A 72,089-nucleotide genomic window follows, 5' to 3' on the forward strand; every position below is an offset into this window, starting at 1 on the left:
ATGTCTGGTATCCCATCAAAGATTACCAGGCATCCAAAGAAGCAGCAAAACAGGAGCCACCATAAGGAGAAAAATCAATCACGGAAAACTGACCCAGAACTGACACAGATACGAGAATTATCAAACAAGGACATAAAAAAAGTGATTATAACTTTATCCCATATGTTCAAAATTGAAGCAGAGCCATTGATGATACATTAAAAAAAATTAAAATGAAATTTTAGAGATGAAAACTACAATGTCTGAGATTAAAGTACACTGGAAGTGATGCCAGATTATGAAGACTTAAATTAGATTCTCTGCTCTAATATTCATAAACTATAATAACTTTTTTAACCTTAGTTTACTACTCTGTAAAACAAGAATAATAAAACTTGGTTAAAGGTATTATTGCAAAGATTAAATGAGATGATGATAAAACGAGATAATTAGGTGAAACACTTAGCATGGTGTCTGGCACTGTAAGCATGCGATAATTTTGTATTTATTACGCTACTCCTCTGTTCAAATTCATTTCTGGTTCCCTAATGCTGGAGGAACAAAGCCCAAACTTTCTTGCTTGAAATTCAAGCTCCATACAATCTGGTTTGAGTCTTTTGTCCAGTCTGAATCCTATGTTAGTTTATGTAACTGTATTTTAGTCAAACTATAATTCACCATCCTTTTTATATGCCCCACAATTCTTTTCCTCAGTCCTTGTTATGGTCTTAATTATGTCTCCCTAAAAATCCATATGTTGAAATCCTAATCCCCATTACCTCAAAATGTGATAGTGTTTGGAGATAGGGTCTTTATGGAGATAATCAAGTTAAGATGAGGTCCTTAGGGTGGACCCTAACCCCATATAAATCTTATAAGTAGAGGAAATTTGAATACAGACATGTACAAGGGAAAGACAATGTAAAAACAGAGGGAGAAGACAACCATTCACAGGCCATGGACAGAGCCCTGAAACAGATCCCTCCCTCGTGGACCTCGGAAAGAACCAACCCTATCAATTCCTTGATCTCAGAATTCTATCCTCCAGAACTGTGAAAAAATAAATGTCTCTTGTTCAACCCCTCTCCCCCTCAACAGTCTGCAGTACTTTGTTATAGCAGCCTTAGCAAACAAATACACTGCTTTCTTCACATTTCTCCTTTTATCTGAATACCCTTGTGCACATATCCAAACTACGAACTTTTATTCAAGATTTAGAGAGTTTGCCAATTTCTCTATCAGAATGTACTTATTTCTCTTACTAAAATGTAATCTCTTTCTCCTCAGGAATCCTATAGTATAATCTATATTCTTATGACACTTACCCTTTCTACATTTTGAACTATCATTAGTTTTATGCCCTATTGCTTCGATTAGACTGACATTTCCGGCAGAGTTGAATCTGTTTCCGATTCATTCTTCTATTCCCCACAGAATCTAGTAGTTCTAGCAAGTGGCAGATTCTCCATTAAGATCTTCTTGATGAGTTAAAGCTTCAGTCATATGTCAAAAGACAACCCATATAGATATATATTTGTGTATGTATTTGTATAACTTTAAATTGTGCCCCTTACTAGATAGTAAACTGCATGAACACAGGGGACTTTATTTATCTAATAAAAATGCTAATTTGGCTTTCACAAAAAGCCCATACTATTCTCAAGGAGTAATATGTTGGTTTCCTATATGCATTATAGCTAAATAATACATTTTTTAACAACTTCAAATGGTAAAATAATTAGCAATTTTGTGATTCTTGGTCTTAATCATATTTCTTTCATCAGGAATAATAACTGCATCATAACTCATCTGCTTTCAGGCAGTAATCCTGCCACCTCACAGAAGGCGAGCATTTAGATGTTGTCTCTAATATTTACAGTAAAACCTTGGATTGCAAGTAACTTGTTCTGCGAGTGTTCCACAAGACAAGCAAACAGTCCTAATAAATTTTTACTTGATAAACCAAGGGGGTCTTGCAATGCAAGTAGTACGCGACATCGAATGTCACATGATCACACTGAGCCAATGGTTCTTGAAATTCACTTTGATATACAAGTACTTTGGATTATAAGCATGTTTCTGGAATGAATTATTCTCACAAACCAAGGTTTTACTGTATCTCTTTGTTCAAAGCCTCTGTGTTTTGGTTCATCATTTCAAACATCACCACCACCTCCATACTACTCAGTGTTACACCTTGCTTTTTGTTTTCTTTGCCTCTAGAGCTAACTTATTTACATTTCTTCTTCCACAACAAAGAAAGGTAGCAGTAACCATCCTTAACTGCTTTACAAAATGAAAAGCTGGGAGGACAGGGAGAAAGAAGTTTTTCAAGATTCACCTTGAGTTGCCTACTCTTTGAAACCTTTCTTCACTTCTGCACACATAGAATTCTTGTCTTCATGCTTCTTGTCTTGTCCCTCTGTTGGGGGCAACATAACAAATGTAACATTTTATAATGGCTAAGTCTTCACATGGTTCACTTACCTTTGCTAAACTTTAAGCCCATTAATTATAAGAAAAATGTCTCATGAATTCTTTGCACATGCATCTCCCCATGTAGAAGCACACTAGCAACTCATAGCCTTAAAAATTCCAATAGAGAAGTCAAGGTTGTGAGATTTATGGTTTATTATTATTTTCTTCTTCTTCTTCTTCTTCTTCTTCTTCTTCTTCTTCTACTACTACTTTTCATTGTTATTGTTGCCTGCATTTTTTGTTTTTTTTATTTGTTTGGAAAATTATTCCAAGACAAGATTCACATCTGGTAGTGGTGGCAGCAGTGGTTTCTTCTTCTTCTATTATTATTATTCGATTAATATTATTAATGAGTTTTTTTGATGTTGTTGTCAATACTATTGTTTATCGGGAAATCCAAAAGCAGGTTTACATATGTAAACCATTAAAAAACTATTTTAAATGTAAGTAACACCCATGTGCTCAGTGTAGGATGTTAGAAAGTAAAAGATTCCTTTTTATGAAATCTAAGGTCCCCTGGCTCTCAATGATTTAGAATAATGTGCTCCAGAGTTCCTTGCCCTTTTACCATGGTTATTTGGCCTCCAGGTAAAGGCATTTCCCTGTGGTTCACCTAAACCTCAGCTGTCTTGAAAAGTGGTTTCTCACTTTCTAATTTGCAGATTGTGGTTTTATTGACATTTATGGGGGTTGCAATGGGCAGGTAAAGAGTCTTCAAGGGATTTAAAATTCTAGCATTAACCTTCTCTGTGTAATTAAATGCTCTGCATTTCAAAATATTTTATAAATATTTGCTGTCTCCACAAGGAAGCCACTGTGACTGGGTTTCTGGGGGAAAAAGGATGCTGTCATCCCTGGGGGTCACCGGATACAGGATGTGGAGAGCTTGGCTTAGAAACAGGCAGAGCCAAAGGATTGAATAATGCCTCTGAAACTAAACATGTCATGTAATTGTACACGGGGAAAGGGGAATTCCTAACAGAGGAAATAGTCCACAGAGGATGTAAGCATAAGTAGGTAAGTTCTAGGCAGAATCCCAAAGGCAGGGTAAACATTCATTGAAGATCCAACAGCAGACACAAATGGACTTCCATAGAGCAAAACATAGATTGGAGTCACAACAGGTACAGAATACAGTATAATTCTAGGTGTCAGTTATCTGAAAATACTAGTGGAAAAGTATAAGCCCAGTAACTGGTGACTGTGGCATCAAGTTAAAGTAGAACCAACCATAAAATATTCCTATTGATGATAAAGTGGCTAATGGTACAATGCTCCCTTAATTTCCCCTTGTTTCCTTTATTAGATTCACCATTGCTCAAAATGAAAAGCAGATACATAGGTTGACCTTAGGCTGATACAGTCTCAGAAATGTGGGTGTGAGCTACTGGAGTAAAATGGATGCATGGGAGACAGCAGAACAATTAAGACTTCCCCTTGAGAGAGGCTGCTGGTGCTTTGCCCAGATTCCCTTTACTGGACCAATGCATTTATCACCTATTGCTGTTAGTGCTGGCTACTATTAAGTACAATTGCACATTTCTCCAGAGAATTCTCCTTGACTGGCAGGAACCGTCTCACTAGAAGATATCTGAGAGCTTAAGCACCCTCTAAAGAGGAGGACAAAAATCAGCCACTGGCTAGCTGATACGGGGATGCAAAATTGTGGCCCCAAACCCACTTATTTCAAGGCATGAAAACCCTGTGGTGCCTTTCACACTCCAGAGCTCCCCATGAGGTCAGGCTCAGTCAAGACTTCAGTAAAAACCGTATTTTGGCTTAGCTTTTTGATCTATCTTATCCTGCCTCAGTTTATTTCCTTACAGGTTTCTTCTGATGGCTCTCCAAGAATGTAGCACCAAAATACTCGTCTCAGGTTCTGTCTCTCAAGAGGCTCATCCAAGACATCCTTTTACTGATATTACTTACAAATTTTAAAACTTACATGTGGGGTAGCCTCTGAAACTTAGAGGGGATGGAATGAACCCTTATTCCACCAACTAGTGCTGTGGGACCTCTCTGAGCATCAGTTTCCTTATGACTAACATGGGAATAACAACGTTAACCTCCTTACAAGGTTTTGGAAGGATTGTTAATAATCCTTATGTGAATTATAATAGTCTGCACTCATGTATTAAAAATCACATTAATCATATCTCATTTTTTCATTCATGCATAACCCCTTTATTAAGTTCTGTCTACACACTAGGCACAATCCATACCACACTGAAACACAGACAAAAATATCTATTCTTATAAAATATTAAATGAGGACAGCAAGTACTCAGAAGAAGAAAAATATACAGAGATTTAGATAAATATTATGGAAAAACAATGCAGGATATGGGTGTAGTAATTTAGTTTTAATCTTCATAACAGTTCTATGTGTTGCAGATGAGAAAACTGAGATTTAGAAAAGTTAGCTACGTGACTCAGTTATCACATGATCAGGACTAAAGGAGAATACAAATCCAGACCATCTGACTTAGTGGCAAAGCAGTAATATCTCCCAACATATAATAAGTACCATCTATAGTAATAACAATATTTAATAATTGAACAACAAACCACCCCACTCACTGAGTACACAGGCCATCCAATATTGAAATTAAAGAGTGCAGGGGCACCTGGGTGCCTCAGTCGGTTAAGCCTCTGACTTCGGCTCAGATCTCGCTGCTCATGGGTTCCAGCCACGCGTCTCTGAGCTGTCAGCACAGAGACTGGAGCCTGCTTCAGATTGTGTCTCCCTCTCTCTTTCCCCCTCCCTTGCTCATGCTCTCTCTTTCTCTTTCTCTCAAAAATAAGTAAACATTTAAAAATTTTTAAATTAAAAAGTGCAGTTTATCCCTAGAATTTCTCATTCAGGATCGCATGAAAGACCCAGCTATGGTGTGAACCTGCCAGCTTCCAAAGAAAGAGGAAATAGAAGAGACATTAAGATTCAAGAATTAGTAAACATACCTTTAGCCTGGTTAATTAAAGGGATGAAAGGAGGGTTTGAGAAGGAGGTAGAAATAAAGGAGAGAAGAAAATATGAGCAGCATTCATAGGAGGAAATGGCAATATTGACAGCTCAAGTTACCTAAGCAATCATTTCAGTTTTATTTCATTAAGAAAATGGGAAAAAAAAAAAAAGGGAAGTGAACCTGACTTTGCATGAATGTTGACACCTTGGGTGGGACACCTGTGCACCACAGGGGGTGGAATTAGAGGAAAGGAGGCACAATTATATCATCAGGCTGTTTATCTATTTCTAAATCTCGAGCTCAGCTAATCCAAATGGAGCATATACTTCACCATAGGTGAACTGTGTTACATAAGAGCAATTATAAAATAATGAATGTAGAGAACTCTGCATTATTTTCTTCTGAAAGGTTAGAAAATTCCAGCACATTTTAGTCATAATACTAAAGTTTGACATGGATGGAAACCTGGAATCCCACTATCTGCCAGCCCCCACTGGGTTTTTTGTTTGTTTGTTTGCTTTGGTATCCTCATACAATATTTAAGACAGAAATTATTTACCTTGGTTTGCAGATGGACAAACTAATCTCAAAAAGATGAAATGTCTTACATCATAATTTAAGGTGGAAGAATCAGTTTTGAAATATGTTTTTTAATGCTTTGTTATTATTAATTTGCATTACTTGCCTCTTGTTATGAAAATTTAATTTTTTAAAAAGATGATATGTGTACAATTATATAGCAAAATGCCTGGCACATTTTGTATGTGTGCAACATGTTTTTATCCCTCACTTAAAAAGTACTTTATTGTGGCGAGAACACTTAAGATTTACCCTCTTAAATTTCAAGTATATGATACATTGTCATTGCCTATAGGTTCAACGTTATACCACATGTCTCAAGAGCTTAATGTACATCCAATTATACTTTATATGTTATCTTATTATATACATAACATATTTAATAATATATGTTTAATATATTTATATATATTTATTTATAATTTATATTTACTTATATTTATATTTATATATTATTTTTATATATATTATTATTATATAACATATAAATATAAATATATATATTTATATATGTAAATATATAACATATTTAATAATAAAATTAAATTTATTATGTAGCTAATCTTATTTATCTTGCTTAATTGAAACCTTATGCCCACTGATTAGTAACTACAATTTTCTTCCTCCCCTAGCAACCACCATTCCACTCGTTAATTCCATGACTATTTTAGTTACCTTATGTAAGTGAAATCATGTGGTATTCATATTTCTGTGACTGACTTATTTTACTTTACATAAAGTCTCCATGATTCCTCCATGTTGCAGAATTTGACTTTTTTTAAGGCCAAATTGTATTCCATTATATGTAGATGACATTTTCTTTCTCTGTTCATCTACTGATGTATATTTATATTGTTTTCACATTTTCACTATTGTGAATAGTGCTGCAATGAACATGAGATTGCTAACATCTCCTAGAGATCCTGATTTCAATTCTTTAGGATAACCTAGAAATGAGATTGTTGGATCATATGGTAGTTTTGAAAAATTTGTGAGAAAACTTCATACTGTTTTCCATAGCAGTTGCACCATTTTGCATTCCCACTAACAGTGTATAAGGGTTCTAGGCTCTCTATATCCTCACCAACAATTGTTTTTTTCATAATAGCCACCTTAACAAGCGTGAGGTAACATCTAATCGTGGTTTAATTTGGCATTTCTCTGATGAATTAGTGATGTGAAGAATTTTTTCATATGTGTGTTGGTCATTTGTGCATCTTCTTTGGAGGAATGTCTATTTAAGCTGTTAGCCCCATTTTTTAATCAAGCTATTTGTTATTTTACTATTCCACTGCATGAGTTCCTTATATATTTTGGAAATTAACCCTTTGGTTTGAAAATATTTCCCCCCATTTCATAGGTTGCCTTTTCATTTTGTTGAAAAGAAGCTTTTTAGTTTCATGCATTTGCACTTGCTTATTTTTGTTTTGTTGTCATGCTTATGGCATTATATCCATGAAATTATTACCAAGACTGATGCCATCAAGGTTTTCCCTTATATTTATTTCTAGGAGGTTTATAGTTCCACATCTTATGTTTAAGTTTTCAATTGATTTTGAGTTGACTTTGTGTGTGGTGTAAGATAAGGGTCCTATTTCATTATTTGCATGTGTATATCCAGGTTTCCCAGTACCGTTTATTGAAAAGCTTCTCCATTGTTGCACTTGGACTCTTGCTGAAGATCAGTTGCCTACATATGCGTGTATTTACTTCAGGGCTGTCTATTGTATTCCATTTGTCTGTATCTGTCTTTACATGAGTACCACATTGTTTTGATTACTATACCTTTGTACTATATTCCGAAATAAGGAAATGTAATGACTCCAGCTTTCTTCTTCTATTTCATGAATAATTTGGCTATTTGTGGTCTTTTGAGTTTCCTTGTGAATTGTAAAAGTTATTGATGGGAATAACATTGAGTCTGTTGATTGCTCTGGGTAGTATGGACATTTGAACAATATTAAGTCTGCCAATTCATGAACATGGCATGCCTTTCCATTTATTTGTCTTTTCTTCTATTCTTTCATTAATGTTTTGTAATGTTTAGTATGCACATCTTTCACCTCCTTAGTTAAGTCTATTCTTAATATTTTATTCTTTTTAATGTTATTGTAAATGGGATTGTTTTCTAATTTCCTTTTCAGATAATTTGCTGTTATTGTATAGAAACACAACTGAACTTTATATGTTGATGTTATATCCTGCAATTTTACTGAACTTGTTAATTAACTTTAATTTTTTTTTAAATGTCTTTTTATTTATTTTTGAGACAGAGAGAGACAGAGCATGAGCAGGGGAGGAGCGGAGAGAGAGGGAGACACAGAATCCGAAGCAGGCTCCAGGCTCTGAGCTGTCAGCACAGAGACCAACGCGGGGCTCGAACTCACAGAGTGTGAGATCATGACCTGAGCTGAAGTCGGAAGCTCAACCGACTGAGCCACCCAGGCACCCCAATTAACTTTAATTTTTTATAGAATCATTAGAGTTTTGTATATATGAAATCATGTCATATGCAAAGAAGTATAATTTTAATTCTTTCTTTCTGATTTGGAAGACTTTTGTTTGTTTTTCTTGCCTAATTGCTCTAAGCTATTTTCAATACCGTGTGGAATACAAGTGGTGAGAATGGGCATCCTTACCTTATTCTTTATGTTAGAGGAAAAGCTTTCACTTTTTCACTATTGAGAATGATGTGTTCTGTGGGCTTGTCATTTACAGGCTTTATTATGTGGAAGTACTTTCCTTCTATTCCTCACTGTTCAGAGATTTTATCCATGAGGGAGTTGAGGAATTTTATCAAACACTTTTTCTGCATCTATTGGGATGACCATGTGATTGTTATCTTTTATTCTGTTAATGTGGTGTTTAACATGAATTAATTTTCATATGTTGAACCATCCTTGCACTAAGGGACAAATCCCAGTTATATTGGTTTATGATCCTTTTAATATGCTGTTGAATTAGGTTTGATATTATTTTGTTGAGAAATTTTACATATATACTCATCAAGGATCATTTCCCTTTTTTTCCATCAGGGTAATGCTGGCATCATAAATGAGTTTGAATGTGTTCTCTCCTCTTCAATTTTTTTTGGAAGAGTTTGAGAAAGATTGCTGTTAATTCTTATTTAAATGTTTGGTAGAATTCACAAGTGAAGCCATCTGGTCTAAGACTCTTCTTTGTTAAGAAGTTTTTGATTGCTAATTTAGTCATCTTACTTGTAATTCTCCTGTTCAAATTTTCTATTTTTTCATGATTCAGTACTTGTAGCTTGTATCTTTCTAGGAATTTTTCCATTTCTTCTAGATTATTGAGTTTGTTGGTACATAATTGTTTATAGTAGTCTCTTATGATCCTTGTATTTCTGTGGCATTGGCTGTAATGTCTCTTCTTTTATTTCTGACTTTATTTAATTGGATGTCTTTCTTTTTTTTTTATCTTCATTGGTCTAGCTAAAGAGGGTCAATTTAAAATAATAAGGAGGAGATATCCAGCTATTCTATAGTGGAATGCCAAATTCTGATGTAGTATGTCTCTTTCCTCCCCTCCATACTGCTCTGTACTCAAAGAATTAGGCCACAATCTACTTTGTCTGCTAATATATTACTTTCTCTTCTAAGAAAATTATTTTGCCACCATAATGATTGCCACCATAATTACTCTTCTCAATTGTAAAGATTTTACAACTACATAGTTGGGAAGAAATTAGAAAATTATCCTTATTTCTTATCACTCTAAAAAAGATTTTTAGTCACCAGAATATTCAGCTTAAGTATCTAAGAAATGTCTCTTTTTAACATGTTAAACTAATACAAATAAAGAATAAATAATGGTATAGATAAGGAAAAAATAAAGAAGAAAGAACTATTTTTATTGAGGGTATTTCTATTTAAAGATATTCTAATATCTTTATTTGAGATCATTCTATCCCATTTCATATCATGTTTTCTAACTTTAATGGAAAAATATTTTCATAATAAATTCCCAGGTCTAATCAAAGAAAAGAGATGGATAGATTTTAATTCCTTTTAAAAACAAATATATGTTTTGATAGTTGAACTCAGTGATGTCTCTATGCTGGATTAGATGGAAGCAGAGTGAAGAAAATGGAAGGCAGAATTCAGAAACAAATTCTTATTTTCATAGAAATCTTAAACAGATATTTTTTACAAAAACTAATAGTCAAGAAATGACTAAGCTTCTCCTTAGGGCAGGCAATAATTCAGTATCATTATTTTATTATAAAATTATTATTTTAAGTAATTGTGGATTAATGGAGGTATATCCCACATTTTATCAAATAAACATAGGATAGAAAACTAACGAGACAATCTAAAAAGATACTTTTTGAAATTGAAAGCTTCGAACACCATTTATTATCTCTGTGAGTCAAGATCTTACTGTGATTTAGTTGGGTGTTTATGGTCTAGTCTCTCAGAAGTCTGGAGTCAAGGTATTATCTGGGGTTACAGTCATTTCAGTACTCAGCTGGAGGGGAGTCAGCTTTGAAGTTTACACAGGTGGCTGTTCATATGTCTCTGGGTCCTTACTGGCTGAAAGCTGGAAGTATCAGCTCCTGGCTGGTGGCCTTCTCCATGGGGCTTCTCACATGACTACTAGTTACCCCAGGGTGATGACCCTGAAAGAAAGATTTCAAGACATAAGTGACGATCTTTTTTAAGACTTGTTAATTGAACTGATATGTTATTGCTTCTGCTGTGTTCAATTCATTAGAAGTGAGTCACCAAATCTAGCCATTCTCAAGGTAAAGAATTACATAAAAGTATGAATATGAGGACTCAGGGATCATGAGTTATTATCTTAGAGTCTGCCTACCACAAATAATATCTACTTATGACTCAGTGGTAATAGACACATTCCCTTCCCTCTTAAACATCTGAAAGCAGTTCATTGTCTTCTCAAATGTTTGGATTTTGTCAGTGAATGAAAACCAGTGGAACCCAATGGTAAGGGATAGGTAACTCTGATATTATGATTGGATTTCACACCTCAGGGCAGACTGAAGGGAATAGCCAACGTGATCTTAGGATTTGTGTTTTTATCTAATTTTTCTAGGCATTTACAATGTTTTGTGTTCTCTTACTTTCTTTTCTTTTTTCCCCTTCAATTATATCTTAATCTTAATTCTTTACTCTTTGACCTTCATTGGAGGTTATTTACCATATATCCTCACTATCCAGGCAAACTGGCAGATGAAAAGCCTTACAAAAAGGTCTTGGTCTCTGCTAGATATCATTTCTAATGAGAGAAATGAAGAGGGAAAGATTATTCCTTTATCTGATTTTTTTAACCTAGCAAAATATAACAATTTTTTTATCTGAAGTCACTAAATTCTTCTGTAGATTGAATTTCTCTAGGTACACTCTGGATACACATACTTCAGAAATAAATTTAGTCACAATAGAACATAATGTTGTTAGGAGACGAAAATATGTATTTTGTATTTTATTCAAGAGGCTTGGCTGTTCTCGTGAGCTAACAGTAAATTAATACTGGGTCCTGGCCCCTGTCTTTTCTGTTACATTTACATCCCAATCCTAGTGACTAAAAGGTATAAACATATAAACAAGTTTTTAATGGTTCCAATAAAGTTGAAGACAAAAAGTCCTGTAGTTAAGTTCTGCAGTTAAGTACAATGATTTTACCAGGCTCAGTCTACTTAATGTACCTTGTTTGTCACCTGAAATTCAGAATTATGCTGAGGAAAAAAGGATTAAAAGTATAGAATTTTAATAGCATATTTTCTTTCTCATTTTTCCTATTTTTAACTCTAAAACATCAAGTCCTATTTTGCTGCCATATTTTCTTCCTTTAATGACCTTCGCTAAATTATAAAATTCTCACCCCCATGTGTGAAAATGTAATGATAAAATAAACCAATAGCAAAGTTGAATGGAATCCAGTTCTAAAATCCCTTGCCTCACTCAGCTGCTTCTCAGACACCTGAAATGTGCTGCTTAATTTAGAAAGAAAAATTACAGTGAGGCTGCAATCCTGCCTTTCAGAGACAAGGGAGCAGGAAATGATTTGCAGATGATTGAAAGGTGGTGTTTGCACTTAGGATTTCCTGAGCTTTCCAAATTTAACCTTGGAGCTTACCTATCTTTGATTTTAAGAATTAGATCCAACCCATATTCTGGCTATCTCCCCACTGTAGAGTTGCATCTTGGCTGGGGATGAGAAAAGTGAAGGCTACATGCTCAGTCCTAAAAGAGGAAAGAGCAAAACAGAATGTGAAGGAAATAAATGAAGGCTACAGTTCAGCTTTCCTCTGAGCCAAGGACAAGGAGCTGACTTCTCCTTTAATTTAACCCTTGGATTGTCACAGAGAACTGAGCGGCTCTGGAGAAAATCCAATTGCATTTGCCATTTCCAAGCAGCAAAATAAAATTATAGAATAGATACATAAGAAGACATTTAAATTTTTTTTCATTGCAAGATGATGTGCTGTAAGTAAATATGATAGAACTGAATGTAAAATATTTTTGTATATATAGATATTATTTGTATGAGTAAATGCATATAAAGTGTTAAGCAAGGTAAAAATCCCATTCTTTTCCTAAGGTGTATAATAATGGATTTGTTTCCCAGATTAACTTATGCCATGTTTTCTAAAAATAAATTTTTATCATTCCTAGTTTAAAGGAACTGTCTAAAAAAAATTGACTCTCATCCACAAGACTACCACTAAAAATGTTTATTCAAAGCCTCCTGTATCTGAGTTCTTAATTAACTATCACAGTGCATCCAGCAAGTTCTCAATACATATTGGCTAAATAACTGAGTAAAGGAATGAAAGAAAAAAGTAAGGGAAAAGAGAGAGAGAAAGAGAAATGGAGGAGGGGGAAGGTCTTGAAAAACTTTCTTCACTTGGCTTCCTGGAGTACTTCTTTTATTTTTTTCCTTCTGCTTTGCTATATGTGCCTTTTTAGCTTCCTATGATGGTTTCTTTTCTCTCTCCAATTTTCTTTCTTTTCTCTCTCTCTCTCTAAACATTGGAGTCATTAAGGCTTAGTCCTCAGTCATGGATTTTTTTTCTATGCAGAGCCAATTCCTAAGTAATCATTTCAAATTGCATGACTTTATTATACCAATAATCCTATCCACCCATCCAGTAGATTTCTAAACTGAAGTGCTTTCCTAAACTCTGAATTCATATACTTAACTTTCTACTCGATCTCCTAAGATACCAAATAGCTAAGTCAACGTTAACTTTTACCAAACAGAACTCTTGATTCATATACCCTGCCTCCTGATCTCCTCTTTTCTCAATCTTCCCTATATCTCCCAATAATACCACCTTTACAGTTTTTCAAACTAAACTTTGAAGACATTATATTTCTTTTCTTTTATTGCACTAGTTATACAATCCATGTTAGTTTTACATTCAAGAGAGATCCCAAATTTCATCATTTTTTACCTTGTCCATGGTGTCACTGTAACTTGTTCAACTTGCTCTTCTCTTGCCTAGATTACTGAAATAGTCTCATGACAGTATTCCTGCCTCAACTTTGCCCCTTGTTTCAGTCAGAGTCCAACTAGACAAACAAGTCACTCTAGAGATTCCCCCACCCATAGGCTGGGATTCAAAAAGAAGAGGCATGGCTTGCTCTCTCTCTCTTCTGCCATCTTGGTTCCATGTTCCCTGTACAAAATGCCTGGTGAAGCCACAGAAACCATCCCTGATGGAGAGCAGGAGTTGCCATGGCCTTAGGCTGAGACAGGATCTGGAACAGAATCTGACAGTGATGAATCAGTATCAGAGCTTGAGGAACAGAATTCCACACAGCCAACCACACAATAAGCCCAGCTGGCAGCAACAGCTGAAATCAATGAAGAACCAGTCAGTAAAGCAAAACAGAGCTGGAGTGAAAAGAAGGCACAGAAGGCTATGTCCAAACTGGGTCTTTGACAGGTTGCAGGGGTTACAAGAGCCACTATCTGGAAATCTAAGAAAACCCTCTTTGTCATCACAAAACCAGACGTCCATAAAAGCCCAGTTTCAGTTACCTACATTGTTTTGGGGGAAGCCAAGATCAAGGATTTATTTCAGCAGGCACAACTAGAAACTGCTGAGAAATTCAGAATTCAAGGCAAAACTGTCTCAAAAATTCAAGAAAACACACAGACTCCACCTGAACAAGAGGAGAGTGAAGAGGAAGAAGTTGATGAAAGAGATGTAGAGGTCAAGGACATAGAATTGGTCATGTCACAAGCAAATGTGTCAAGAGCAAAGGCAGTCCAGTCCCTGAAAAAAAAAACAGTAATGTTATTGTAAACGTTTTTATGGAATTGACAATGTAACCATCTGAAAACGAGGACCTTTTTTTGGTGTTTGAAAAGAATAACTGCAGCTTGTTTTGAAATTTGTACTGTTTCTATCATTAACAAAACTGTCTTCTTGTTAGATGCAAAAAAAGGAGGCATAACCAGAGCACAAAAGTATACTCACTACTGATGCCAGTGAAAGCAGAACCACCATAATTCTCTCAACTCATAGTAAGTGATGAGCAGAGAGAACGAAGATTGAAAAAATAGCCTGGCTTCTCTCTTCCCTCCACCGTCAGTGTCTCACCCAGCTGTATCATTAAAAAACCCTAGAAAATACAGCACCAGGGCTGTATTCCTCCCATTCTTCCATTGATACAGAACAGGACTTGAGAAAGGAGAGAATGGATATGAAAGCAGTTGAGTCAAGGGACAATGACCTCTGCCCCTTACTGCACCCCACTGTAGCTTTATGTCCCCCCAAAGCAAGAGTGAGCCATTTGAAATGGAACACATATCCTGCCAAATGCCTAGTCCCAACCTCCCAATGGCTTTACATCATACTCTAAATAAAATACCAAGTTCTTATCATGACCTATAATGCTTCATGTGACTAGCCAGTACTGCTCCAATTTCTTCCTGCTTCTTTCCTTTGCTTCACCTCATTTCAGCATGGAGCCTTTCTTGAATTTCATTGAATATGGCTAGCACAACTTCTTCTTCATATTTTCCATCTGTTTGGTAAATTATCCCCTTGTTTACTAGGTTTGTTCTAGCTTCAGTTAGGCCTGTGCTCAAATGTTACCTCCCCACAGAGGACTTCTCTGATCCCTTTTCTAAAAGATTGACTTACCCATTAATTTATGTCTCCTTACCCTGCTTTATTTTTCTTCTTAACACTATCACACCTCAAAATGTTGGGGAACATCATCAAAAAGATGTGACTGCCAAATATAACTGGGTGGGTCCTGGCACTTAGTCTCCTGACTCCCTTGCCTGTCCTTGGAAAGTGGGTTTCACTAGCGTTTTCTGCTCCCAGATACTGTTCCAAGGACATATGCTTGAGATATGGATGTGGTGTTGAGAACACCTGCCCAATGTATGTAACTGAACCCATTAGGGCCTCTATTTAAACTTTCAAGATTTGGCAGGTGGTTGTGGGGGCCCATTCATCTTGCTGCTGCCCAACATAAGCCATGCACATAAGTTACTTTTGCTTATTAAAGCTTCCACTTCCCAATCTAGAGTGCCTGTCTCTTTCTTTCTTTGGTTTCTCTCTACCCTCTGAGTATGGGGGCCAGTTTTGAGTATACCTGCAAAGATCCTGATAGGGCTGTGAACCAACACACAATAAATGGAATTCATATTTATTTATTGTTTTCCTTCCTTTCTAGAAGATAAGCTTCCTAAAGGTAATGCCTTCACTTGTTTATAAGCACTTCCACAGGGCTTAAATAAGTGTCCAGCAAATAACAGGAAATCAATAGATATTTGTTGAATAAAGGAACAGAAATAAACTTCTTATATTACTTCTATATGAATTTTTTGTCTTCACTTTCACTATTGGTCGTAACCCAACAGTTTCTTTTGAAGTGAATTTTTGGAACCCAGAACACATTTTAACAGCTCTATTGATGGTAAGATGGTGGATAGATTTTCAGATGATTCCACTCAGAGTGTGGCTACGATATAATCAATTCAAATCAAAATGAATGGAAAATCAAACAGTTATATTATTGGTATTTAAACAATAGAAATTTTGAATACCGATAATTATGAAAAGTATATTTAATAACAGGAAACATATAAATTATCACAACACATATAATTTTGGACTTCAAGTAATGTTATATGTTATCTAGTCAAAACTTCAAGCCAAAGAGGAAATTTGCCTTTTGGAACAAACATGTGAAAAGGTCATTCATTCTGTATGTACACTTCTAATGACAAAACTGCGTTGTAAGGCACCATCCCCACCAAATAAATCTGAGCAAATTCTATAATTTATATATCTCTATTACAATGTCTTTCATCATCTTAATATCTTCCAATGTTTACCACTTGCCTTCTAAATTTATTCTAGGTAAATATAATCCCCGTTTACATAACAGTTTGCCGATTATTTAAGGGAAGCCACTATGTCCCTCCCCAAATACTTGCTTTCTATGCTAAATAAACTAGTCCTTTCAATCCATTCTCCTACAGCTTGATTTTCAGACCTCTTCATAGGCTAATCACCCTCCTCTGTATATATTCCATCTTAATGACATCCAGGGCTGGATTTCTCTATCATTTAGCCATTGGAATATAACAGACCACCTTAGTACCCAATGGTTTAAAGGAAAAACCAGCTTCTATCCCTCATGAGTCTATATCTCAGTTGGACTTATTCTCATATGTTTGGACATTTGTGAGTCAGGTAAAAACTCTGGCAAGGTTGGCTGAGCTCCCTCACATTTAGTAGTAGACAAGCTTAGGAAGCCTCAGCTGGGGCAACTGGCCTCATTCCATATGGTCTTCATCTCCTAGTAGGCTAGATCAGACTTGCACAGGTCACTGAGAGAAGCAGCACAAGGACAATTGAGACCCAAGGTCAGAACTGGCACCCATGCCATTCTACTGCATTATATTGACCAAAATTTGTTAAGAGTCAGCCCAGATTCAAGGGATGGGAAAGACTCCACCTCCTCATGGAAAGATCTGCAAGGTCACCTTGCAAAGGTGGTAGATGGAGAGATAGAAAAATTAGAACTATTTTTGCAGTCTACTACAATTTCCTATAGTTAGACTAAGAATATGCTTTAGCATACTAGAAAAAAAACAGGAACATTAAAAAGCAGGGGCAGGGGATAGAGATAATTTGAAAGCGTTTATTATTTAATATGTACTTTTTCATTTATTAAGATAATTACCTTGGAAATAATTAGCATTTAGTTGGGCATATTGTGTTTATTTTACAGATTATTATTTATATTTATTTTGAGTAACACATGAGAAAGAAGGCCGCCATACGCTTTTTAGTTCTTCTGGCTATAAAATGTCTTCATTCAAGCTTTTAAGTGTCTTTCTTGAAATATGACACTCAAAATTTTCCTCAATTTATTATAAAGAATTGACTTGTGTGGTTACGGAGGATGAGAAGTCCCAAGATGTGCAAGTTAGCAAGCTGAAGGCACAGGACCAATTTGAGATTACAAGCCAGAGAATCAGGAGAGAAGCTGGTATAAGTTCCAGTCCTAGCATGAGTCCAAAGGCAGGAGAAGACTGGTATTCCACCTCAAAGACAATCCAGCAAAAAGAGAAAAATCTCCCTTCTTCAGCCTTTTTGTTCTATTCAGGCCTTCAATGATTTGGATGATGTCCTCCTACATTGTGGAAGACAATCTGCCTTATTCAGTCTACCAATTCAATTGTTAATCTCATCCAGAAATGCCCTTATCGGCACACCCAGAATAACATTTAATTAAATATCTGGACACCCTTGGTCCAGTTAAGTTGACAAATAACCATCAGAGGTTTATTTAGGGGAAAAGGACTACTAGGAATTATGTAAATTCACAAAATTAGAAGAGGGATGAAACCAAATGAAATTATGGATACTGGTAAAATGTCTGTGAAAGGCAGCTGCCTCTGACTCTGGTGGTGGATGAAGCTCTCGATAAGCACAGCCAACCCTCAGAAAAACAGCCAGATGTGAAGTGAGAGAGCTGAAAACAATTAGAACACATGAGGAAAAACTGAGAAATTGCAATCATGTCTCTCTCCCCACTTCCACCCTCAGTGACCTATATAATCTGCAGAAGTTGATGCCCTTTGCTGCCAAATTGCACAATTACCTGACCCCAAAACAAGCTTGAGGAGATCTTTGGTAGCTCAAAAGACTGCAGACCTACTCCAAAAAGACTTCACTAACTACATTCAAAAGCTGCAGGGCTGCCTGGTGCCAAACTCCCACCTTTAAATGGAATGACTAGTTGTTACTTCCTTCCGAATCTCACAGAAATTTCTCCTGTGGCCATCCTATTGTGACTTTGTTAAAATTGGTTAAATAGAGCCCAGGGTGTTGGTGAACCAGGGTTTAACTGAAGACCACAAGGGAGTCAAAATTGAGAGATTTACCACTCACAGATCCCTGGAGGAAGTACACAGTGTGCCTCAAGGGGGCCACAAAGGGACCTAAAGGCAGAGTGCCAACAGAGAGAGTCCAGTAGAACTTGGAGCACACGCTTGTACTAGGGTCCACTGGTGGAGTTCTTTTGGGGTTCCACGCCAAGGCCAGATGGATAAATTCAAACCAAAGTAAGTAAGGTTTTGGAAATCTTCCTGGGGACCTTATCTGAGGGGGATTATAAGGAGAAGGACTTGGGAGGCAGGAGAAACTGCTTATGTCAGAGCCATCTTAGAATATCAGAATATCAGGAACTACATCACATTTACTTGTGCCTCTTCGGGGTGTTATCTATGGCATGTGCTCACAGGAGGAGCTAGTGTTTCCGCTCAGGGCCCCTGCAGGCTCCTTGATCACACAAAACGGATGCTGAGGCAGCAATATTATGAAATAGTTTAGATGAACTCTCAACACAGCCCTAACCTGAAACTATATAAAGAACTCTAGAAAATGTTGTTTAGTTTAGCTAAGTTGAAAACGTAGGGAAACAACCCAGTTCACCTTTTGTCAACCTGAGATACATGTACACATCTTTTAACTATACCTAACCTCCAAAGAAAGATAAAAGCAAAGTCACACTCTACTTAACGATGCAACTGAACTTCATACAACCAAAAACACACTAACCCTTTATCCAAAAAAAGGATAAAAGTACCAATGTCACTTTATCCCTTTTTTGGGTGATGTTCTTTTCTCTTCTAGCTGAGGCACTTTTAAAATGTTAAATAAGGCTAAGTATTATTAGAATACTTTTGTTAAATTATACAAATTATGGATTTAAAAAAAGAATTGAATGAGTTCATGCACATGTATTCAAATAAATATAAGGAAGAAAGCCCTAATATGATAGTGTAGCTGATATTTATAATTTGACATTTCTGTATTTCCTTTGCACTCAATGAGATCCTCAAAAGTTCATGGTTCCTTGCCTCACAGGACGACACAAACCCTCATTTCTGAAAGGTCTGGGCTTTATCAGTCCTGTTTGTATTGAGTACTTACAGTTTTCCATTAACTTTTTCACAGAACATGGGGTACTAAGAGGTATCCAGGGTATCTACTTCATTCCAGGCCTATGTCCTCTTACCCCATAGTAGCAAATTGATTTCCTCTGAAGAATCAGGATCAATTATCCCAAAGAGCATAGAAATCCCTTTCTTTGCCAGCAGATTCAGTGTCTTGAGAATTCGGAAGTGGCCAGGTGGCAATCTCAACATCTAGTTTAATAAAACAATTTTGGCCCCTTCTGAGAATATTAATTCCATGGGGACTAAGACATATCAAGCAGCAGAACTCAAAGATATGAGGTCAGGAAGCAAAATTTTCACTAATGGTTCATTTGCTAGGGGTAAAAGTAAGAGAATTACCCCCCCCCCAATTTTATCTTTGGTTTCCTGAGTTATGAATGTGTGCTATGGGAGAAATAGCACTAAATGTTGGTTACTGATTTATAACATATATCACATCCTAGGGGACATTATTTCAACTCCAGAAGCTGATGTGCCCATCTGGCACAGTAACTGAATCTCCTAAAGGCTTTTTCACTATTTGATCATGCTAGCTTCTGCAGTGTGATGATGATCATGGGAATCAATAAATTCCATAAACATGAGCCAATTTGCAGACACATCAACGTTTCCTTCATCCTGAAAATCATATCTTGACATGTTCCAGATGCTTTGACTCTAGATATTTCATTGAAATGGCATCCTACTGAATTTCTGTGGCAGTTACCTCCTTCTGTCTAATACACATGTACATTATCAGTGTGTCTAGAAAAGCTGCTTCTTTCTTGTCAGCATGTCCAATGAGAATCATATGATTAATTGAATGGCTTAGAGTTATTCTGGAATTGGGAGGCCATCAAAGTATCTATGGACAAGATTATGATATTGGGATAGGAAGCTGATATTACCCTAGTGTAGAACAGTGAATGTGTATTTCTGGTCCTGTCAGGTGAAATCAAACAGTCCCCAATAAAAAGATAGAATATAGATATCAAAGTAGCATTTATTACATCAATTGATAATGCCACATGCTGGGAAGCATGTCTATTTACCCCAGTATCAAAATCACATCTGAAATGGTGGTTCCACCTGAAGTCACCACTTGATTAAATTTATGATAATCCACTGTCATTCTGAAAAATCCAACTGTCTTCAGTGCAGGCCAAATAGGGGATTTGAATGAGACTATGGTAAGATTCACCATGCCATGCATCTTTCAAGTCTTTGATAATGGCACCAATTTCTGCAAAACTTCAAGGATGCAACATCTATTTGATAGAAGCAGTTCTAGTAGCTTCTGTGTGGCTTTTCCTAACATAATGGCCTCCAAACTCCTCTAAGAAGAAATAAAATGACTCCTTAGGAAGACCTGTGTTGAAAAAAGAAATGCTAATTGTTGGGATTCTGTCAGTTGATAAGCATGTCTATTCAAATATGATTTCCAGACTGAAGAAATAAAACACAGAGTTAGTTCAGGAACCCACTGAGCCCACTGTGAGATGGACCTTAACCAGAACTTACTAACCCCCTGGACTCTCCACCTTACTCAGATTGATAAACCACACTGGTGGTTTGGGTCTCAAAAATGTAGTGGCAGTTCAGAGCCATTGTCCCATAATATCCCTAAATCCTTCTTATATACACTTTTCCAGTGCACAGTTATCATGTAAAAGTCTGCATATCTCTTTTGGAAAGGCCATAAGGATGATTTACAATATACATTTTTAAATGTGTAGAAAGTTTCTTTCTCAAGGGATCCAGTCTGCCCTTCATGAAAGGTACTCTGAATTTATGAAAGGGCTCAGGTGTGAGAATTTGTTTAGAGGTTGCAACTGTATTGTGACTCAAGTCAGAATTCTGTTCACCAGACTAAAACTTTTCTGTTTATCATATTAAGTAAGACTTTAGTAGACTGTTTTTCACTGTAAGAACATCATGAACAATTAGCAAAGATCACCAATATCTGAACTTCAAGCCATTCTGACAAATGCTTTGGCTTTGTTTAGTAACCATTTCTAGTACCTTTATAACAACCATGCTCTGGAAATTAACTACCACAGGCTGGTCCCTATCACCCTAGTAAGTATCACCCTTTCATCAAGGATTACAATTCACTTATGGTAGTTCCCACTGTCATTCCCAACCTACAGACAATAGCCAATACTGAGATCATCAAGGATACTAGAATCCCTTCCTGGATATATTTCTCACAGCTTTGGTGAAGCAAATAATCTTTGGTCATTCCAAAGAATATAAGGAATTAAGTGATTGTCTTTCATGATAAATCCACACTAGAATTCTTACCTTCTTTAGCCTTTGCATACTTACTTCTATAGTGTACCAAGGAAGATGTGGATCTTAGTCCCTTGATCTCTGAGAAAGAATGAAATATGGCCTTTTGTAGCAACATGGATGGAACTGGAGACTGTTATGCTAAGTGAAATAAGTCATACAGAGAAGGACAGATTCCATGTTTTCACTCCTATGTGGATCCTGAGAAACTTAACAGAAAACCATGGGGGAGGGAAAGAAAAAAAATGGTTAAAGAGGGAGGGAGCCAAAACATAAGAGACTCCTAAAAACTGAGAACAAACTGAAGGTTTATGGGGGGTGGGAAGGAGGGGTGAGTAGATGATGGGTATTGAGGGCACCTGTTGGGATGAGCACTGGGTGTTGTATGGAAACCAATTTGACAATAAATTTCATAATAAAAAAAAGGAAGATGTGGAATTTTCCCTTTGTTTTATAGACCTTTTTTTAAGTCCAAAGCTCTGCTTTCTCTCCAAGAATTGTTAGAATTTCTTCTGGTTATTGGGGCTAGCCTATTGAATCCAGAATCTATCCTGAAGCAAACATATCAACAAATTCAGTCAGATCCAACATATTTCTTCCATTTTACCCTAGTCGATCAAGGATCTATACCCATATCTGGAATAGTCAGTATTATGCTAATTTTCATCTATGTATTATCTCCTGAGTCCTGACAGGACTTGAATCTGGTTATAGGTTTAAAAACAATGAGACTGGTGAGGGTACATCATCAGAAGGATCAATGTTTCCTTGTACTTTTAGGATGGTCATTATAGGTTCTTAAGACAACCTTCCTCAGTCAGGGGAGGAAGAGGTACTTCTACTGGCATAGGAGGTTCAGGAAAATATAGTTTTAAGGTACTCAAGTTTACTGAAATATTCCCACATGTGCTCTCCCCATTTTCAAAGTAAAATCCTCCTCTGATGAATTCCCTACATTTAACATATGCAATTCTATGACTTTATTAATACATTATTTTTCTGTAATGCAGCCACTCTCATGATTACACTTGAGGTTTGGTTTTCAGAAATCTTTGCCCTGTGTCTAGAAGAATTAAAGGTCTTTATTTAGTGCAAAGTCTTGAAACGTTGCTTTCAAATCCATAATTTAAGGTAGAAAATTAAACCCCTGAATTATTCATTTTCTTTCTTTAAGTTCTCTGGTACATTTCAAAGTAACCAACAAACTCCATTTTGGTCTTTATTTTCACAAAAAAATGTTCTAAACTAGCACTGTTTAGCCTATAGTTTTGCCTTCTATAGTCGTTTGATTTTAGGTGTCTTCTTTTTTTTTACATTTTATTTTTTTATTTTTTGTGACACTTTATTTTTTTTAATTTTTTTAATATGAAATTTATTGTCAAATTGGTTTCCATACAACACCCAGTGCTCATCCCAACAGGTGTCCTCATCAATACCCATTACCCACTTTCCCCTCCCTCCCACCTCCCATCAACCCTCAGTTTATTCTCGGTTTTTAAGAGTCTCTTATGGTTTGCCTCCCTCCCTCTCTAACTTTTTTTTTCCCCTTCCCCTCCCCCATGGTCTTCTGTTAAGTTTCTCAGGAATCACATAAGAGTGAAAACATATGGTATCTGTCTTTCTCTGTATGACTTATTTCACTTAGCATAACACTCTCCAGTTCCATCCATGTTGCTACAAAAGGCCCTATTTCATTCTTTCTCATTGCCAAGTAGTATTCCGTTGTATATATAAACCATAACTTCTTTTTTATTAAAAATTGTTTTAATGTTTTTATTTATTTTTGAGACAGAGACAGACAGAGCATGAGTAGGGGAGGGGCAGAGAAAGGGGGAGACACAAAATCCGAAGTGGGCTCCAGTCTCTGAGCTGTCAGCACAGAGACCAACGCGGGGCTTGAAACCACAGAGTGTGAGATCATGACCTGAGCTGAAGTTGGATGCTCAACAGACTGAGCCACCCAGGTGCCCCAAACCACAACTTCTTTATCCATTCAACAGTTGAGGGACATAATTTAGGTTCTTTCCATAATTTGGCTATTGTTGACAGTGCTGCTATAAACAGTGGGGTACAAGTGCCCCTGTGCATCATCACTCCTGTATCCCTTGGGTAAATTCCTAGCAGTGCTATTGCTGGGTCATAGGGTAGGTCTATTTTTAATTTTTTGAGGAACCTCCACACTGTTTTCCAGAGAGACTGCACCAGTTTGCATTGCCACCAACAGTGCAAGACGGTTCCCGTTTCTCCACATCCAGCACCTATAGTCTCCTGATTTGTTCATTGTAGCCACTCTGACTGGCGTGAGGTGACTTTCTATAAAGCTGTAATCATCAAGACAGCATGGTATTGGCACAAAAACAGACACATAGACCAATGGAATAGAATAGAGACTCCAGAATTGGACCCACAAAAGTATGGTCAACTAATCTTTGGCAAAGCAGGAAAGAATATCCAATGGAAAAAAGACAGTCTCTTTAACAAATGATGCTGGGAGGACTGGACAGCAACATGCAGAAGAATGAAACTAGACCACTTTCTTACACCATTCACAAAAATAAACTCAAAATGGATAAAGGACCTGAATGTGAGACAGGAAACCCTCAAAACCCTAGAGGAGAAAGCAGGAAAAAAACCTCTCTGACCTCAGCCACAGCAATTTCTAACTTGATACATCTCCAAAGGCAAGGGAATTAAAAGCAAAAATGAACTATTGGGACCTCATGAAGATAAAAATCTTCTGCACTGCAAAGGAAACCATCAACAAAACTAAAAGGCAACTGATGGAATGGGAAAAGATATTTGCAAATGACATATCAGACAAAGGGCTAGTATCCAAAATCTATAAAGAACTCACCAAACTCCACACCCGAAAAACAAATAATCCAGTGAAGAAATGGGAAGAAGATATGAATAGACACTTCTCTAAAGAAGACATTCAGATGGCCAACAGGTACATTTAAAGATGTTCAACGTCATTCCCCATTGGGTGTCTTCTTAATCATTTAAGCAATTGCTTTGCCATTATATGGCATGGACTAATAATGTCCCCCTTATCACTTGCAACAGGGTTATTAATATAGTTAATTTCAATATTAGCAAATCAATTCCAGATATCTCAGAAAATATGTACATAATCCATCCTTAAGGTTTTATTTCCCTAGAACTACTTTAGTATCAATTCCAGTATCAGTTATGGTTTTAGCAGGGAGCAAACCACGAAGAGATTTTTTTTTTAAGTTTTGATCTTCTGTATTTGTAGTTCTTGGAGAAGAAGTTTATAGAAAGCTGTTGCCTCTGTGTCTGATGGCAGATTACAAGTTACTGTATGTTAGCAGGACAGCAGTAGGGAAGGAAAGCTGCACAGGAAGCAGGGAGAGGTTGGGCCAACTAGAATCAATGAGGACAAACTAGAATCTGTCCCTCACCACCTGCAATCTTGACCATGAGGAAGCTTTGAAGAAGCTGACATCTTCTCCACCAATCTGCATATACCTGTGCCAAAGGTAAAATACACTGAAAGAGCAGGTCCTGTGGAATCTGGGTGAGCTATAGTGTTTACTGGCACAAAGGCCAGCATGTTAAGCCATTAGTTCAATCCCACATGCATGAGCTTTAGGAGTATTTGGTGCTCTGCACCAACCATCCAAACACAGAAAATGCTGCTTTCCTTCCACCTTTCAAATTTCCTACAACATTTTCTTGTTGCCAACAAACATATAGCAAAAACAATTCTAGAAATTCTAGTTCTAGAATAGCTGACCAGCATTCTAAGCATAGCCATAAAATGTGAGAAATTTTTTTCCTTTTTTTTTTTTTTTTTTTAATGAACTTAACTTCAAAGCTAAAGTTGAATATTCTGGAACTTATAGTCAATACTCTCAATCATGCCTGGAAATCACTATCTATATTTTGAGGAAGAATGCCAGCAATCATCAGACAATGCTGGTTTTAATGTGTTTTCACACGTATTAACTTCTTCCATGTATTGAACAAAAGAGTCTTAGAAAAGTACAGAAACCCTGATGGTAAGTCTCCACCTTCTAAATTCTTCTGAAGTCATTCCAGTATGACATGTCTAATATTTATGTATGTGGGTTGGTACGTTTCACATACCTTTGTCTCTATATACTTCATTTTGGATATTTTCTTCTGTACTTTTTTAGTTTACCAATTCTTTCTTCCCTTATACTTACCTTCTATAAACCTTTCCACTAAATTTTGCATTTTAATTTCTAAGGTTGCATTTGTATATATAATTTTAACTTTTCCATTGGTTAATTTTTGTGGTTCTGGTTCTCTTCAAAAGTTCTGAATATTGTCTAATATTTCATTTAGTGTGCATAGATTTTAAGTCTAGTGTTTGTCTTTATCTGTATTTACTTTCTGAATACCCTATGGATCTGTTCCTACTGTCTATTTTATTTGTTTTAAATTGTGATTATTACCTTGAGGTTTTTTTAAAATTTTTTAATGTTTTTATCTATTTTTGAGACAGAGAGAGACAGAGCATGAGCAGGGGAGGGTCAGAGAGAGAAGGAGACACAGAATCCGAAGCAGGCTCCAGGCTCTAAGCTGTCAGCACAGAGCCCAACATGGGGCTCGAACTCACAGACTGTGAGATCATGACCTTAGCTGAAGTCGGACGCTTAACCAACTGAGCCACCCAGGCGCCCTGATTACCTTGAGTTTTTTTATGCCTGATTATTCTTAATTGGTTATATTCATTTAATATTTTTATTTTTTTAATTTTTTAAATTTTTTTAATTTTTGAAAGACAGAGAGACAGAGTGAGGGTGGAAGAGGGGCAGAGAAAGAGGGAGACACAGAATTTGAAGCAGACTCCAGGCTCTGAGCTGTCAGTGCAGAGCCCAACATGGGGCTTGAACCCACAAACTGTGAGACCATGACCTGAGCCGAAATTGGACACTTAACCAAGTCACCCAGGCTCCCCTTCGTTTAATAAAAATAGTTTGAGTGTTTGTTATTACATTCTTCTGCATGGTATTTGAGTTTCTTTCTGGTAAGTGGCGATGGGCAGTAGCAATTACATATCAGTTAATTCAATTATCAGAATTAACTTGAATTTCTGTAGGCCCTCAGTTCCTATAAGGACTCTTCCAAATTTATTCATTCTTACTCCAAAGAATGTGGACTTTCACAATCTCACTCTGGAGGTGAGGTATACCAGAGGGAGGTATACCAGAGTTTCTTTTGAGCCCTTGTGTAGTAAAGAATTCAGACTTTTTTAAAAAAGAGGTCATGTCATCAGCTTCTAGGAGATAACATATCTTTCTTTATAGGAGTGTCTTTATTAGAGTGGTTGCTGGCCACATTGGATATCATAGTGGAACCAACTGTACCCTATAGTCTTAGGATAGAGCTAGCCAGACCTAAAAGACGAATCATGGGATTTACGGTAGGGGCTTTGGGTCATACTTTTGGAGAATAGGCTCAACCATGTTGGCAATTAACCCATCAACCATACCTATGTAATAGAGCCCCAATAAAATCTCTGAACACTGAGACTCAGGTGAGCTTCCTTGGTTGGCAATACTCTATATGTGTTGCCTTACATTGATGCCAAGAGAGTAACATGTCTTAATTCCACAAGAGAGGACAATGGATGCTTCACATTTAGAACCCTCCCAGACTCTGCCCTATGCATCTCTTCTTTGGCTGATTTTAAACTGTATTCTTTTCTTGTAATAAAACATAACCATGAGTAAAATAGCTTTCTTAGAGTTCTCAGAGTCCTTCTAGAGAATTATCAAAACTGAGGTGGTGATTTCAGGACTCTCTGAACCTGCAGTTGGTGTCTGACATGAGGGTGGTCTTATGGAGTATTGTGCCCTCAGCCTTCACAGTTTGGCTAACTCCAGGCAGGCCCTGAATTCCAATGCTTTTGTTTTCCCTCTGACATGGAAAGTGGATCTTTCTGCCCATTAGCCATGCTTTAGGAATTGGCAGAGGCATCTTGCAAAACAATTGCTCCTGTTACCAGGTTCATCCCTCCTGGCTGACTTTTTTTTTTTTTTCTTGAATCCTGACTTCCAAATTATTCACAATCTGTGAATCCTTTAGAGCAGATGTTTCATATACATTTTAAAAATTACCACCTGTTTTCAGGTAGATATTTCAGTTCATATTACAGTCCACTATTATCAAAATGAAAAAAAAAACAAATAAAAAAAAAACTTACGCATTGTAAAAAAAATCAAAAAAGACAAATCACAAGTCACTTATTTCCTAACATATTAGGAGCTTTTGAAATTGGGTAGCATCAAGAATCTGCTAGAAAAATGGGCAAATGATATAAATATATCATTGATTTTTAAAATATGCAAATAATCCTGTGATACATGAGGGGGAGAAAACTTCAGCCTTTATTAAAATAGGAGAGATCTGAATGAAACACACTGAGATACCATTTCCCACCTACTAGATTGAAAAAAAAGTAAAAATATCATATATTTTCTCCTGAAAAATGTGTATTTCCAACTTTGTTTATTCTAAAACCCAAGTCATGATGGGCAACTCTAGTGTTGATAATTTAATTTGAAATTATTTCTCAATAAAATAATCAGGGAGCTTGGAGAAATTCTTGGTTCCAGGTCTAAGGTACTAAATGTGCAAGATGAACCTGAAGTAGTTTATTCTTCCAGAAATAAGGAAATTCTCAAAGATTAATGTGATCATGTCAAAAGTGTCAACTAGAATCAGCTTCCACTGGCATCAGATGGAACAATTGAAGGATCATAACGAAAACAACTACAAAAATTGAATCATGTCAACTGTGTAAAAGTCTAAGAGCTCTTAATAATAACAGAAATACTCTCACTGGTCAGCATTGAAGGTTCCTAGGGCATCAGAACATCAGTCTAAAACTGATTAATAAGGAAAAGAATGTATATTTACCATTATTTTCATTTTGGTTGGTATTAAAAACCAACCAAACTCTTGATGACATGCTTTTAAAAGGAGAATCATAGCTAAAAAGTAGAGGAAAGACATCGGCATTTAAAATTACCATTTATAAACTTGAATGAAACAATTTTTCTTCATTTATAATTCTAAAGTTAGTAGGGTGAAGTGCTGTCGGGGAAATTCGCCATGGACGAAAAGATAAAGCTGAATTTCTAAGTTTGATAACCGGGGAGGGGTATGTGCCTCATGAGCTCACCTACTAGAAAGTCCACATAACCACCTCTAGAGATGTATTGCTCCCCTAAACTGATCTTAAATCTAATAACATCTCTAGACATAAACTACCAGTTTAGAGAAACTACAGACTAAATGAGTTATCAGTTAAGCAAAAAATAAGGAGTATTATATAGGGAAGATATCATGGAATAAAATTATTATATATGGGGAAGATATCCCTATTATTATTATATACAGGGATAATTTATAGAGAGAAGATATCGTGGAATAAAAAGTATGCAAGACATAATAGCAGAAAAAGTGTGGTAATTTTATTTTAGTAAAGTAGTCTGTACATATCTGATAAGTGTTTTCTATCCATGAGTCATAGGAGTGAGTTATTTATTTGTATAATTCATTTGGTGACATATTTCTATAAGAGGTGAAATAACTAATTATGGCAGCAAATAACTTTTGTGAATTAAATCCCAATATCCAACATTGACTTGTTTTCTGCACAGTTTTGTAAATATATCTAATTGTTTTTTGAGTTTCAGCTGACCCTAAAATTTTAGTTTGAAATTTCTTTGTCTCTTCTTTACTGATCCTAATACCTTTATTAAAATATAAATGATTTGTAAACAATACTTATGTGCAGCAAGTGCTGATGTTAAAAGATTAATGACTTTTATTTTTTAAGTCAATAGCTCTCTGTAAGTTAATATAAATAAGTATTATATTTCTTCTTGTGAGTTTATATTAGAGAGTAAACCCCAAAGAAAGGCACACTGAAATTTTTAAAGTTCTTTTTATCCTCAATGGAAATACACTGATGTTACACACTTCAAAAGCAGAAAAGTTCAATGGAGAGAATTTTATATTGATATATAGAGAATAAAGGGACCCCCAAAAAAATCTCCTACAGCATCTCTAAAATCACCTGAGATTTCCTTGAAATTTTATTTCACTGAGATAAGATTCAGGGAAATTTTTAGGTGGTACTATGTGAAGTTTCTGCCAGTAACCCTTTAAACACCCTTAGTTATTCCTGTAGATAAGCATCCATTATAAGTAACAGGTATTTTTACATGCCCATCCAAAGGCAAGAGAACACACTATTCATGACAGAAAATACTAGATTTTGTGGCCTGAGGCTTAAAAGAAATTACTGTATCCTAAATTTAGAAAATCAGGAGATGAAGCCAAAATAAATATTACACATCACTTGTCTATTAGTGTATTCATTTTAAAACTGAAAGTTTTCTCTGTAAAGTTTTTGTGAAGTAACTATTTTACTGGGTAGAGGATTTATATTTGTGTATTAATTTAATTGTTTGCCTAGAAATAACAGAAATGGGAGAAATAGGAGTGAATGAAAATGAGGAGGGAAGAGTTGGCTTCTTCAAAATTGCACTACTTTTTTAGTAACATCTCACCATTTCTTTAAATTTTTTTTTTTACTTTTATTTATCTTTGAGAGAGAGAGAAAGAGAGAGAGATAGACCATGAGTGGGGAAGGGGCAGAGAGAGAGAGGCAGACACAGAATCCGAAGCAGGCTCCAGGCTCCAAGCTGTCAGCACAGAGCCGGACAGAGGGCTGGAACCCACAAGCTGTGAGATCATGACCTGAGCCGAAGTCAGACACTTAACCAACTGAGCCACCCAGGTGCCCCTACCTCTCATCATCTCTCATTTTAAAGCAATAAAAGGAGAAGAAAGCAATATTTCTTATTCTCTAGGGGAAAAAAAAGTGAAAGCATCATAATTTATTGAAAACAGAATTGGAGAGGTGGAGTCAATTTTGCCGAAAAATAATTTTCAATAGCCTAAACATGAGAAAAATTTTTGCACAGCTTGTTCATGGCGACCTCTGGTATCGATGTGAACTCTGAACATGTACGAGGTACTGAATGATGCGTGAATTCCCAACATCATTGGTCAGAGAGCACGGGGTTAAATAGGGCCTTCACACCTTCACGTGACTGACAGCAACCAAGACAGGGACGCAGCTGCTGTCCTCAGATCCTCTGCACTGAGAGCCACAACGCAAAAGCATCTCTGAATATTTGCTGTTGCTTAGAACCTGCTGATTTGCATCTCAATTTAGATTGTGCTTTTTGCCACTGGCACTGCCCCATGATTACAGAGGTTACATAAGAAAAATGACTTTTAACGTGCCAAGGTTTGGCACGTAAGCAGAGGGTGCTGGGGAAAAAATAGAAAAATCCTGTTATTTTCATTCAGAAGTCTTTATTTTGAGGCTCCAGGGAAACAATGCATGGTCTTTCTGGAAAATGAATACAACACTCTGTGTTCCTTTCTTTCAAAATAGGCTTAAGATAATCAGTCAACCAGTATTTATGAAACTGATATTCATAATACATGATCATTGTATATCGCTTCAAAGCTTATAAAGTGTGTTCTCGTTTCTTTGTTCTCTTTCTCTGTTCTTCAGTATAGATATGGGAAAAATGATTATTCTCTCCCCCCCCTTTTTTTTTATGAGTGAGCTATTTCATTCTGAGGGAAGTTATTGATTTAACCAGGCAAACCGCTGGCCTAGCCTTAGTTGTAGCCTTCATCAAAAAATAGTTTACAATCTAGAGCAATCCGGTGGGGAATAATAAGACAAAATGACTCACTGCCTATTAACAGATTTTTGTTTACACCAATTTTAGACCACTTATCAGATGCTACCTTGAAAGGAATATAATAAGAATAATAACAGCAAAATTAGTAACTAATTTTGTTGAGTGTTTATTATGTACTACGCACTAGGCTAATCACTTTGCACATCTCATTTCACTCAGTATTTGCAGCAACCCCATGGGAGAAGAGTTATTATCACTATTTTTGAGATGAGAAAAGTTAGTGATTGAGAGCAAGGGCTCTGTAGTCAGACAGACGAGGTTTAGAGTCTTGATGCCCCCTAACTAGCTGGGTAGACCTTGAGTGATGATGCCCTTTCTATACCCCAATTTAATCCCTATAAAGAGAGAGAAGAACTTTTGAGAAATTCAATTAAATAGCACATATGAAACACTTAGCATAATATCCAACATGTGGTAAGTATTCTGTATGTCCTAGATTATTGGTATTGATGTTCTTTTTATCATAAGTCAAGGTCCCAACAGAAAACAAATTTAAATCAAATGGTTCAAATGAAGAGACACTCACGAAAGACAATTTATGGAGGTTTGGGCAGGATTTAGGAAGCCAACAGGAGCTACTAGAGAGATTAGCAGCCACGGAGAAACGCTACCTCTAGTCCTGAAGGGGCCAGAGGAGAAAGTGTGCTCCTGGAATGCAGTGAGAGCTTGAGCCTGGGAGAAGGGGCTGAGTGGCAAGATCTGTAGTCAGGAAATAATGTAGGTCCTGTCAAAATTGAGGCTCCAAAGTCAGAAAGGAACAAGTGAGAAATCCCAAAGCCTCCTTCTGTCTGCCCTCCAGTCTCTTGCCAGTGCTTCCCATTACATGAAACCAATCGGATGATATAATTCAGAGTGGCCCTCTAAAAAATAAAATGGGGGGGGGGAGGGATCAACTTGAAAGGGGAGGGGTAATTATACCTTCCACACCTTTATTAGGATAGAATAAGAAATTCTTTAATCTGTAAACTTTTCTCCCCCAACAGCCCATGAGTCATTCACACTTAATGAATTAATCAAGTTATGAAGAACTGAATAGATCATGCTTACTAAAATAAAAAAGAAGAGAGTGAGAAAGAAAAAAAAGTAAATTTTTCCATGTAAATTTGCTTGGTTTCTATGAAAATGAATTAATAATTTTTCTCACTACTACAAAGAGGAAGCAGTTTGATCGAGTCTGAAATACTTGAATACATGATGAGAATGTGTTTTGAAAATGGAATTGGGAAATAAATCTATTGACAACGAGACTTCGATATAGCCTCCCTTATGTTCTAACAGCAAAGGTCTTGATGGTCTTCTAAAGAAAAATTAAATGAAAAATTCATTGAAGCCAGGCTCCAGAGTAAAGACAGCTCAGTTTATGCTCAGAAATCATATACCACTTCAAACCATGGCAGACCAACCCATGCTGAGCCGATAATGAAAGGTATTTAAGATATTCTGACCTTGGTTAATACCAGATATAAGAGAAAAGACAAGAAGAGGTTTTGGGGAAGTCTGAAGATGATTTCTTCTTTATCTGTACTCTTTGTAGTTTTCTGGGTTGTTTCTTTTTCTCTCCTTCCTTCCTCACTGTGACCACCCTCTCCCACTCTCTCCTGTAAGAAGAGTTAGTAAAATACTGTCTTCCAGATAGGGGAGAATCCCTGATTTGGGGACATTATGTAAAGATTAGTACTTACACACATTTTCCAGAGAAATCAGGTTTATCAGTGCATAAGTTTCATCTGAAGTCCCAAATGCGGTAGCTTGAAAAGGCTTCTTGTACATATTTCAGAATTATTGGGCTTCCTCCAAAAATTTGTCCTTTTTTTTGCAGAGAGAAATGAACCATCAGCCAAATAGGTGGCCAGTGTCGGGATATGGAGAAAATGACTCAAAGATCATGATCACCTTTCCTCTGGAATCATTGTGTTATGAAGCAATCAGAGGTGCTGCACGAAGCATGATTAGCAGTTTTAGTTAGTGAGAAACTGCCATTTAGAAATCAGGCTAAGTTATCTCCTTCAGCGCCTGAGACTAGACAGGCACCTAGATACCTCATTAGGATAGTAAAATTCTCAGAGTTCTAAAGAAAAGGGAAATGTAATTAGAATGCATAGATACTTTAAAGTAGAAATTATTATTATTATTATTATTATTATTACATATGGCCCCCCCAAATAAATATAGTTTTGACTTTTGCCAGAAAGAGGTAGATAGAATAAAGCTGTCCTATTTTTTCTCTCTACCCATGTATTATTCTTGTACCCCAAATGCATTTTCTCGAAGAGTTATCAATCTGAATTCCTTCTGGGTCATGATATACCTCTTGCTTCGAATCCCATTAATGAAAACAAAACAGACAGTAAAATATGTTGACGGCATTCTACCAAACAATACAAAGATCAATTATCTGGACATACCCATATCATGCTTAATAAGCCAATTCACATTTAAGTTCATACTGTTTTCTATTGTGCTTTATTTGTGATTTTCCCCAACATACGCTGGTTCTCATTTTACTTTTGGAAGTTGAAAATTAATCACAGATGAATGAATAAAGAAAAAAAGGCATACACATACAATGGAATATTGTTCAGTCTTTAAAAATAAGAAAATCCTGCCATTTGCAACAGCACGGATAAACTTGGAGGACGTTGTGCTAAGGCACAGAAGGATAAAAACTACATGACTCCATTTAAATGAAGCATTTAAAATAGTCAAATTTATAGAAGCAGAGAATAGAATGGCTGTTGCCAGGGGCTGGGGCATGCCGGGGGGAGGGTGGCTGGAGAACTAGGAGTTGTGGTTTGGTGGGTACAAAGTTTCAGTTATACAAGATGAAAAAGTTCTAGATACCTGTTCCACAACTTAGCACCTCTAGTTAATATATACACTTAAAAATTTGTTAAGAAGTTGGATCTCATGTTAAGTTGTCCACACCACAGAAACAAAAACAACAAAAAGAAAGACATCCTCCCCACCCTCTCAAAAAAGAGAGGAAAGGAGGCAAACCATAACAGACTCTTAACTACAGAGAAAAAACTGAGGGTTGATGAAAGGAGGTGGGTGGGGGATGGGCTAGATGGGTGATGGCTGTTAGGACACTAGCTGTGATGAGCAGTAGGTGTTATATGTAAGTGATGAATCACTAAATTCTATTCCAGATACCAATATTACGCTGTATGTTAACTAACTAGAATTTAAATAAAAATTAAAAAAAGAGGAAGACCCAAGAAAACTGTTGGGAGACGTGTGTGTTTATTACCTTGATTATGGCCATGATTTCACAGGTGTCTGCATATGTCCAAACTCATCATGTTGTACACATTAACTATGCACAGATTTTGTATATGAATTATACCTTAATAATGCTGCTTTAAAAAACAAACCTATATTTTTAAAAATAATCAAAATGCCAGTGGTCAAATAACTGGCCTGGCAATTTCTCTTTCCATATATGTATCATATAGTACATCATATAGTGGTCAGACAAGATCATATCCAAACATACATATAATTGACTTATGAGCTATTATTTGGGGATTCTTAGTAATACTCTATGTGCAATATATTCATAAACAGGAAAATTAACTCCCCACTAATATTCCTTACACTAAGAGATTTTTTAAATTTTTTTTAATGTGAATTTATTTTTGAGAGATAAAGAGACAGAGCTCGAGTGGGGGAGGGGCAGAGAGAGAGGGAGACAGAATCTGAAGCAGGCTCCAGGCTCTGAGCTGTCAGCACAGAGTTCAACACGGGGCTTGAACCCATGAACCATGAGACCATGACCTGAGCTGAAGTTAACTGCTTAACTCACTGAGCCACCCAGGCACCCCAACAACTAAGAGATTTTTTTACTGCATGTTTCAAGGCCACATTAATGTAAAAGCTTAACTTCTTTTCCAGGTTCCTACGTGGAGCAAAAAAGAACCCTTGAGTCTCAATCCACCTAAATCACTAGTAGTATCAATAATTCATGTTAATATTAATGAATGATCTCAAATAGTCTTCCTACAATGACAATTATATTTCAAACTCAGTAATTTTATCCTTTACAATTCCCAAATATAAACCTATAAATAACAAAGAGAATGAAAATCTATTGCATGCATACTTACTATAGATCCAGATCTGGTGTGTGTGTTTTTTATCTGGCTTAATAAAATTGACTTAATCCCTATAAGCACATTGGAAGTTGTGTGAGATTGGATTTTTTACTACCTTATAAAGTCTACTTAATAAGGAAATAATGAATAAACCTATATATAATATTTACATATTATTTATATTTAATATTTTATTTATAAAGCAAATAAGTATAAACAAATATAATGTATATAATTAAATATTAATCTTTATATAATTTAATTAATTTATTTAAATGCCTCTAAATTAAGTTTATTTAATTTATTTTTATTAAATTTAATTCAGTTAAATAAATATATTATTTAATGTTTTCAAGGCCACATGTAAAATAACAGTTGATGAATACAGGATTCATTTTAGCAAATATGCCTTGGGCTCATGGGTTGCTCTACCAGTTGATGACATTTCCAACAGATGCATGAACATCTACACAGCCCTATCTAATGCAGGTTACCAATGGGCTCTTTTTATCTGTTGATTGGTTTTCTACAAAAAATGTCTTGATGTCTTTATATAGCTAGCCAGAAGGCTTATAATACTCTAATGACATCTGTGTTAAAGAAGAGAAACTCAGAGAGCCAGAAGAACAAGTGTGTGTGCATAAGTAAACACAGAATGTGGATGGCAAGGCCACGCATGAATTGTTACTGAACACCTGATTAGTACAATAGCTCCCCACTAGCATTCCATTTATCTAGATGTGTTATACTTGTATTTACCTGCAACTTTTGTAGGCAGTTGGCTGAGACATTAAGTGGGTGAAACCTTAAACCTGGAAGTAATATTTGCCAAACAAGTTTCATAAGGCACAAGAGTGTGTAAGCTTTCTTTTCCTTTCCTTTTTCCTTTTTTTTTTTTTTTTGTAAAAAATAACCACTAAAGAAGCACATTGAGTTTAACTTTATGCATGCTACTCTGGTCCTAAAAGTCCTCATATGTTTACTAAAAAATTATTAGTGAGCCTTAAAATAGTAATAAAATATTTACAGAGCTTTGTCATTGAAAAGAAGACATACTATGTATGCTTTTGGATGTAAGAGAGTCAATTTGTTGTTTTAACAACTGCTTTTGGAAAATGACCACAATGAGTAAACAGTAACTGCTTTTCCTGAGCCTCTTAGTGTTAATTTTGAAGTCTTTTGAATTCAAGTGTCTCTTTCTGACTGCCCTCCTGCTCACTACTATTGAAACCACACAGGAGATTTTCCTTTAATTAATTAGGGTATAATTAAACAGCAGGTACCCAAGCAGAAGCTGGAGAGTTGGTTCCATCTGTTCTGCAGGGTCTCGCGGTGGTGACAAGAGAGTTCCCCCCACGAATTTTACCTTGAGCGGTTTTTGTATTTTAATTTCCAGCTATCTCTTTTATAAATTGCTCTTATGATTTCACTTGATAATTTAACACTTCAAAATTGGAACCCCTCCAGCATTTACTCTGAACACATGCAAAAAAGGATAATAAAGGGGTGGAGAGAAAGTGTTCTATAAAATTCAGATTCGCAAACACAATTAAAAGAATATATCATTCACTTATTAATGCTAAACAGTGGGCAGACACCATTCCATGAAAGCAATCAACTTTAATTTGAAGATACAGGGATTTAAAGACGTAGAGAAGGAGTGCCTGGGTGGCTCAGTTGGTTAAGCATCTGACTTGATTTCGGCTTAGGTCATGATCTCGCAGTTTGTTGAGTTCAACCCCCACATGAGGCTCCACTCTTGACGATACAGAGTCTGCTTGGGATTCTCTCTCTCTTCTGCCTGCCACTCCCCATTTTCCCTCTCTCTCTCTCTTTCTCGGTCTCTCTCTCTCGATAAACTTAAGAAAAATAAAGACACAGAGAAGATTGTCAATATTTCAGAATGTAGAGGGTGGGACGAGCTTTAGGGGAGGCATATATTAGTACCTCATTTTTAGTCCAAAAGAGTCCCTAAACTTTCAAAACCAGGAATGCAATTTTTCCTAAAAGAAAATTACTGGAAACATGAAGTAAAAATGGTAACATCCTCAGATAATAGGACACCTGTATAACTTGCTACTATATATTATCATTTTTTATGAATCACTTATTTCTTCTGCAAAATTGTAAGTTTTGTGAGAAGATATCAATTTAATTCATTTCTTTTTTCTGACAGAAGATACTGGAATGCTCAACTGCTATTGTTGAATGGCAATAATTCAATCATTTATTTCTTTCTGTTTAGTTCTTGTCCATTGTATAAAACTTACCTTGTTCCTTGATCACAGCATATTCAGATCAAGAGGAGGCTAGGGCTCTGAATGATTGTCAGTGTCACAGCTTGACCCTAATCTGAAATAGAACTGATGTGCACTGTTGGTGGGAATGCAAATTGGTGCAACCACTGTGGAAAACAGTATGAAAGTTATTCAAAGAACTAAAAATAAAATTATCCTGTGATCTAGGAATCACACTACTAGATATTCACCCAAAAAATACAAAAACGCTAAATCAAAGAGATACATGCATCCTTATGTTTATTAGAGCATTATTTACAACAGCCAAATATGGAAGCAGCCCAATTGTCCATCAATAGATGAATGGATACCAAAAATGTGGTATATATATAATGGAATATTATTAACCCATGAAAAAGAATGAAATCTTGCCATTTGCAATGATGTGGATGGAGCTAGAGTATTATGCTAACTGAGATAAGTCAGTCAGAGAAAGACATATACCATGTAACTTCACTTACATGTAAAATTTAAGAAACAAAACAAATGAGCAAAGGAAAAAAGAGAGACAGAAAGAGAGAGAGAGGGAGATAAACCAAGAAATATACTCTTAACTATAGAGAACAAACTGATGGTTATCAGAGGGGAGGTAGGTGGGGCAATGAGGGAAATAGGGGATAGGGATTAATAACACACTTATCATCATAAAAATAATAAAATAAAATGATTTAAGAAAGTTATGTTGGGGTGCCTGGGTGGCTCAGTCAGTTAAGCGTCTGACTTCAGTTCAGGTCATGATCTCATGGTCCATGAGTTTGAGCCCCGTGTCGGGCTCTGTGCTGACAGCTCAGAGCCTAGAGCCTGCTTCGGAGTCTATGTCTCCTTCTCTCTCTGACCCTCCCCCCATTCATGCTCTCTCTCTGTCTCAAAAATAAATAAACATTAAAAAAAAAAAAAAAAAAGAAAGTTATGTTTTCAGGATGCTTACCTCTTAAATAGAAATAAAGGTTTTAATGACTATAATGTACCATGGGATGTAAATAAAGGAAATTCATAAGATCTGTTTGTAATTATTTTGTCTGAATATTAGAAAAACAATTAAATTGATTTGCCTGTGATCGTAAGTTAAAACAATGCAGCACTTGAACTTTAGCTTTAGAAGACACATATTAACAATTATAATTTAATTATTAAACTAAACTATTATTCATTGATTCAATAAATATGTATTAACTTCATGTGCTGAATAAACACAGACTAATCCTTGCACACATGACAAAATATTTTGTGGACAAGTATATTGCAAAAGAAGTCCACTTTTCAAGATCCTGTAGTAAAGACATTTCACCAAGTCAAAGTGACCAGGAAATGAATGACCCTTGAGCTGAGATGAGGACGGCAAGCGGGACTTAAGCAGGTGGAAAAGAAAAGAGTTTCTGAGCACAAGAACAGCATTCATAGAAACTGCTTGTAGGTTTCCGTAAAACAACGGCAGTCGTCCCATGAGGGGCGATGGCAATTCAGCTGGCGTGGTGGCAGTGGTAGTGATAAATGATGTAAAGAAATTCCAGACATACACACAAGCATTTTTAGAGGACATTCAGGTGGCTTATACACCACTGTTTCATTAGCTTTTAATATATATCCAAAACATGACTTGTGAAGGGCAAATAAAGTTTGGGATGGGTAAGATTTTACATGGTGCATATGGAAGAATAATTTCTGTAACATACAGTTTCCTTGTTATTAAAAAATCCAAAATGCTATAGATTTAATGCAAATGAAAGATTAGAAATCTCTATGCTGTCAGCAGGGGAGAATGATAAGCTTTATAACAAAGAGAAGCCAGCAAAGTTATTGAGGTCAATATAGTTATTATGTGTGTGTGAGCAGTGATAGTGTAACAGTCTGAATGAATGGACATGTTTAATATTGGAGACCTTACCACAGACCTATAGCAACAACATCCATATGCACCTAAAGCTGCAAATGAAATATCATTTGTCCAAATTAAAGTGTAATAGAAATAAATGACTTTGATGATGTGATCTAGTCCAAAGATTACCAACTATAGGATTTGACATTGTACATTATAGACATAGGTCAATAAAGTTTATTAACACAATTCACTCAAGATAGGAACAAAACAGAAAAAGTTATGAAGAAATTTAAAAGCAATATAATATAAAATTCATACCAGAAACAGTGATTTCAGTTATTCTTAATCATGTCTTCCCCATTATGTAGGATAAAATGACATTTAACTATTTCCAAAATGAAGCGTCCTATAGATGCAGAAAATCCATGGTAGCAAGTGACACAATAAATGGTGTGTGTGTGTGTGTGTGTGTGTGTGTGTTGAAATCTAGACTTTAAAACATTTTTTATTGCATAATATTGTATTGCTCTACTATCTTCTCATAAAGTTAAGGATTCTTACTCACTTTTGTTTCTTGAGTCTTTGCCTGAGACAAGTCTTTGTCTTACTTGAGGGGCTTTTTTTTTTTTTTTAATTTTTTTTTAACGTTTATTTATTCCTGAAACAGAGAGAGACAGAGTATGAACGGGGGAGGGGCAGAGAGGGAGGGAGACACAGAATCGGAAGCAGGCTCCAGGCTCTGAGCCATCAGCCCAGAGCCCGACGCGGGGCTCGAACTCACGGACCGCGAGATCGTGACCTGAGCTGAAGTCGGAGGCTTAACCGACTGAGCCACCCAGGCGCCACTTGAGGGGCTTTTTTAAAAATCCTTAATGTTAAAAAAATATACATGGTGATATGATATAACATCGGTGATTTACCTTTTGTAGTATGGGACATAGTCTATGTGTCTATAAGACTCATGTTTTCAGTTTGGGCAATATCCTGTATTCTTTCTTTGATAATTTTCCACCTTTCAGTCAATTCAAAAATATGCGAGCCTCTTTACACTGGAAAGACACTCTATCTCCCTGTTCCCCCTGTGATATTTCTCCATGTTTTGGCTTTTTTTCTTCTCTTATTTTTCTCTTTCAATTTTATCAAGATATAGTCGACATATAGCACTGTGCAAGTTTAAAGCGTGCAGCATAATGACTTTACTTACATATATTGCAGACTCTTACTTGTTTTGTTTTACTTTCAAGTGGTACAAACTTCCAGTTCTAAAATAAGTCAGTCAGTGATAAAAAAAAAAAAAAAAAAAAGCAAAACACGAGTTGTTTTTTCAACCAAATCTTGCAACATTTTTGTTGATTTTTAAATGTCTTTACTGATTTTTAAAGCCTATCATCTCCTTAATTTCCAAAATTTACATTCAAATTCTAATTTTCCTCGGCATCCTGAATTTTTATTTGCTCCTACTAATAAGTACATTTTGCATTGTATCCCAGTACACAGATGCATGAAACTATAATTGAAACAAATATTCACAAAACAATGTCTAACATACTCAGAGTGCATTCTGACATCTTACATTCTTTTTATTTGTTTAAATGCTAATTTAAATAAATGACCTCATTACTCACCATTGACCAGTCTGGTGCGTATATGTGGGATGAAGGGAGATACACTGCTATGATGCGGTAAAGCAATGAGCAGGTCTTCTCATTAAGGCAACTTCCAATATTGGTATCTGCAGGCCTTTCTCTGAGGTTGGTCAGTTACTACAGAAAATTCTTCAAATCCTTCACTGGCAAATACACATCTGAGTGTTAGCTTTCTCATGCTGGATAGAAGCAGTTCTTCTGCTTAGTGTGTTATATTTCACATAAACCCTTGACTTTAGTCCTTTAACTTATGGCTAACTCTGTACCCTGCTTGGCGGCCCCAGGAGCCATTTTAAGGTCAGTCCCTCCAGAGAGTTAACCCGGGGTGTAGAGAATTTCCCAATTATGCATAGTGAGGAAGACTTATCATATCCCACATCTAGACTGTATCAGTCAAGTTAGGATAGATTTTGCTGCAGTAACAAAGAATTCCAGGCCTTCAACCTTAAAATAACCAAGGTTTGTTTCTTAATCATGCTGCATGACTACCATAGGTTAAGTTACATTTCTGCTTACCATGATGGGACGTCAGTCATCTTAAATTTTGTTGGTAACCATTCTGGAAAGGAGAGAGATCTCTGGAGAGCCCCACATTGGCTATTCCCTCAGACTGGAAGTGACATAGATTACTTTATCCTGTACTTAATCAGCCAGGATGAATCTCAGGTTCCAACCATCCATGAGAGGTTCAGAAAGTGCAGTTAGTTCTATCTTGTGTCCAGGAAGAGAAGAGCAGAAACTGGTAAAAAAAACAGAGATATGAATTACATAGATATTTAATGACTTCCTCTCATCCCACCACCTGAGTTCCTTAAGCCTTAGACCTCTCCCCTGGATCTGTGAAGCTTCTCTGTAAGCACATACATTCTAACTTCTGCCATTTGGATGTCTCAGTAATCACCGCTTTCCTTCCTTCAAACCTGCTGTTTTCACTTCTGCCAGCCTTTGTCTTAGCAGACTAACACAATTTGATTGCTTTATTATTAGTTGTGTTTTGAAAGGGAACAGAGAAAATCTTTGTGATGCAACTGCCATGTTTATGTAGATTTTTCACACACCTATGAATGTATGCAAATTTTGACATATTTCAGTCAAAGGTAGAAGTTGTTGTTAATATCTCTTTACAGACAAGAAACTCGGTTACTCTGCCTTCCCTGTGACGTGATACATTTATCTCTAGCATTTATTTTTCATTCTTTCTTGGGATGTCCATCTCTCTCCTTACACTCTCCATCTGTTCTTGCATGTCATCTACTATGTTTATTAGAGCTCTTAGTACATCAATTATAGGTTTTTTTTTTAAGTTGCTGGTGTGATAACTACAGCATTTCTACCATGGCTGGCTCTCATGCTTGCTCTGTATCTTCAAATTGTTGTTTGTTTGTTTGTTTTGCCTTCTGGTACACCTTGTAATTTTTTGAGACAGCCAGCCACACTGTATCAGGCACTGGTTCCCATACTGCTTTCCGCCTTTGAGTCTGTTTTCTGTGAGCCATGATATCTTGTATTCACCTGTCTTCTCTCCAGTCTAAGGGGCTGCGGTTTGCCCTGTGACCTCTGCTGTCTACGGATCTAGAAAGAGGTGTTGATTTTTCAGGCCCTTCAGCTTTTTACTTGCTGTTAGGATGGAATTGCGCTTTCACGTTCCCTATATATGGAACAGGAAACTGGAAATCCATGATACATTTTTACAACTTGTTTCAAATTAAGGTCGTAGATTAAAAGCTCATGAATAAAGACTATATCTTTTACATGTTTAAACTCACTTGCAAATATCACCTAGTAAAATGTCTTGTACATAGGGCAATTTCAGTAAATATTATTTGAATTAATAATTTAAAGGCCTTTTTGATATCAGATGGAGTTGTAGTAAGGGCACATGTGATCATATGTAGAAGTTATTTCTAAGTTTTAAATCATCATAGAAGCATTAGATTATTATAGATGAACAACTTTCCAATATTTGGATGCAAAGATTTAAGTGAACCTACATTAGATATTTGATTAACTTACTTAATCAACATTCATACAGAGTCCTCTAAGTGCTGGGTCTCGGGAACACAAAGATGAAGGATCTGGGGTCCTGTACTTAAATAGCTCATAGGCTGTTGACAATATTGAGGAATGTTTTGATAATCTATTTTTTTTAAATGTTTATTTTGGAGAGAGAGAGAGAGCATGCGCAGAGGAGGGGCGGAGAGAGAGACAGAGAGACAGAACCCGAAGCTGTCACCACAGAGCCCACACCGGGCTCGAACCCAAGAACCATGAGATCATGAGATCATGACCTGAGCCAAAGTCAGATGCTTAACCAATTGAACTACCCAGGCGCCCCGATAATCTATTTTTAGAACCCTGTTTTTGTTATTTTCAAATAAGCAAGCCATGATGAAAGAAAATAGGGACGCCTGGGTGGCTCAGTCGGTTAAGTGTCCTGCTTTGGCTCAGTCATGATGTCACGATTCTTGGGTTCGAGCCCCACGTCGGGCTATGTGCTAACAGCTCAGAGCCTAGAACTCACTTTGGCTTCTGTGTCTCCTTCTCTCTCTGCCCCTGCCCTGCTCACTCTCTGTCTTTCTCTCTCTCTCTCTCTCTCTCAAAAATAAATAAGCATAAAAAATTGTATATGAAAAAGAGAATCACTTTTTAAAATTTTATTTTGTTTTATAAATTATTTTTTAAAATTTTAGTAATTTTTGAGAGACAGACAGAAACAGAGCCCAGCCAGGGGAGAATCAAGAAAGGGAGACACAGAATACAAAGTGGGATCCAGGTTCTAAACTGTTAACACAGAGCCCAATGCAGGGCTCAAACCCAAGAACCATGAGATCATGACCTAAGCCGAAGTAAGATGCTTAACCCACTGAGCCACACAGGCACCCAAAAATATTTCACATTTTATAAATGTCCATAATAGTAAAAATAATTTAAACTAAAATTTATTTTTAAAAACTTGCTTCAGGAATTTCAAAATTGTTCATGTATGGATGTGTGTAAAAACAACAACAGTATTATGTAAGTTTTATATTTATTACTTATTTAAAGATGAATAAATTGAGATTCAGCAGTAGCATATAAGTTGTCCAATTGGTAGGGCCAGTTCTCAAACAAGAGAGATTCTAGACCTATATTTTACTCCTTATACAAGATAACCAGAAAGTAAGTTCACTGCTGTTGAAATTAAACACCTTTATACATTGCATTTTTTTGTAAGGACCAATGGATTTTAATGTAAAAAAATACAAAATGTTCGTTGATAGTATTTTAGATTCCACATTGCAAATAATACTTTTTAAATACCATTTGTCAAGATATTTGGTAAAGCATCAAAAATGCACGATCTGAAGTTTCAATATGCTCTGTTATGTGACACACTTTCAATTTGATGACTATAACCTATTAAATAAATACTAATTCATATGCTGCTTCCCTGCTCCTTACTACATTTCTTTCTTTGAAATATGTGTTTTTTTAAATTCTTTTACTTATATCCAGGACTTTTAGCACATTGGCTTCCTTGGCAAGAAGAAATAGTCATGCATAGAAAAAAGCAATCCTTAGGGTGGGTAAGAAATTTGACTTAAGCTTTCAACTAGTCTTAGGTTCCAGGCCTGTTCTTTTGTTTGCTTGTTTTGTGAACTTCATTTTATTTACATTCTTTAAAGTTCAGGTTCTCCATTTGTAAAATGAGGCTGATAATATTGCCTTCAATATGATTGCTGCAGGTATCAAATGAAACAATGTGTAAGAATTTAATAAAAGTCACACACTCTAATCAATCCCTTCTTTTTTACAAACAATACCCTGAGAGCCAATGGGTAAATGCTTCAGTAATTAAACACTTCTGCTATCTGGGATTCAGGTATCCTGAGCACAAAGGTTATTTTCTAGACGTTTACCTGCTATTGCTTTTACTAATAATTTCCTGGATTTATATATTTGTACGGCCTATTTTATCAAATTTCATTTGGTTTCTTATGAAGTATATATTACTGCCTTTTTAAAAATCTCCTGCCATTCTTCTGTCATCTTTTCTGTACCTATGTAGTATTAGCTTGCCCTTGTGCCATTCATATTCTATATATTTACAAGAAACCATTTCCTAATTTACCAAAGTAAAATTATTCACCAATCCACTTTTTTTTCAAATCATTTTTATTCTGCAAGAACAAAAATTATAATATTATGTCTATAATATATCCTGAATGCAAAAAAAAGTTATTGAAGGACATCTTTGAAACTCTAAGATATACAAATATAAAAGAATTTTTAAGATAATTGAGAGTAAATGTTAATCAAGTGATACACTTTTGATTCAGCTAGGTATGGTAATAAATTATGTATAGAAAAGATGATGCAGAATTTAAAAATTAACCCATTGAATATATCATTTGTCATGTAGCTTAATAGAATCACTAAGAATGATTATATTTGTTCAACAGACATATGGTTTTTTGCCCCACACCTCATTCAAGACATTATAGATTACTATCTTCTGCACAAAATGATGTTAAAAGAACATGCAGAATTATGATAATGTAGATGTAAGAATTTTGTTTTCCTTACCACTTTTATTATATTGCTTAGAGTTTATGATATGGGTATTTATGCAACGTTTTTAATACATTTTCTAAGCTGCAAATTTTTAGTCTCTTTTTAGTAAAACGAAAAAGATTGAGCCAGTGCACATGCTTCAAACATACTGTGATGATTGTCACAGCTCCTTCTTCATTGGTACTGCAACATTCATAGCTCAGAACTAAAAGAACATGGGAATTAGATTTCCTATCTTACAGAGGTATGACCACCAGTTCCAGAAAGCTAAACCAGACCACAGTTTGAGGGTGTCATGCTAGGAGACTCAACTTAGACTAAGTGTTCCATCCATTAAATATCTGTTATATAAAAGTTTCGTGTGGGTTCAAGGGACTAGTTTTCTGGCCAGATGAATCTTTATAAATTGCTGTCCAATGCACAGTCTAATTCCACTTATTTTTAAAATATTTTTAATATTTACTTATTTTTGAGAGAGAGAGAGAGACAGAACGCGAGCAGGGAAGAGGGAGAGAGAGGGAGACACAGAATCCGAAGCAGGCTCCAGGCGCTGAGCTGTTAGCACAGAGACTGACACTGGGCTGTAACTCAAGAACTGTTAGATCATGACCTGAGCCAAAGTCCGACGCCTAACCAACTGAACCACCCAGGCACCCCAGTCTGATTCCACTTACATATGTTGATTAATGAATGAGACCATTGCCATTATTGCCAATTAGTGAAAATGTTCACTTAGGACATTGTTCACTATGGATTAGAGTTTTCTGTAAATCAGTGCATTATTTTTAATATCCTCCAAAAAGAATTTCTTTAAGGGAAATAAAGAGATCTCATCTTGGGATATGTATTTTAAAATCTTTTCTGTCCTTGATGACTTTCAGAATTATTTTAAAGTTCCAAGGTAGAGCTGATTCCAGGAATATGTTCTACATTGCCTTTGATACTCTCCAAGCCTACCTTTTTATTTCAGACTTACATTTTTCCCTACTTCATGCTGTCTCCCCTAGAGTTCGATGTTCAAGTGCTTTCTCCCCTAGAGTAGTGTTTCAAATCAGGAGTAGTGTCCTTAGTTTCTCCAATACTCACTTATGAATTTATTCTACATGAGTAACAAAAGCATTGTCTTTCGAAGAACATCTTCATTTTAACACAGGAAGGAGGAAAATGTAGATGCCTAACAAAGCTGTGTCTTCCCGATCTTTTAGTGATCAGAATACTGATTCCCTGCTAGGACACTAACACTCAGCTAGAAGGCCCATTGTTCCTCAGAATTAGGCAGCCTCATGTGACTAAGTTATACACAGAAAGACACTTGTGGGCTTTCAGGAAACCTTTAAAAAGTGAACAAATGTATCCCTTTTTATCCCCTTCTCCATCTCACTGCTTGAAACAAGGATATGATGACTGGAAAATAACTATTGTGAAACTTTCCTTTCTAGTCTACTCCATAGGACATATTAACAAAACACCTGATCACTGTACTTACTGAAATATTATTTTCCATATATATAAAATACATATATATATACACACACACACATTTATATGTACATTACAGTCATTAAGTGTACTTATTTTTACAGATGTTTTTAAACTTAATAGTAAATGTATTTAATAAAGTCTTCACTTGGTAATAATTATAAAGTATTAGTTAAGCATTGCAAAAATAATCAAGGTTAAGCTCTGATAACATTGTGAATTTGTAACTGTTTGCATTCCTGTATGTCTAGGTTGGCAAAGGCAAATTCTGTACTCCCATTGTACACAAGCCCCAATTCCCACTTCAAAAGTGCTTCGCATCCCATCTTTTCCTCTTTTGTACTTTTTAATTTAAATTTTCTATGTATTCTTTCATCTTATCCTGAACTGTTTTCCACTTTTTTATCTCATCTTCTTTCTTACACTTTTTTTTTTCTTTTTCTCCTGGGACTTCTTCCTTGCTTAGAATATGCTTGTCTCTCTGGGCACCCAGCAGCGTCCAACTCTTGATTTCAGCCTACGTTGCGATCTCACAATTACTTGACTTCAAGCCCCTGCATTGGACTCCACACTGACAATGCAGAGCCTGCTTGGATTCTCTGTCTCCCTCTGTCTTTGCCCCTCTCCCCATTCATGCTGTCTCTGTCTCTTTCAAAATAAATAATAAATAAACGTAAAGAAAAAAAGAATATGCTTGTCTCCCACTGTCCACTCCATACCCGTTGTGCCTTGATTTATGCTTCAAGAAACGGACTCCCAAGAACTGTACAACAAAAGCTCAATGCTGACAGGGTTTATATTTCATTCTGCTAACAGAAGGCAGGAAGAGGAGACAGGAGACAGGAGGCTTGGGGGGAGAGTTTGGGGGGAGGGGAGAAGTGTGACTTTCTTCTACATCCCCTGTCTGCTGCGAACCACGTTGCTTGCAGTGACTGGGGTCCTCTATTTCCTTGCTTTCCTCTTCAGAATTAGGACTGAGAAGAGGGTAAACATCCTTTGTTGGTTTCTTTACCCCTACTCAAACTTCTGTGTAACAGTCCTTTTATTTTACATTCTTTGATAAAATGCTAGCGTTTGTCTTGCCTTCCCTGACTACCCATTTACACACACACACACACACACACACACACACACACACGACTCCTAACCATTTTCTTATGGGATGATTTTCTATATCTGTCTTTGTGTCTGTCTGATTATCTGTCAATATCTACCATTTATCATCTATCTAATCTCTTTCTTTTATCTCAATTTCTTTCACTAGCAAACTTGACACTTCTTTTAGAAGTAAAATGAATATAATATGACTTTCTCGCTTACCTACTCAACTACAATTATTCTCCTGAAATTCCCCTGTGACCTCTGTATTCTCAATCCAGTGACTTTATTTAAGGTCTCCTTCTCCTTAACATCTCTTAAGCAATTAACCTTGATGACCACCTGTTTACAAATACTTTTCATTTCACTGAGTTCCATTGAATCTCCTATATTTTCCTTTCCTCATTCTCTTTCCCAGGCTCTTCTCTGTCTTTCCTCTGTCTCTTCAGTAGTGGCACTTTTCAAAATTTATCCTTCCAGGCACTTGTATGGCCTTAATGATCACATAACATATCTCAAAACCTGTGCCATTCGCAGAATTCTGTACCTCATTTGATTGTATAACACTATAGTCCCTGCTGCTCAAAAACATTAGAACTATCTTGATCTGTTTCTTCTTTTTCCCTTTACATAAACTCAAATGAAATATTTCACTTCTGTCTCAGCTGCATCTCATGAATCAACACTCTTTTTCTTTCCCTCTCCATTTGCCCCAGAGAAGGCACTATTTCTTCCAAGTTGCATCGTTGTAGGAGTTTCGTCCCAGATTCTTCTAACTACGCTTTCTTTTATGTATCATACTTAACACAATGTTATGGCTCCACGGCTCAGAATTCCTTACTGACTCTCTATGACATAAATCTGGATTTCAAAAATGATTTCTCAGTTTGATTTGGCCCCAATCAATCTTAGTCTGCTTTAATTCCCTAACTCACTTCACTATTTTTAGTCTACTTGTCCCTCAGCCTGGTAAAACCTTCACCTCTAATTTTATTTCTCAGAGGCATGTCCATATTTGAGACTTAACACAAATGACATGCCTTTCATGATCCACTTTCTTGATCTCCATATGGAAGTAGTTTGCCCTCCCAGTACTCCAACAACAAAAGTAGCGATATTTTTGACATGTTTGGCTGCCTTCCTTAAGAGATATGTATAACATAAATTTTATTTCATATATCATTTTGTATGCAATAAAGGACAAGGATTATGTTATCACTGTAGTCTTCAAAATGCCTATAGCAAAACACCTATAAGAGAAAGAGCCCTTAATTAATTTATGTTTTTTATGGGTTCAACTCCCTAAGGCAGAGATGCTCCCATGACTACCTCCAGATTCCCCAAATTCTCAGCATTAAATCAATTAACATACTCTTTTGGTGATGCTCTCTTCTGTTGTAACCTAAAACAGGGTTGGTGGCTGCTCAGTGTAATTGGATGTGCCACAAGTTCAGTTGTTCTGATTCTCCACGGACTACCTAGACAGATGGTCAACTGGCAGGAGCCCAGAAATACTAGTTCTACCTATTAAGTACCATCAAAACAACTAAATCCTACAGATGCTGATACAACTATCAATATTTTTATTGCGCTAAGTTGCTTATAGTTGTGATCATTTGCAAATCATTGTATTTCTTAAGGAAATGTATTTGAACGAATGAAAATATTCTATAATTTGAATTTTGAGAATTATGACACTATAATTCCATCTTAAATGGTGCTTCCTAGCTTTGATTTATTACTCTTCCTTTGAAATGTTTAGTTAAGTACTTTATTGTTTGGGAGGGGGCACAATACCTGGCACTGTTTCAAGTTCATCTTGATTTTAAAAATACTAAATTGGAAACTGTGCAATAAAGGACATTTACATCATACCAAAGTTACAATAACTCAGTCAGTTAAGAAATAAGTGCCCAAGTACCAGAGGCAGGTAATACAAGAATCCAAAATGAATTTTATTCTCAGAGGTGACAGAGCACTGATTCTCCAGCATGCTTAGAGGAGGCCCTGAGGTTAGATCATCGTGGATGGAATTTCCTATTTTGCTGCACGACATTTTCACAATGAAAATGGAAGATGGAAGAAGAGAGAGAGAGAGAGAAAAGGGATACCCCCTCAAAAAAAAAAAAAACCCACACAAAATTGCATTGTTTTAAGTTCCAGATACAGAGTTTTTGGTAGAAATAAGTAAAACTGCATTAGCTTTAGATACTCATTTCAATTTGGGTTTTACTTTCACCATGATGAGCATGTTCACATATACATTAAAAAATAATTAAAGCAACAATTTGACTCAAAGAGACTAAAATGACCATTTATTTCTAAACCATAAGATGCTTAAGATTAAGAATCTTTATCAGAATACCTAAATTCTAAAATGTGATCAGTCTGATTGTACCAACTCCATTTATCATGCAAAAACAATATTGCTGGTGTTTCTGGGACTCTATTTTAGAAGCAGTTATATAATGAGTTATATAGATTCTCATATTTTGACTCAGGCCTTTTGTTTTTTACTTGACTCGTGAAAGCAAGTCTCCTTTATAGTGTCATTAGGCGCCTAAATTTTTTTAAACTATACTTTAAATGTTTATATTTCTTTACTTCAGCAGCATAGTAGTAAGTTTACAGGATCACAATTTATAGAGAAATATGAGAATAGTCTATATAAGTATTAAATTCCCAATAGTCCAAATATCTTCTATGTTATGTTCAAGTTCATCTGAGAAACACTTTAAAACAATAATGATGTTGACTACCCATGGCAATTATGTGTGTTTGAAAATTTGGAATTAAACAAAGGAAGAATGATATCATAGGAAATTATATTCTCCAATATCTACACTATTTTTTAGGACCTAGTATAGAATGAGGAAAGAAACAATACCCCTCTCCCCTCCTCCCAAAAAATCAGTTTCTCCAATAACAGATTGAAAACCACGGGGTGAAAAACTCATGACTACAAATCTGTGAAGGTTTTCATTCTCAGAAGATGTAAATCGGGATTAATAATAGGTCAAGAGCATTAAATAGAATTTTAAAGGGAACATTAAGAGAGGTAGTAACTGGCAATTACATGTGTCTGTAACCTAAAACAAATGAGTTTTACCTTTTTCCACCATTAAATATATCCTTAGACTTAGGGAAAAAATATGATTTTCCTGCTTGCATTCTTCTCTCTGGATAAACAATGATTGAATTCTCAACTCATCTACCATCTTCATGAAGGATTTTGTTTAATGAATACTTGTGAGCTTGTGACATGCATTTCAGGTACCAACTTTTTCTCAAACTTTATCTGATGGGTCCTCGTGCTTATCTTTCTCTCCTCGTAATATTCGCATGTACTTATTTTTTTAACGGTGTGGCACTGTACATGTTTATGTCACTTCAAATACTTTTCTAGCATCACATCAAACACACTTAGGAAGGGAGAAATTTCAAAAATTGAAGAGATCGCAAGAGTGTTTAGTAAGGGCAGTGAGAATAGCAGAAAGAAGCCACTGGACCTTGACAATCTAATGCCATCAGGTGAAAATCTTCCTTGTTTGGCTGAAAAGACCAAATCACAGCATGGAATAAGCACTTGGACTTGCTCTGGCCTATCTTTTCAGCACAGTTACATGTGCAACCATAAAGTCAACCATCCAGTGACCTGTATTGATCATCAAGACGGCTGAACTAAATGGTTCTGCTGTGCCATGAGAGTCTGTTTGCTTGGACATATATAGTCACAGCAAGATATGCACAGGAATATTAATTACGGAGACAAGCAAGAAGCAAGAGAATGCACACTGAAAAGCCCCGCAGAAAGAAGCAGCCTCGTTTCCCGCAGAGTTCTACAGCGCACATAGACGCTCTCCTGCTCACTGAGCACAGGCGGATCTGTTGCCCTGCTGCTTTATGTTAATTAGAGAATAAATAAGTGGCCAAATGTAGTCTGTGGGCATATGTTGGTCAACTGTCTCTGTCTAATTAGGTTGTAAGCCCACTGGGCAGGGGCCTCATTTAAATCTATGTTCCGGAAAGCACTTAGTGTCTTTGTTGAGGCCTAGTGAACGTGAGAGACTAGGCCAAATGGCTGAGGGTTAATAAGCAAGAAAAAACTTAAGAATTGGTGTGTGTGTGTGTGTGTGTGTGTGTGTGTGTGTGTATTTGGTATCTTGCAGAATCCCAACTAAATCCTTTGAGCAAAGAATGGAATTGTACTTTTGATAGACTCATGCCCCATCTGTTGCTATATGGAGCATAATAAACACAGATGTAATTCATATACAACTGTATATGATTTAAGATTCCCAGTTTCATAAAATAAGCTTTATGTAACTTTATATGTATAATTTAAATATTACAGAATATTTGCGAATGTAATTAACATAAGCTTCGAATGAAATAAATACTGGTTTAACTTAGGTGCCGAATGTTTACACCGCATAATGCGCATGCGTGTGAGTCCTGTCATTGTGGTGTGTGCATTTGTGTTTATATAGCGCAATTAAGTTATAATGGGTTATTTCATTGCACACATGGTTGACTAAGTATTCAGACATCCATTAAAATATCTAAGCAGGAGGTACTCTCTATTTTATATTTTTGTTTGTGTAGTTTGACCTCTTCCTGTATCTTCTGATGTCTGTCACTCCATCGTGTTTGTTGCTGTTAGTTTTAAATACTAAGGTTATCTACCAGCAGCAAAGGGCAAGAAAGTAGAAATTAAAATATATACGTTTTTTGTATATATGATTTTTTGTGTTTACTTATTTTTTTTACTCTTTATTTTTGAGGGGGAGAGAGAGAGTGAGCAAGGGAGGTGCAGAGAAAGAGAGGGAGACAGAGAATCCGAAGCAGGCTCCAGGCTCTGAGTTGTCAGCACAGAGCCTGATGCGGGGCTTGAACCCACAAGCTGTGAGATCATGACCTGAGCCAAAGTCATGATCCCAAGGTCATGGGATCAAGCCCAGCGACTGAGCATAGAGTCTGCTTAAGATTCTCTCTCTCTCTCTCTCTCTCTCTCTCTCTCTCTCTCTTTCTCCTTCTGCCCTTCTCCCCAGCTTGTGCTGTCTCTCTCTCTCTGTAAATACATACATATATACATACAATGTTTATTTCTTGTGTATTTTTAAAATTTCTGCATTAAGACAAGTTTAATAGCTACATGAATACCTAAAGTGTTTTATACTTTCATTCATTATAACTATTAGTACATACATCACAGAAAAGGAATAACACAGTGGCTCTGGCCAAACATACCTGGTTTAAAGTATTTACTCATGTTCATTTATCATAGAATGTAGATCAGTAATCCCCTTCAAATATTAAGATTGTTAGGAAAGTACTGTCTAAAACACCCACTTTTTATATTCTATCCCCTAGACCAAAATGTCATTTTAGATTATGATAGAAAATACCTGTTGGTCTTAATGCAAAATTCCTATCTTCTTCCATGGATCTCTTATCCTGCCCAATGAAGGCCCTCTGAAGATGAAAGGCAGGCATTTCAGGGGAGCAATGGCAAAGATGGCCTATGGTTTGGCTATTGTCTTCTTTTATGTTTGTAGAGAATAAAGTAGGAATGTAAAAATAATTAGATCAATTTATTCAACAAAGCTCTAAAGGATATTGTTTGAATTGGATATCTTCATGTAACAATTAGCCTGATAATTCTCCATACATTACTGGTTCTTTCCTCCACTCAAGCTTTTTTTGTTGCTTCAATCTTGTCCTTTGCCTCTTCTTTCTTCTTTCTCACAGTAAAAAAAACACACTGGCTCTCAGCTATTAAACTTCCAGGAAAAATTCTAGGAAAAGAAGTCAAATTTTCCCCTAAACAATGCTCAAAAACTCTAAAGTAAACCAAGAACTCAATTATGAAAAACAGTCATTTCTGAACCCCCATCATTGCCTCATTCTGTTTCCCAATTCACTTCTTTCTATCTAGCTTCCATTATCTATGCGCTATTTCTTTAAATTGAGCTTAATCCGCTACATTTACCTTTAAAAAAATCTGATACCATGCTTTAGTGACTTTCTGAATACAAGAGTCACCTTCTACAACTAGAAGCCAATATTACCCTTGTTTATTTGATCTGTTTTCAGGGATCGGAGAACAGTAACCGCCCACAGCTTGGTAACTGGAGTAGAGATGCTCATTGATAGAGCACCCACCGTCAGTCACAATGCTACCGGGATTTGCAAGAGTAGCCTTCTCTGGCCACGTTAGTATTCTTTTCTCATCACATCTAGAAACAGATACATGTTCACTACTTTGTTTCAAGCCTTGGCTGCCCTTAATTTTCCTTTCTATCCAGTTAGTAAATCTCTGTTGTCAATTTTTGTTTTAATATCTCCTTGGATGACACACTTGCCTAGCAAATGTGGTTTTTTTTTAATCAACAAAAGTATCAAGAGTTGATCTAAAGCCTAGTACTGGATGTTGTCTACCTGTCCTTTCCTGTGGTGTCTATGCTCTAAAGGATCTTTTGAGAAATCCTTTGTCATTTTTTCATATATGTAATTCTTCTTCACCTGTGATTTTTTTAATGTTCAATTAAAAAAACAAACTTTATAAAATTTAGTTTAAAAACGACAACATCCATAAATCCATCTTATTGAAATTAAGCTCTTTATCTCTTCTTCTCCTTGAACACTCTATGTAGCTATCAATAAATGTTTTGCTTATATGCTATCTCCCCAATTAAATAGAATTTTTTAGATATTGATAATTAAAATTATTATTGCACCTTTAATCTGGATGTGATTATATATCAAGCACTTAAATAACCACTTTATATTTATTATCTCATTTGCTTTTTATGACATCCATTTGTAGTAAGCTTTAGGCTCATTTTTAATACAGAAAGTGAGCATTAGAGAGAATAAATTCCTTGACCAATATCATCTAGCTAGTAAACAATAGAGCCAGATAGATTTTTTGCTTTCTTGCTTACCATTTTGTAATATACATTTTGTTGGTATCCTTTGCTTCCCCCTCTCCTAGAATGTAAATTCTTTTTTAAATTTTTTTTAACTTTTTTTTTTATTTATTTTTGGGACAGAGAGAGACAGAGCATGAACGGGGGAGGGGCAGAGAGAGGGAGACACAGAATCAGAAGCAGGCTCCAGGCTCTGAGCCATCAGCCCAGAGCCCAACGCGGGGCTCGAACTCACGGACCGCGAGATCGTGACCTGAGCTGAAGTCGGACGCTCAACCGACTGAGCTACCCAGGCGCCCCTAGAATGTAAATTCTTAGGGGCAGAGATTTTAATTGGTTTTGTTCATTATTGTGTCTAGAACAATACATGGCCTTTCTGGCCTCTAGTAAGCCCAGTCTCTATGTATTTATATCTATATCTCTAGAGAGAGTATTCCTGTATATTTGTATAAAATATCTATTTTATATAAAAAAGAAATTACACCTACCATATTTTATTGTTTCTTGGGAATCTCAAATTCCAAGTATTGTTTACAGTATAGTTTTTGAATTGTTTTAAAAATTAGAAAATTTAGATAAAATAATATCCATTGTGAAGTATCTAAATCAATTTTTCTTTGTTGATAGTAAGTGAACAGAGCATAGATGTGCTAGATCTCCAAAATATAAGTGAAATCTTGAAATCAAAAAGCATCCAAATACTAAGACCATAAAAGTGCTAACATTTTGTCTTTACTGTTACTAATGCCAAAAGACTCTACAGCAGACTTGAGAAATTTTCTACGAATCTTTTTTAAAATAGCAAACTGTGCAGACTCCTTCTTGATTACATACTCAAAGTGCTGATTAAAGGAGATACAATTCTGAAGTGAAATCAAATAAATAAATGGGTAAATAAATAAATAAATTATAAAAAATCAGCCTGACAATACCAAACATTTTTCCAGAATATTCTGAGATCTGTGAACTTTCTCTTAAGATGTCTAGGTTTTTTAAAAAAAATTTAACATTCTTATTACTAATTAAAAATATGCATTTATATCAGTGAAATCAGTTTCAATATATATTTAATAATGGCATGTTCTTTCCATGAGAGTTTTTACTTCAAAAATACAAATTAAAAATGACACAATCATAAACCCCAAATACCACATTCATGTTTAACAAGAAATAATTTTCCAATGATTTGCTTAGCAAAAAATAAAACAATATTGTAAACTGTCAAAAAAGAATGCAGTAACAGTTCCACTGGGAAGCAGAAATGACTTTCTCTTCTAATTAATAAGGCAATATCCATACAATATGAAATACATCTAGGAAGACTAATCAGAAAGATGTCATTATGAGGGTAAAAGGGCCTGTTTTCCTTCTTTCAAAATCGTGGTAAAACCACAAATGAAAGAAAATGAGGTAGCAAGGACAAAATGATTAAATCACTCTACCTCCTTTGCACTTTCTTTTAAAAATATCTTTATTCTGTAAAATTTAGTATGTCCAGAAAGACTTACTATACTTATAAAGAATAATAAAACAAACACTGTGAACCTGGTTCCTAATTTTAAGAGTGCCTATTGATACTATTTGTGTTAATACTTTCTCCTCTAATTTTTTTTTTTATGATGACATTTTAGGATTGGAGATAGATCATTGGTTTTCTACAAAAACAATATTTTATCTTGGGTATCATATTTAATATGTAATACATCAAAGAGAGTGAAGGGCGTGTTGCAAGGTATAACTAGATCTGATGGGGCAAGTGTCTGAAAAATAATTTGTCAGATTATTTTATTGTAAATTTCTGAATGTCCCAAAATTGAGATTTTTGTTCCTGATGCCAAATTTCATTGTTATGTCCTATTAGTTTACCCCAGAAAAAAATACTCAGAATCAATTTTTTTCACTCCATAACTATTAAACCAATTATTTCCATATGTCAAGCACTGTTATTGATAGTCAGTATATAAAAGATAATCAACAAGAGAGACAAAGCACTTATCCTCATAAGTGTTAACATTCAAGTAGAGGAAAGCACATGAATACTTAAAGTCCCAAAGAGACAATATTTCAAAAAAAAAATTAATGGAATGAATGCTTTTATACTGGTAGAGTTAATAAAATATCAAACAATATTATATATAATCAAAATTTCCACCTTCCTCCTCTTGCTCTTGTTTTTTTCTTCATAGCATCTTTTTCATGTTAACTCAGTAAGAACAAATTCAATATACTGTGTTTTTTAATATAATTTATTGTCAAGTTGGCTAACATACAGTGTGCAAAGTGTGCTCTTGGTTTTGGGGGTAGATTCCCATGGTTTATCACTCACATACAACACCCAGTGCTCGTCCCAACTCAATATACAGTTAACATGAAAGAGCACTTTTCTCTTATAGACAAATTATATAATTTTTAAATAACCTCAGAACTCAGAAGAAATTCATTATGGGTAAACTGAGTCTGAACATTAAAAGTTCTTTTACATTGATTTTCAGGAAAGTTGGTAAAGTCATCTAAATGAGATAATGTTTTATATGACTTGTAAGGACCATCTAGAGGAAAACAAAAATCTTCATTTACTCATGGATGTTGATGAGCCAATTTATCCTTCAGGCAATGATATTAGTATGTCATCTCTATAGATCTTTATAGGTGATTTGGCATATATAAAAAAAAAAGTATATACTTTCCTTATTGGTTAGACTAGGCTATATTAAAATCAGCATTTCTAATTAATTGTTTAATCCAGAGAAAAAGAATGGGAAATATACTAAAACATCATCTCTGTTAAAAAAAAAAAAAATCAACGTGAAAGGTAGTCCTCATCCAGTGCTCTTCTTTATATAGAACAGCATTGATGCCTGGCAAATGATGGAATAATTAGGCCATCTGCTGGCAAGTGGTAAATAGGCAACCTTTATATATTCAAACTGAACTAAAGCCACTTTGGTGGTACTTCAGGGCCTTAAGGAATTAAGAGTAAGGAGTATTTTTTTTCCTTGCTGACATTAGTTAGTAATTGGTCACTTTAAATATTTTCATTCACGGTAATTTGACTTCATAACTTTAAACACTTCTAACTGAGGTAGAGGCTACAACAGCTGTTTAATTCTACTGATTGCATCATTTATATACGCAACTAATATTTACCAATGGTCTGCTATGTATAAGGCAGTGTTTTAAGCATAGCGATTTACAAGAAAACTTCCTTATTCTCTCAGAATAAATACTCTAGATAAGCAAGTGTTAGCTAGTAAAATCTTAATAAAAAGTAATTTTCAGGGTGCCTGGGTGGTTCAGTTGGTTGAGTGTCCAACTCTTGATTTGTGCTCAGGTCCCGATCTCATGGTCATGAGATGGAGTTCCATGTGGGGATCTAGGCTGCTTGGAGTCTGCTTGGGGTCCTCTCTCTTCCTCTCTCTGCCACTCCCCATGCTCACATGTGCTCTCTCTCTCTCTGTTTCTTTCTCTCTCTCTCAAAGTAAATAAATAAACTTAAAAAAATCAAGTAATTTTCCCTTAAAGAATGAGGAAACTGAACTGTGGTGTTTCATAGTCTACAGTAGATGTGACTGTATTTCAGTTTCGTTTCTAGCGGGGAAGACAAGGATTCTTGAATCTTTGTTCTGGAAAATGCTAACTTATTCTGTCAGCCAATGTCAACCAAATTGAATAAATGGTGCAAAATTCACTTCTGAGGATTCTTGGCCCTTGTAAATTTGGCTGACTCTGTTTTCAGTGATCTTCCCAAATTATAGTAATCCATGAAAATGACAAATCCCTAAAACTAGGGGTTTTTAACCCAGATTTTCCTTGAAGTAATAGCCACTGACTCTCTTTTCAATGTGAAGAAGAGAACAGGACATTCCAGCCTTGAGGATATCTGTATTAGGTCATCCTGAATATAATTCATCTCTGTTACTGCTAACCTTCTGCTAACACCACTGAACCTATTCTCTAGGTAAATTGAGGACTTCAGTTTTCTGGGGACTTCAGTTTGGCACCATTCCCAGTATCATAGTCACACACACACACACACACACACGCACACAACCAAACCATCCTTATAGGTTCATTTCTAGTTCATAAGATTCTGCAGCAGAAACTAATTATCTAATTAATACCCAAATTACCTAATTGATACTCAAATCACCCAGTTAATACCAATTCTGAAACAATTTCATTTTGTTGCTGTCAACATCTTTCTTCACAGGATTCTTTACACTCTAGTCCCTACTCCCGTTTTTCTCCATAGATTTAATTCACAAACAATGCATGTTTCAGCCATATAAGTTAATAAATCTCTTTTATTCATTCATTTAAATGACATTAAACTCACTGCAAATCTTTATTGTTTGATTGCAATACACTTGACTCTCTTTGGGCTTCAAAAACCACTAGGACATGTCCACTGAGAGGAGAGGAAGAAGGTGATAGGACTCCCCCAAGAGGATTTGTCCCTCTAACCACATTTGCATATTTAAAGGAGAAATATTTTCTAAAAGGTGCCAACTTCAAATATGTCCTGGACTGTGCCTGAAATAAAGACATTAAACCTATGGGGTTTTTATTTTTAGTGAATGAGGTACTGAAGCAGAAAAGATAACAGCCACCAGAGTTATCTTCTTAAAACAGAAATGTACAGCTTTCAATGTCCCTACATTGCCTATAAAAATGCATGCAACTTTCTGTTGCAGTGGGCATGCATCCTGCCTGTTCTCCTTGCTGGCCCAAGGCATGGAAATAAGTAGACAAATTCTTCACAGCAAACCCTCTGGACTCAAAAAGTAAAAAAAAAAAAAAAAAAAATCGTGTGCCAAATCAAGAGCATCTGGCCTGATGATCATGGCTGCAGTGGCAGAGGTTGGGGAATGGTGGTGGAATTGCCTTGTGGAAAGAGCACACTGCCCTTAAAAACAGCCAGGGCAGAGCCTCAAGATGGTAATGCCAGAACCTGTCTCATTTAGTGCAGTATAACAGAAAGAATCAGGAACCCTCATGTTCTAAGAACTAGGGACAATGATGCTTCTCTGGGTTGCAAATTCAAGAGTTGCCATGGTTAGGGTGTGACTTTTATTGGCTTTGTGGCTACTGGTCAATCTAAACTATGGGAAGAGGAGCCATATTGTTGAAACAATGTTTTACATCTTGCTAATTTCCCAATGCTTTGTACTGTTCTTGATATAATTCTGTTGTTAAATCATTGTGTGATTTCGGGTAAAACTCTCTATGCCTCCCTTTTTCTGTTGCATAGAAGTAATGGCTATACCTCTCTTAGAGTGGCTTTGAGAATAAAGTGAAGTAATGCATATGAATATATTTTATGTTCTTTACATTATTATACAAATGTAAAGTAGCAAGCATTGGAAAGCTGTTTTGCACTGCTAATTCATAAATGCCTCTGCATATTAATGTTTTAGTGACTAAAATAGAATACTAATTATCTTATTTATATATTCATCAAAATAAGTAACATAACTTATAAATATATATACACACACATATATATATACACACATATATATACACACATATATATATACACACACACACATATATATACATATATACACATACATACACACACCACCCATCATAAGACTCAATGTTATTTTCAGTTTGAACTGGAAAAATAAAATGTGGCCTATAAAGGTTTTAATGTTTTCTGATTTTTTCCACTTGCACAAAAGTTGCTTACCACTCATCTGTAAAAAGAGGTCCAAAGGCATTAGTGGGCCATTGAAGATTGTTACAAAATAACTTAGTTTTAGAATTTCATCTTGCTAAATTCCCTTCCCAAGTCTCACTACATCCCCATCTAGTATAGTCCCCCAGTTTTTGTCTGACCTATGTTCTGTTATTCTTCTGTGCCTTTGTACGTGTCAGTCTCTACTTTGGATTTCCTATCCCCATTATTTTATCTGTTTGATAAAAAATATTCTTGTCTTTCAAGACCCAGTTCATGTCACTTTGTCTGTGTACCTGGCTCCAAATTTTCCATAAGTACTGGAGCATCCTTTTCTATGTAGTCTTTCCTACCCCTGTTAAACATTAGCTGTTTAATTAACTGTTATAAATATTTAATAAGAATGTTCTCATTTAAATTAAACTCTTAAAGGGTAAGAATATTTTTTATGGAAATCCCTCTATTCCTAGTGCCTAGCAACTAATTGCTAGCAAGTAATTGCTAACTAAATACATATAAGAAAGGAATTATCTAATAACTCATTAAAAGTCTAAACCTGAGCCTCAATTTTACTTTTTCTTTCCTTTTGGTACAATTGCGGGGGGTGCGGGGTAGAGACAAGAAAAGACCACAGAGGGAGATGCTTGTCACTGCCAGGTACACAGTATTCCGAAAAGTACTCTTGTGAAGGCAGAATAAGTAGATTTTCCCAGTACACAGAAAGGGCTTACTGAGAACTAAAAGACAGAGAAGTTGAAGAGTTTTCGTGGTTAGGATGCTTAATATTGGTCTTGAGGCTGTCAATCAATCTAAATGGGGTGGTCAACCAAGGCTAGAAAGAAAGGATCGATGAAGTTATTGACGTAGTGACTATTTCTAAGGTGGAGTCCATTAAGACACAAATATAATCCAGGACGCCTGGTGACTCAGTTGGTTAAGCTTCCGACTGCAGTTTAGGTCATGATCTCACAGTACATGGGTTTAAGCCCCGCTTTGGGATCTGTGCTGACAGCTCAGAGCCTGGAGCCTGCTTCAAATTCTGTGTCTCTGTCTCTCTCTTCCCCTCCCCAACTCACGCTCTGTCTTCTCCCGCTCTCTCTCTCTCTCTCTCTCTCAAAAATAAATAAGCATTAAAAAAAAGAGAGACACACAAGTATAGTCTAAGCAGGTGGCCAGCTAGGGTATAGTTTGGAGAGGCAAACACTGCACACAGTGCTAAAAGGGAACACAGAAGGCTAACAGAGAGGTAACTTCTGCAGTAGAAGCAAACAAATTCTTGCAGGGAAGCAACAACAGAATGTACAGATACCAGGTTGTGAAAGCAGGTAGAGGAGTGCAACAAAGCAATGTCCAAAGTTGCAAAAGTCAACAGACTTATTAGAACACAAAGATGTCAGTATCTTAGCACATCTGAATCTGGAATTTAAAAATATTGTTGGGGTACTTGGGTGGCTCAGTAGGTTAAGCGTCTGACTCTTGGTTTCAGCTCCAGTCATGATCTCATGGTTCGTGAGCTCCAGCCCCGCATCAGGCTCTGCGCTGCTGGGCCAGTTTAAATAAAACAAAAAAATATTGTGGTAGGGGTGCCTGGCTGGCTAAGTCAGAAGGGCGTGTGACTCTTGATCTCCAAGTGGTGAGTTCAAGCCCCATGTTGGGTATAGAGAGGAGTAGAGAAAGAAAAATATTGACTACCTAGGCTAAAACTAAGTCTGTAAATATCCATGGCTAGAATATTTCACCAAATCTGGATAAAAAGGTATTTGTAATTAAATAATTCCTATCCTATGTTGCTATGCGCATGAGTTATAGTGAAGGCTAGTTAAGAGTTTAGCAAAACTATATTTAATTTATTCATAAGGTGTATAGATTTTTTTTAAATAATGGATTTAAAATTGAAGAACCAAGTTTCCATTTTATCAGGAAATAAACACTCAGTACAGGAGTGGGTGAAAAATTACACCATTCTGATGACTGCTCATACGGTCGACCACCTTTGATTCTTTCCAAGAAGAGACCTTTACACGGCAGTTAGTACACACCTGATACCGAACCTGATGGAATTTGCCTGCTTTTAGTCCACCTGGACTTCAAAAGGATAGCAACTGCAGCACTGGCATTTAAACTTTTTTCTTTAAATAAGGCTTTCGATGTTAAAATGCATAAGATAGCATATTATCCCAAATGGCCCCAGAGCAGGTTCTCCAGAGGCGGAACGCAAGGCAGGGACTTACCTTAGTGGCACACTTCAGAAGGAAAAACACTTTGAAAGATGACACAGGCCAGGGAGAGGAAAGGCGCTGAGCAAGGATGTGGTTTCTCATCAAGTCTAGAACTGGTCTAATCCACTGAGGGGAACGGGAGTCTGGCGTATACACTGCAGTTTGCCCAGCAGAGTTGTCCTGCCTTGAGAAGCAAGGGCCGGGATCTTCTACCCCTTGTGTTCTACATATGTCCGACATTGGTCCTGTGAGGAGAGGAATATTGCAATCTCCCACGCATATCCAGGCCAAGGGCATTTCTCTGGAGATGAAAGCCCACTAATGCACACTTGTGGCACCTGCACCATGAGAGTGCAGCCCCGTGGAAACGATCAGGGCTGAGCAATCGAGAGCATCCACAACCAAAACCAGTGTATGTGTATCAAATGTAAAGAATCATTTCTACTTGAATATACCAACATCAATTCCTATGTAATTGCCCTTACTGTACTTTGCTCTTAATTTGGGCATTCAATGAATATATATGTGACATATGGAGAGAGAGAGAGAGAGAGAGGGATAGAGAGGGGGAGAGAGATGAACACTTACTATGGATGTAAGTGGTAACATTTTACTGTTTAATTATGTTGCTGTAATTTTACGACTTGGTTCTCAGCTTAATAAAATTGTTAATATAGGATTGTTGTTTCTGTTGGCTGGATTTATACTTTTTTTTCATTCTATAATGTGAAATGACTGTGCCCCCAAAAAACAGTTAAGACAGAATTAGAACCTTAGAATATGGTTCATTTAAAAAACAAACCTCAACAATTTATTTCTTAAAAGTAAATATCAAAGAAACACCAACAAGGTTTGCATTTCCGGTACTCTTCTGTCCATTATCACTGTCAATGAATCTTATTTTACTTTATTTTTTTAATTTTTTTGTCATTTAATTTTGAACTGTATAACTGGAAGACTACAAAATGTCTTTTGTGTAACTCCAGCTCTTCTTACTAAAAAGTCTTTGTGATAAATGTCAAGAATGTAAAGCCAAACAATCATAAATTAGTGAATAACTACGTACTTTCTTTTAAAAAAATGTATTTGAGTATAGTTGACACATACTGTTAAATTAGTTTCAGATGAGCAGATGGAAACTTACAAACCATCATGTTTCCGTGTTGTTGGTGCAAGAAGTTTAAACTTAAATTATCGGAGTAACTATTTTCCCAAGTTTAATGATTTTGTGATTTTTTTAGCTTTATCCAGTTCTATTAGGTACGTTTTTATTTTAAGGAACCTCAAAATTCATATCCTGGAAGTAGGCAGGGTATAAATTATAAATAAGTTATCACACGATAGAATGAGGCCAGCTGAAGCCTCATACTCTTTCTGTTTTTTCCTTTAAAATCTGTAGAACTCTGAAAAATATTGGCTACCCTCATTGGAAACTAAATATTCTAAACATCTTCCACTCTTTCCTGAGCCAATGCTTATTTATTTTTCAAACTTCATAATTGTGTTTATTCAAATAACCCACACAGCTTTGTAAATGCAAAATGAAATGTTAGTTATAATGGTGAAAAAGGTAAGATATGTTTACTTCAGATTAGTTTCTGATTTCAGTTTAAAGAACAGTCTGGGAAAATAGCCACCTGTCACTTGGAGACACCCCAGTCATACATGCATGCATATATAAATATATATCTTCATAAAAACTTATAAAAACATATATAATCTCATAAATATATATAATATAATAAAAACATGTGTATAACCTTTATGTGTTTTCACTATATGAACAGCTCTCTGAGATACACACGAGTTACAAAAATTATAAGGATACGTTAACTACTCTGAAAAGAACTCACCATCCACGTATTTAACTAACCACAGTTATATAATGTAAAAGCACAAGAGAGAAATATTAAAAAATGACACAAGAGAGAGGTTTGGGGAATAATGTATTCTGGGGAAAATCAGCATTAAGAAGTTTTCACAGAGGTCATCATTTGCACTAAGCCTTAAAATATGAGGTAAAGAAGAAAAGGCATAATAAGTAGAATGAGAGAAGACGTTGCAGTCAGCAGAAACCACCCTCGGATAATTTTATATGTGACCGATGTGGGTGGCCCAAAGAAGTTGAAGCATCAAGTTTCTGAAATTTCTGGGACCAAAATGTTTCCTGGCATGTAAATACCAGGAACTAGTAAACAGTTGTCTTTTCTCAAAGTGCTGTCATCAAAATTATTTAGTTTCAACTTCTTTCAGACCTTGAATCTCCTTTTACCCAGTTTAAAATTCTGCAAGTTGCTCATGATTGATGTAGGTGGGGTCAGGTGCCTACCCGTTTACCAGGGGAAAGGTATGAGTCCTTGACGAAAAATCCTGTTGAGACTACATCCAATGGCAAATGGAAATATTTCCAAAGAAAACTGGAGGTGGTATATTTATAAGATATGACCAATAATTAGTGTAAGAGACACAAGCATGCAGTCCCCTATAAGGAGAAGCCAAGCTAGTGTAAATGTTCTCTTGTCCTGCATCTTTTCCTTGTCACATACCTTAGGAATGTGAAAGAATGTTGAGATAAATAAGTTGAGTATTTCATCTCTATTGTCTGTAATTTCCCACCTTGAGATATGCTTATAAGAAGTGTGTTAACTTCTGCAATCAGGAGAGGGCTAGAGCTACAGAAGCACCCCTCAACCAATGAGATCTAGAATTGTTCTTCCCCTTGACCATTGAGACCTAGAATTGTTCTTCTTTTCTGTTGGTTCCTTGATGCAAGGCTAGTGGAGAGGAAAGACATGATTCAGGTGATATATATAGATACATGCTAAACACTGACTGCCCTCCTTAATTTTTTTTGTTGGGACCCATTTCCATCGATGCTCCAGGGAAATGCGTGATGATCAAACCAATGATTTTGCCAAGTTCTTTGTTTCTTTCTTTCCTCTCACTGCCTTGAAAGAAACTGCTTCCCCAGATAGTTTTCCTATCTCCTGATGCTTAATACAATGTTTTATTACTTAGTGTGTTGGATTTGAAATGGACCTGCAGGGGCGCCTGGGTGTCTCAGTCCATTAAGCAAACAACTCTTGATTTTGGATCAGTTCATGATCTCACAGTTCTGTGAGTTCAAGCCCCACATTGGGCTATGCACTGACAGTGCAGATCCTGCTTGGGATTCCCTCTCTCTCCCTCTCTTTCTGCCCCTCCCCCGCAATAAATAAATAAATAAACTTAAAAAAAAACTAAATCAAGCACTATATTTGTACATGTCTTTTACTCTAATGCACGTTCACAATCCTAGAGCACTGTGGCTATATCATATGTCTGCTGGTATCTCCAGGGCCTATAGACAGCAGGAACTTAATAAACATTAATAAATGGATGGCTATTTTTAGAGTTTACCTCAGTATTTTTCCTTTGTCAAACAATGTTAAGTGACAAGATAAGACTATCAAAAAGCAGCCCTAAGCTTCTAAGGATAGAAGGTGTTGAGAGAATTTATGTGTATGATAAACTTAAATGCAACATCATTATTTTTAAAAACTGAAATAACTCCAATCTTTTTTCCTTATGAATTTTTTTAAGTAATTAATTATTTTAATTGAAGTATAATGCACATATAATGTTATATTAGTTTCAGGCATATAATACATTAATGAAATAGCTCAGATTTTAATAACAAGATAAATTTTAAGAAAAACTCAGCTGCATAGCTTGTAATGATAAGATTTTCTTGTTATGTTAAGGCAAAGTGGCTCAAAAGATCTATGAGGCAAGAAGAGAAAACAGAGGAGAAAGTGATAGACATTATTAACTTATTCAGATCTGAAAATTAAAGGGTATAGCAATATTTACCAAAAGGCCATCCTGTATATTTCTGGACTCAGTATCTTCAGATATTTGTATCTATCATCTGCTAGTTTCCTTAAATATGCATTCTACCACCCACAATGTTGCTTTAAAACATTCTAAGGAGAGAGAGCATGGCCATAGGTATTCCCACCATTTATTTTTAAGACATTCTTAACAAAGGAGGAACTGATCCAAATAGTATAAACATCGTTTATTGATAAGGTGGGAATTGATTACTTTGAACTTCATAGTGTCCATCATGTTTTCCTTATCTTTATAACAACATAAAGATTTATTTAAAACATCATTAGTTCAGCAGTTATTGAAAATGTATTGAATTCTGATGCTGGACATTGAAGGGATTGTGGTGGTAAAGATGATATAGTCACTGTCTTCAAAATGCTCATAATATAGAAAGTTAAGTTCATAAACACCTGTAATATAAGGCAGTGGACAATACAAAGAGGCCAAATATGGAAATTAATAGGCCACATTGTTCCAAACACATCAGTGTTAAAGTTCAATTCATTTAAAGGGTTCATATCAGATTCACCATACACTCAATGGCAAAGGGACTTTTCGTGGACATTTAAGGATTTTAACTGCTTGGCATCAATTTTCAGTATTTACATTGATAGCACTGTGGTTTTCCATTTGAAATCTACCTTACCTCACTCTTAGTTCACATGCCTCTTGTGGGGCTGGGGCAGGTATTATGGAATGATTGGTGTAAGAAAATTCATGTAACAAGCCAGAATCCATGCAATCCAATTCCAGATATTTTGTGTGGAAATATTGGGAAAGGACAATATTCTCACTAAAAGTATAAACAGTATGATGACATAAACCTGGAAATTCTGGGAATTGCCACTTAGATCCTTGGAACATTTAGCACAAGGAAAGCAGAACTGAGAAATAGAAAGCAAGTAGGTCCCAATTCCATCATCTGAGCTGCTGGTTTTAGTCATCCTTGTCTCCTCCAGTTAAATGATCCAATTATACTCCCTTTTGCTATAGCCATTTTGAGTCAGGTTTCTGCCACTTGCAACCAAAAGAGTCCTGGCAAAGATAAGTGTAAGGGTAGACTGAGCCAGACAGGAAGAGCTATCTTATAAGGCAGTGAGAAATAAAGGGAAAAGAGTGAACCTACTCACTATCCCCGGCCCCTTACCAACATATAATTTCAATTCTGGAAAGCATATTTTGGCCAAAATACTTGGTGACATTCATGATAGTATTTCCTGGTCTGCTGGTTCAGAGTGCTGTCCAAGTAACAACATTCAATATTCATGAGCACGTAATGCTTGGACTATAACATGATTGAGTAATTATAATTTCAATCTGGATGACATTTCTAATGCTACTACTGGTGTTTATGCTACTGTGCGCCAACCTCTTGAATTTTCATTCCTTGACTTTTTAAATCCATGATATTGGAAACAGTGGGACCAATCAAAGGCACAATAGTGCTGGGGAGCCATGCCTTCTGCCTGTTCTTTAACAATTCTTTTATGGACGTCCATTTTCAGAAAATTTTCTTTCATATGGTTCAAAAATTCATGAGACTAAAATTTATGCTATGCTTACAAGGACAAATTCTAAATAGAGATTAAGAATAATGATTACATTCTTTTTGTGTGATTACTAAGAAAAATGAGTCTTGTTATAAATTTCAATTAAGCCCTATGGCCTGCTGTGAAGTCAGATGCAAATTTCCTATTATAGTCATTTACTAATCCACATACACTAAAATTACCAGAACTATTACATGTTCTACTACTTTTAAAATATGGTTTTCTTTTACTCTATATTTCAGAATCTGCTAGAATATTTGAAAGACTTTTGTAAATTCTTATACAAGTTCTTATTTGAATAAATATTTGTTTTAAATTTATATTATATGTAACAAAATTTCCTTAAGTTTGAAACATTTTTTTTCAAAATATCACTTCTTAAATAAAAGTATTTTGAATCTTTATCGTGTAAGTAATACTATTATTTTGACAATTATTTATTGAATGCCTGCTACATGCCATCATTGATCTAGGTACTGGGTATACAGCAGTGAATCAGCCCTGCAAGGACTCTGTCCTCTTGTGGGAGAGACAGAATAAACAAGCAATCAGAAAAACACACAAGATAATTTCAGTGCTATGGGGAAATGAAAATAGGGTTCTGTGTCTGAAAATCAAGTGAAGGTGCACTTTCGAGGAGGTGACATTAGATCAGAGAACCGAATTTTTGTTATGCAAGGTTATGGACTAAATTTTGTCTCCCAAAATTCATACATTGAAGTCTTAACCCTATCACCTCAGAAGGTGACTGTTTTTGGAGAAAAGGTCTTTAAAGGGTAATTAAGTTTAAATGAGGCCCTTGGAGTGGGTTCTAATCCAATAGGACTATAGTCCTTACAAGTAGAGGACATTAGGATATAGACACACAGAGAAAAGACTGTGGAGATCCAGGGAGAAGAAAGCCATCTACAAGGCAACAAGAAAGGCACTAGAACAACCCACTGCCATCTTGATTTCAGATATTTCAATTGCTTAAGCCAGTCTGTGGTATTTTGTTATCACAGCCATAGCAAACATATACATGCTGCTATGTCTTGGGAGTATTTTAGAAGTAGGAATATCTGTCATTACAACCCACAATCCTAAATTTCTGCCTACCCTCAATTTCCAATTGTAATCAAGTACATTAAAAATAGAAATACATAGTTATTCACAAATATTCACATTCATTGAATCCAATAGCCTCAAGCTCCAAATCTTTAAAGGACCAAAGTAGGATTGTAGCTTTTTTGTCATAACCACCCTCTGGTGGAGATATTAATGAATGAAGCAGTGAATAAAAGTCATAAAGCATGTGGTAAAATAAAAGACAAGGGTCAAAATATGTTTCCTAAATTTTTGAAAAATTTGCAAAAATATCAAACTACAATGCAATATCAATTACTAATACTAAACTTTATCTCTATGTCATGTTTGAGGTATTAGGATCAGCAGAGATATGTTGAAATGGGGAGAATTAAAAACAAAATAGCTGCAATGAGAAAAGAAATCCTCCCTTTATGCATTCCTACACATGTATATAGCTGTGCTGGAGAAGTGGAGAAGACAGATGTACTTTCTATTTATCTTGCAACACAGTCATGTGTGTAGCTGTTTTAATTAGTCAGAACTTCTGGATTACAAGTGACAGAATCTGAAATTGATTTAATTGAAGTAAATCAGTTGATAATTCATTAATTGGTATAACCATGAAGACTAGAAGGAGAAATGGTCTTTCTAATTGAGAACCAGGGATTCAAACACCATATAGCCTCTGTTCACCCATTCGTCATATGAATGTGGGGTCTTACATTTTCATACAGCAGGGAATTTGTCCTTAAAAAGCATTGGGGTTCACTCCATATGTGTTCATAATCAGACACAAGAAAAGGATCTTCCCCACCGGTTCTCATTGTAAATAATATTGGGAATGACTCATATTAGATTGACTTGGTCACATACCCATTCTTGAACCAGTCATTGATACAGGAGATACCAATGACTCAGGCTTAACCATAGGCTTACCTTTACAGTCAGGAAGGTAAGTCTGTTGCCACAGGGAGAATTGGGAGAGGGGTGAGTAGACAAAACTGTTTAACTCCATCCCTCAGCAGCTGCGAACAACAAGGAGCCATGACCATCACCTGAAGTTTCCAGCAAATTTAACACACTGGTAAATACACAAAGATCAAGAACCCCACCTAGAGTGGTTTGTCAATAACAATGATGGTTCCACAATAAGTTTGTAAGTGTATCTTGAAAAATGAATGAACTAATGAATAAAATAAAACAAGAGTTAGAGTCGGGTAAGAGACTATTAATACAGAGTAATGCTGAATTGAAGTTTAAAAACTCAAATTTTTCCAATTAAAGTATTTTAATAAAAAGCTTTTTAAGGAGTTTTATCATGACATGGACATTAAAAAATGATCCAACTTTTTAGATTCTTAAGTTTAGAAATTTTGACAGAAAGCCAAAAATTAAAATAAAATTGATTTCAATGGGTGAAAATTGCCCCCTCTCCTTTTTTTTGTATATTACTTTGTGGGTTGTTGGATTTTGTTATTGTTAAACAATAACACAGGAAAAAAGAAACATTACCAGAACAAAAAAAAATGTGTTTGCAAAATACTTCTGAATCCACCCCCTTCACACATAACCATCATGTGTTAAGCTTATAATCTCTCTGATACATTTTAACCTCTAATATCTATAATACCTAACATCTGTGCTAGAATAGCAAGTATAAAATATCTAAAGGTCTCATTTCATTATTCTATAATGTTTTCCAAACCAAGTCATATGCTAAAATAACTATTGATTATTCAAACAATTATCTCACATGACTCATGATATAGAGGATTTTCTTTAAAGATGCAGAGGACACACTGTCTAATCTCAAAGTGATGGTAACCCAGATGGCAAAGAATGGTAAACCTGAAGGAGAATCACTTCACTAAGGAACCTGAAGATGATCTCTTAATCATAGTCCTCTCACTTTACAAATGAAAGAACTGCAAATTTCTGCAAATGAGGACACATGACATATAAGAAGCCAAATGCAATCATGTGAGTATAATTGTGCCAGGGTCATATAAGAATCCAAATGCAGTGAACGATTAGAAATTACAATTTCAGGGGAACCTGGGTGGCTCAGTTGGTTAAGCATTCCAACTTGAGCTCAGGTCATGATCTCACGGCTCTGAGTTTGAAGCCTGCGTCAGGCTGTGTGCGATAAGCACAGCACTTTTGTTCCTAGGTCTCCCTCTCTACTCATCCCCTGCTTGCACTCTCTCCCTTTCTCTCTCTCAAAAATA

The 72,089-nt window shown here is 36.0% G+C and overlaps 1 long non-coding RNA gene and 1 pseudogene across 1 annotated transcript; both read left to right on the forward strand.

The window, feature by feature from the left end:
• Window positions 1-13,677: 13,677 nt before the first annotated feature.
• LOC102960629 lies at window positions 13,678-14,327 on the forward strand (annotated as a pseudogene).
• An 11,265-nt stretch (window positions 14,328-25,592) lies between these two features.
• On the forward strand, window positions 25,593-55,050 carry LOC122237702. The gene is made up of 3 exons (XR_006216312.1): window positions 25,593-25,783; window positions 33,369-33,480; window positions 54,633-55,050. It is a non-coding gene; the product is annotated as an uncharacterized LOC122237702 (long non-coding RNA).
• Window positions 55,051-72,089: the final 17,039 nt, after the last annotated feature.

This window comes from Panthera tigris, chromosome B1 (assembly GCF_018350195.1).
Source record: "Panthera tigris isolate Pti1 chromosome B1, P.tigris_Pti1_mat1.1, whole genome shotgun sequence".
Taxonomy (NCBI): domain Eukaryota; kingdom Metazoa; phylum Chordata; class Mammalia; order Carnivora; family Felidae; genus Panthera; species Panthera tigris.